Source organism: Silene latifolia, chromosome 7 (genome assembly GCF_048544455.1).
Source record: "Silene latifolia isolate original U9 population chromosome 7, ASM4854445v1, whole genome shotgun sequence".
In the NCBI taxonomy this organism is placed as follows: Eukaryota; Viridiplantae; Streptophyta; class Magnoliopsida; order Caryophyllales; family Caryophyllaceae; genus Silene; species Silene latifolia.
Window position 1 is genome coordinate 48,713,636 of NC_133532.1, and position 72,089 is coordinate 48,785,724.

A 72,089-nucleotide genomic window follows, 5' to 3' on the forward strand; every position below is an offset into this window, starting at 1 on the left:
AAGAGAGCATGTTGTTCGTGGAGAGGAGGGTGGCGAGGCGAGATCTGGACGGCTGTGGACGAGTGCGGCGGTGGCAGGTGGTGTGGTATGGTGGGTGTGGTGTCGGTTGGTGGTGTGGCGTGTTGGGTGTGGTGTCGGGATGAGGAAGGAGGGTGTCGGTGTGTGGCGAGGAGGGAGGAAGGGACAAGATGGTGGTGGGGTCTGGTCGGTGTGTCGGCTGGGGTGGCAGTGATAGGGTGGTGGTGGGGGTCGGGTTGGTGTGCCGGGAGAAGAGGAAGGACATTTTTTTTTCGGTTTTCTTTGTTTTGGGTCTTTATTCAAAAATATGGGAGTGAAGAAAGAGAGAAAAAGGGATTTGAGAGAAGGGTGAGAAAATGAATTATGAGGAAGTGGGTATGGAGGTTACAATAAGGAAGGAGTTATACAAGATTAGAAGGAGTTATACAAGGATTAGGGAGGGAGATTAGGGAGGGAGATTAGGGAGGGAGATTTGTTACCCTTCAATGAGATGTAATCTCATCCCTCCATCCCTTCCATCCAAAGGCCCTTATAAGGACTTAGGGACTCATATGATATGAAGGCCTTACTAGAACCCTTCTCTCTCTCTCTCTCTCTCTCTCTCTCTCTCTCTCTCTCTCTCTCTCTCTCTCTATCTATATATATATATATATATATATATATATATATATATATATATATATATATATATATATATATATATATATATATATATATATATATATATATAGTCTAGGTTTAGATGTATAGAATACTAATTAGGAAACTTATTATAATTTTACCTTATTCTAATTAGTATAGGAATTATTATTATAATAATTACCATTATATTATTATTATTATTATGTATGTTAATCTTATCATAAATAGGATTTCCTCATACAATATTTACTAATTTATTATTGCCATAATTTTATTATTATTATTAATATAATTATTATTACCTTTATATATTATTATTTTCATATTATATTATTATTAATTCCCGATACAAACCCGATCACACCCATACTATACTAATAAATTTCGGCCCAAACAATAATGGCACACGGCCCAATGCTAAATATTAGCTAAACCAAATTCCCGACTTGAATTATTAATTTATTATTTAATTAACGTCTTACTTGTATTCATTATTAGAAATGTCTTTAATCAATTATTAATTTACGTGAATTATTCTCATAAATTACTATCAAAATACGGGGTATTATAATAATTGGATAGATTTCTTGTTATGTATGGAGAGAGCTTCTTTAAAGGTTGGTATTGGGCTACAGATGTCATGTGAATATGAATTTTAAAGCAAGACAAGACCCAAAGACTAAGGTCAAAGTGCGGAAGCAAGTGAAGAAGAGGAAACGTCACGATAGAAAGCCGCTAACGGCAGCAAAATGCCACTAGTCGCGGCATAACTCTTCTAGCCGCTGGTGGTGGCTCAGCATTGGATTCTCCTTTATTTCGGCATTATGCTCATACTTTATGAGGCTTTATGGATATGATTTTTGAAAACCTTAATAAGGAGATGTTTTTGATCAATTTCCATATACTTTACTTACGTCGCTACCTTTTAATCATTAGAATAACGCATAAACTATTTCCAATTTCTAGTTTGTTTTTTAATTATTTGTATGAAGAGCTTAGTTCTACATCTTGGAACAAGTTCTTGAAGTCAAATTAGTTCTTGAATTGTAAGACTCTTATTCTATTTCTATTTCATAGTTTGAATATCAAGTTTAGTTTGGATTATTGTTGGTTTGTTAATTATACATCTGGAATTATCAATTAGTTATTGTTAGTTAATTAACCATTGCTAGATTAAGTGAATGAATCTTTTGTCTGTTTACCTATTCCATTGTAACAATTATAATTCATCAAGTAGTATGTTAATTCATCATTGTTAAGTTATAAATGATTAAACTTGTATGAATGAAAGTGAAGCGTCGCTTGTTTTATTCATTAATTAATCTTTGCTAAATTCCATTGTTTTCTACAATCTTGATACGATTAAGCGCTTGACTAAATTGACAACATTCTAAGGGTTATTTGTTTACGCTTGTAGTTAATAACTAATCTTAGGTGGAACTATAAGTCAACAACTTCATAGCAAAGTATTCAATAATGAAATACTCCCTCCTATTCTAAATAACTCTCCCTATTTCCTTTTTCGTTTATTCACAATACTCTCCCTATTTCCTTATTTGACAAACTTTTATACTTATTTTAATCATTCCACCCCACGACAATACCCCACAATACTCATACTTTATCTTATTTTAATCACTTTACCCCACAACAATACTTATTTTAATTGTCTTACCCCATAACAATACCTATTTTAATCACACAATACCTTCCCTCTCTCCAATCTCCTACCCCCACACAAATACTTTACCATATAATACTCCATTCCTTAATTCTTGTGTCCCTCTTGAATAGGGAAGGTTATTTAGAATAGGAGGGGGGTAGATTAGAAGAGTCAATGATCAATTCATAACAAGTAGGTGGAAATTACTTGGTTCAAGAATTATTCTCATATATGTTTACACTTTCAATTATTTATATTGTTTTTACATTTCATTGCATTAGATTATTACTTTAGTAGACTTAAATCAATCAACATATCAAAACCCCCCATTTGGTTACTTAACCTTTACATGCATTTAATCGACAAAAAGACTTTCCTTGTGGGATCAGCCCCTACGTACTTACACTTGCTACTAGTTTAGGTTTGTAGTGGATGAAAATACTAATTTGAAGACTCACGACAAGTCTAGCCAAATTTTGGCGTCGTTGCCGGGGAAGGAAATTGTTTTTTTTTTTTTTTTGTGCTTGTAAATATTTCTTATAAATATTGTTTTAATAAGGGTCTTGTATCTTTTAATTAGAAAATATGTTTTCATTTTCCCCAACAAGATCATGAGTTACTTGATCACTACTTTGAAAGGTTAGAGATATACTCCGTACTTGGTAGATCACCCATATCTATGTAAGAGTCAAGGTTTTTGGGTTGGAATTTACTATAGTTTCAACCGAGGTACTCAAATAGATGTTCAAGTACAAAGTGAGGGTGAATTTTACGAGTTACAAGATGAAAAAAAAATGGGATGTACTTGATATTTTGGTTGAGAATTCCCGACAATTAGAAATGACTAATTCAGCTCCAAATCCTACTTCTTGTTTTGATACCTCACCGAACAATGAATCGAGTTCAAATCATGATATGAACGACCTTGATTATTCTACTTCTCTTACCCTTGATGTGAGTGCTCCAATTTATGATCAAGAAGAGAGTCATGACTTTGATTTGTTCACCTCGTTCTATATTGAACCCGAAGTAGATTTTACTTTACCCCGGTAATTTGATGACGACTTCTTAGGTGGAGATTCGAGTGATATCTTATGGGATTTAGATGACACTTTTGTTACGAGTAGGGAAAACATGTTGGTTAAGATGACCCTATTGAATAAAGAACCATACCATGAGTACGTAATGATCTTTAATATGCCTATAGAGTCGAATAAATGTCGTTCACGCTTATATCATTATGAGTTATGTATGGTTTCTTTCCATTATAAACTTTTATAATGTTTTCACTCACTCTTTTTCTAGCTTGTATGATCTTCTCTTAATGGCATTGACATGGCATGCTCTTCATTTGAATAATGTTCTTATTTGAAGGGGTTGTACTGTGTGACCCTATACTTGATTCTTAAGCATGAATATGCATCGTGCGGAACGTTAAACCAGCGCTTACGGGAGGCAACCCGGTTTTGTTATTTGATGCATTTGCTTTAGTTTGGTTGAATTCTCCACATGAAGCTACATGGGTGATGATATGAGACCAATATTCAAGTTCGAGTACTCTCTTTTGTTCGGTACGATTTGAAAGGAAAAAAAAACATTTCAAGAAAACAAGGAGCAAGCACGAGAAAAAAGAAAAAAAAAAAGATGAAGTCCAAGCGACTAATCTGCCCTAGGGGTGTTAATGAGACAAGACAGCTCGCGAGCAACTCGAGATCGGCTCGACAAAAGCTCGGTCAAAGCTCGGCTCGTGCGAGATCGGCTCGAGCTCGGACTCGGCTCGAGAACTTAATGAGTCAAGCCGAGCAAACGCTGGCTCGGCTCGAAAAGCTCGTGAGCAGCTCGAACTTGTGTGATTATATAAGATATTGCTCATATTTTATAAAAATATTTTATCATGATTATATCTTTATATCAAGTATATCAAATGTCTCACTGATTTGTCAAATATTTTACATTTAACCTTCGAACCTTGTTATTGAAAATATCGGAAGAAAAAAAAATCAAAAAATTAACCATTATATATAGGCTCGATTTGAGCTTGAGTTTGGCTCGAGCTCGCATTAAAGCTCGCAAGCTTGATATCGAGCACATTTTCTAAAAGCTCGGGTAAGCTCGAGATCGGCTCGAGATCGAGTTTTAGTTCTTGAGCACAAGCCGAGCAAGGCCAAGCTCGGGCTCGGCTCGGCTCGTTAGCACCCCTGATCTGCCCCACACATAGCAGCAACACGAACAGAAACTTGGGAAGCGGCTTTCACCAAGCCGCCACCAGCGGCAAACTAACAGCCCTAGCGGCTCCTCTACTGATCCCCTCCCCTCTCGGCCAATTCGCCTCCTCTAGCGGCTGAACCATGACACAGTTATACTTCTTTCCATCATTCCCTTGTATATTCATTTCTCTCATAAACCGAAAACAATAGAAGCAAACACAATAATTTCCATTTACATTCTAAATCACACAAATTTGGTTCTAATCTTTCATTTCTCCTTCAAATTACCCATTTTCATTATAATTCATTCAACAATATATAATTCATTCAAAATTGTTGAAGTTTTTGAGTTTCTGAAACCCTAGCAATAGGGATTTCGAATGTTTGATTTGGGGCATTTAAAGGGCCGAAATTGGGTTTGTTTTCAAAAATAAGGAGTATACACTATCAATTCTCATCTTTGTGAGGCAAATTTGGTAAAAATTTCGTACCTTGTCTCTTCCTTTTCATTATTTGCTTGAATTTTAATTCTAGCTTTAATTTAAAGGTATTATAATCCTTCAATTAAGTATTTGTTGGTGAATTATATATTGGAAGTTATGACTGGAATTGTTGAGATTATTCATTGTTGAGGGAGATTTGGAATTGTAATAGAGCTTTGTTGATGTTGTTGTGTACTTGGAGTTTGTTTTTTGTTGAGGATTATTGTCATTGTCGGAATAAGTACCACTAAACGCCAACCCACACCCGCTTCTACCTCAAAACAACACACGAAAAAGCAAAGGACTACACAAACCTCGTCAAAAACACCCACCATTATTCCTAGACGAATACCCATTCCTAAACCCACTTATTTGACCATTAAACAAGGAGAAATTTGGGATGATTTGCATGAGCATCATATGGTGGAAACACGGTTCCTTTGTCACACCACATTAGAGAAGCTAGGAAAAAGGATCATGCCTCTAAGAGCGTTGGTACCGGAGATTCCTCCGATACTTGGCTTGTGTTAGTATGTATTTCTTTTCCCTTTTTCCAGTCTTACTTTTTGTTGTTTACCACATTGAGGGCAATGTGAAGATCAAGCATGGGGGAAGGAATTCCCTTTATAATTATTTTCCTTTATTTGCAATCAAGTTTAAAAAAATGAAGAAAAAAAAAAGAACGACTACGTGAAAACCCGCAAGGCAGCCTAGGCAAGATTGGGTTTTGACCTCGATTCGTGGCTGGCCTGGGGTGGTTTTGGGTGGAGGCTGTCGAGGGTAGAGTGGCGAGTACAGTGGTGGTCATGTCCGACCCATTTACTTAATCGGACCGGACTTATCCAACCCACGACCCATTTTAAAAAAAATGTGTCCAAGCCCGCTAAAAATAAGGGTCGGATGGACCGGGTTATCGGACGGTATGACCCATGAACAGCGCTAGAGCCGATCTTGAGCCATGATTTCAATAGCTCGGGTTCAGGCTTGGACTCGACCTTTACAATATGAATCGAGTTCGGCTCGTTTACACCCCTAGATCATACATTATCCTTTAGCAAAATATCGAAATCAGTGACATCACCTCACTAAGGAGATCCTTGAGGACATCATCTCTCTAAGCGCTTTGTTTCTTTGTTTGTCTTCTAGTTATATTCTCAGGTCGTTTAATAATGTTGCGCACAGCTGCCAAAAAAAAAAAAAAAAAAAAAAAAAAGCTTCTCAAACAAAAGATATTGTGTGGCTGTTCAAACATCAGGGTAGTTTGTGCATACACATTTGACATAGTTAAAATATGAGTTAACAACACAAGTAGGACCTAAACTTTGAACTTTTTTATCGATAAGGACCTAAACTTATTCCATTTAGCGTTGAGAACTTGTCTACTAATGATACGATTCCGCATGATGACATATTTAAAAATTCATTAATTTATTTTCTAATTTAGTTATCTCCTTATCTCAATTTTAGGAAGTTTAATTATCTATTATATCTTTTAGGTAATTTATTTGTTAGGGTGCAAACCCTTGTCCCATATCGGTAGAATAAAGATGGAAGCTCATCTTTATAAGTGTCTAGAAAATATAATAGTACGAGGCCTTTTGGGAAGGAGCCCAAGAGTAAATCGTGAGGGCTTGGCCCAAAGCGGACAATATCGTACTATTATGGACAGTGGACACAGATGGAGCAGAGGCCCAACACGAGATATTCACGCTTCCGCACAACAAGTGGTATCAGAGCCCAAGGTTCGGCTTGGGCTAGACACGAGGATGCATCAGCAGGCCCAAGACTTGAAGTTGTACACTGTAAGGCATGGAACTCCTAGCTCGGGCTGAGTCCTTTGAGCAAGCCCGATCCAGGGGTAAATGGATCAAAGGCGTCATAGGTCTTGTGGGACAAAGACCATTTGTGTACTAGAACTGTTGATCAGGTGGACCTTTATCAGATTGGGTGCCACAAGTCTGGTGGGTCCTTTCCAGGTTGGATGCCAGAGATCATTTGTGTTCTAGGACTTCTGAAGTGGCGGACCCGATCCAGGGTATATTGGATGCAGAGGATGTTCGATATGCATGTGTAGCAAATTCCCAAGAAGGGCACATGGACATGCAGGCTAGGAGCATGCAGGGGGCACTCACTTGACCAGGCGGTGACATGTGGTGCAAGACATGGCTTGTGGTAGCATGGTGTGTTGGCTAAGAGGATATTATCAAGACTTGTGATGTTTCGGGTGTCTAGAAGTTGGGGCTGTAGAGTGGGAGAGTTCTCCATAGAGGTCAAGGTCCGAGTCAAGATGATGGTCCTTGGTTTGAGGGGAGGATTGTTAGGGTGCAAACCCTTGTCCTACATCGGTAGAATAAAGATGGAAGCTCATCTTTATAAGGCCCTGTTCTTTTGGACTTAATTTCGATTTAGTTCGATTCGATTGATTGATTGATTCGATTCGATTCGATTGATTCATTCGATTCATTGATTGATTGATTCGCTTGATTGATTGATTCGCTTGATTGATTCGATTGATTCGATTCATTCGATTCGATTCGATTCGTTCAACTATATTATTGTAATTATTATTAGTATTGTAATTATTAATACTATCGTTATTATTATTATTATTATTGTTGTTGTTATTATTATTATTATTATTATTATTATTATTATTATTATTATTATTATTATTATTATTATTATTATTATTATTATTATTATTATTATTATTATCATCATCGTCGTCGTCTGGTTCTTTGAAATATATATAAATAGACAGCAGTGTGTAATAACGATATTTTTAGTTCAGAAATAGGAATCATGATAAAATAAAAATAAAAATTATTAATGTCAATACATCAAATGCTTGCAATTGTGAAAAATGTTTAGATTCAATGCAAATTACAAAATTTAGTTATTCGGATCATCTACTTCCATATGTTCTTCTTCGTTGTCATTTTGCGACACTCCATCTTCATGCTCTTCGGGATTGTTATCTTTCCAAATAGCTTTAGCTATATCCATTCTCACTTTAGACATAAGGCTCATTCGATCTTTATCATCCAAATTTGTATCTGTTCTCCCAATAACTGCATCATGTTGTACAATTGGGATACCAAGCTTATGCATTCGTATGAAATTATGAAGTGTGAAACATGAAACGATAATTGACATCGATACTTTGGTAACATCCGGGGCATAGTTTTCAAGACCTTCCACCTTTTCTTCAATTGACCAAACGCACATTCAACTTTCATTCTTAATGAAGAATGTCGGTAATTGAAATGTTCTAACATTCCTATAGGTGGTCCGTGCTTAAATTCCGCAAATGGGATCGACGTTGGGATCGCAAATAGGAGACAGATATCCAATAGTATTAAGATATCCGGAGTCCACCAAATAGTACTTACCTACAAAGTAAAATAAAAATTGCGTGAAAATCGCAAAATAATGAGCTATAAACAAATAAAGAAAATTATTTAATACTTACCTTCAGGTGGATGAGGAAAAACATATTTTGAGGCGGTTAGAGAATCTCGCCATCTTTGTAAGATCATGGGCACTCCCTTCCCAACCCACGTTGATAAATGTAAAAATCCTATCAAATGAACAACAACCCAACACATTCCAGGTTTTACGACCATTGCGATTTCGAAATGGTGTACCAGTACGATCACTAATAACTGCTTCTATATGTGTTCCATCTATGGCACCAATAGCATCCTAAATAATAGTAGTAATAGAGATGTTAAAACTCAAAGACATAAGGCAGTAAAAAAATATAAAAAAAATAGCTAAATGCACGAGGTACAATATTACCTTGAAATAAGGCCAATAAAGTGAGTTATTTTCTACCTCCGGAGGCACCTCAAGTAGATCGCGGTGTGGTCTAATGATATCATGTGACAATATAACCAAGGCATCCAACACTTTTTTAAAATACACACATATTGTAGATATGGAATGCTTGAATCTATCAAAGAACATCACGATAGGAAGAGCCTTTGGCCAATATGTATAAACAAATTCCTATTTGTTCGTCCACTTTTATATACTTACCATCAACTAACAAATTCCTTTCAATCATCAAATCTACAAGTTGTAGAAACATTACCCTATCAAGTCGTAGTTGTTCAAAACATGATGTAGCGTTTTCATTCAACAACTTGTGAATGTATTCAGCTCCACTTTCCCCTCTTTCTCTTCTAGGCCGCCTACTTGATGATGTTCGTTGTATACTAGCATCACTTGGTACAAGTGATCTTCGCAATTCTTCTAATGCAATAATTATAGATGCACGTCTAACATTATCCATTCTACAAGAGAACAATTAAAACACAATTATATCAAGTTCAATTATTTTGATATTAAAGTTCAAATATCTTAACCACAAAGTTCAAACATATGAAAATGAAAAGTTCAAACACCTGAAAATGAAAGGTTCAAACACACAAACTTGAAACTACAAAGTGCTTCTAAAACAAACTAGTAAAGGCGAGTGAACAAGGGATCTACGTCCATCACTCTTAGATAGATCCACTTTTGATTATCATTTTTAAGGGATAGGAATATCTTGGCACGTGTTTCATCACTTAAATATCTGACAGCGGAGACAAAGTACGCGTCACCCGATTCTTCTGCAACTTTCATTCTAGTCAATTCATCACTAACCATCTCAGCTGTAGAAGGCTGCTTACTTGAAGAACCAACACCAGTTCCGGACAATAGTGCGATAACTCTATCAAAACTAGTTTCCCTTCTCTTACGTTCTTCTGGACTAATGGGTTCTTCAACCTTTCGTTTACGTGAGGTTCCCACAAAAACTTTTTGGTTAACTAAAGTTGGTGGAGCTTTATGCTCATCATCAAACATGGTTTCTTTAAATTCATCATCACCTGAAACTTCATTGTCTTGAGATGTTTCATCATTAGTAAGATCCTCAATTTGCCTACTCAAGTAAGATGGCCCTTTTGCCATTGCCGGAGAAAAACAACCACCCACCCCATGCGCAAATTTTCCATCAAATAGTTTGCTCATTTCATCAATGTTAGCCAATTCTCCTCTGATTATTTTTAGCCCATACTTTGCATTCCGCTGTATAAAACAAATTATAACTTAAATTTAGATTTAACTAATAATATAGCAAATTGGAGGTAAATTTAAGATGAGTTAATAATAATTTTACCTCTATGAATGCGTCATATCTCTCCAAAGACTTCTCATCTACAGCAACTTTTTTAGTAATAGGATTGAATGATATGCCAGATAAACCTTGCAATTCCTCCCAACCCTTGTATCTTTCTTTCAAATCTGAATAATGATTTTGCACTTGTTTTCCAGTCACATTACATTCTTTTTGTGCATTAAATTTCTTGGCAATGTTTCCCCAATTAAATTTGCTAACTCCTCTGTTTTTCTCCTCATTTAGAATGTTGAGCAAAATTCTTGAATTTTCATCGGGCCAAGAAGTTCTTCCCATTGCGTTACTTTCAAATAAATCGACACAAATTCATTAAAATATTATCGATACGAAGATTATATATAAAAGGCATGGTTAAGAATGATCAAAAGTAACTGATAGGATTTTTAAGGCCGTTGCCGTGGTTGATTATTAAGGCCGGAAGTGATTGTGAATTTCAATTGATTATTTGAATACTTGGCTTTGTATCATTGAGGCTCACTTAGAATCACAGAATTCAGAATTATTCGAAGTTTCTAGCTCCTCTCTTTCCACACTATGCTAAAACAATCCCTAACTAATAATTGATGGAATAGCACTTACCATCAATTTTTACAGCAATTTGAGCTCCTTACAAACTGATACTAGTAAATATCCAATAACATCAATCAACTTGCAACAAGAACAACCAGATTCAGCCTCACGCTAAAAACAGCAATAATGCTACTATCCAAAAGAAAAATCAAAAACACAAATTCTTATTATAGACGGACACTATCCGTCTATAGCTATAGACGGATAGTGTCCCCTCTCAGTCTCTCACAAATTAAAGTGGGTAGTACAAGTGGGTGGAAAATGGATACCCCCATTTGCACTACCCACTTTAATTTGTGAGAGGGACACTATCCGTCTATAGCTATAGACGGATAGTGTCCGTCTATAATAAGACGGACTGAATCAAAAATCAAAAAGAAAAATCAAAGAAAGACAAACATATTCAGCAATCTACTTTTAAGGATGACCGTAACATAGATATCAACACTACATAAGTTTCCCAAAAAAAGTCAAAACTGCAAGCTCAACATTAGTTAGGAATCAGGATTTTTACATTAAAGCAACATTCTTATGATACTGTACACATCATGTTGGCACTGACTTAATATTATCATGAATATCGATGCGATGACCAAACACTCTGTCAATTGATCTCACAACTTTGCAGAGAGAATCAGAGAAATTGAGCTTGCTTTATAGCCAGATTATTTGAGCATTTACAAAGAACTCAATAACAGATACAGAGTATACAGAATCTGGCACATATACTGCCCAAATGGAAACAAGAAAGCACGAATATCAACATTCAAACTTATAGATTATAAAAAAGATAAATCAAATGATACAAAGCCAAGATTTGTGATATATCAACATTCAAACTTAAAAAGATAAATTTAACAATATAACGAATATGATAGAATCATGTAAGCAAAATTAGAAACAGGTGAGTACCTTGGAGCGATCGGGCGTGTTGCGTCGAGGTAGGAGTTTCTTTGATGAACAAGTTCTATGGCGAAGGGTTGAGGAACATAACGTTTTTATTGTCAAAAATAGTCAGTCGTAGGGTTCATGGTAGGGTTTATTATTATTATTATAAAAAATTCAATTCGATTGATTCAGTCCATTCGATTCGATTCGATTCGATTCGATTGATTCGATTCGATTCGATTCAGTCCATTAAGTTGATTCGATTCGATTCGATTGATTCAGTCCATTAAGTTCGATTGATTCGATTCGATTGATTCGATTCGATTCGACGGATTCAGTCCAAAAGAACAGGGCCTAAGTGTCTAGAAAATATAATAGTACGAGGCCTTTTGGGAAGGAGCTCAAGAGTAAATCCGTGAGGGCTTGGCCCAAAGCGGACAATATCGTACTATTATGGACAGTGGACACAGATGGAGCAGAGGCCCAACACTAGATATTCACGCTTCCGCACAACATTATTATTTAGCAAGAATAAGAAAGATCTCATCAGAGATACTAGGTCGTTATTAGTTTATTTTTGAAGCCTACATAAGGCGTGTAATTGCGGTCACAATAGACGTTGAAGATTGAATTAAAATTAAAGTTGTTGCTTTGTTTGTGTTTGCAAGTTCTGTAAACATAGGATCGGCGCGTTTCGTTCCAAAACGGTTTCTGTCTGACGCGTTTTCAGGCTTAAACTAGATCGACTAGCACGCGGTTTGCTACATCGGTCACCATTGTTCAAAGCATAGATCTGTTTTGAGCAAATATCCTATTTTCATTATTGTTCGTTATTTTATAAACCGCTTTCGCGAAATTTTCGTATCATAAGTGGTATCAGAGTTTCGGCTCTTGATTTCCCTAAATCTAGACGGTCCTAGGCGTGTTAAAACCAAATATTAGTTGAATTTCTGATTGCGATTGGAGTTCAAGGGTTAAACTCAAGCAGGTAGTTTGAGGGTTAATCGGTTTTGCATTTCTGGAGCAAGTTTCTAGTAACAAGGCGTGACGGTTTAAAAAAAAAAAAAAAAAAAAAACAAGGTGGGGGAGGGGGCAAAAAGAAGAAGATATGTCGGGAATGTTATCAAGTCAAAACATCTACGAGGAGAATGTTAAGTTTGATCCGAAATTGCCTCCTATTTTTTATTATTATAACGATGAAGAGACAATTGAGGTTAATGGTGATGTTATATTTCAAGAACAAGATCTAGTTAATAAGTGCGTCAATGGAAAATTATTTGGTAATGTTGATGGGCATATAATTATTTTATGAACCAGATTCCTGTAGTTGACATAGGTAATTCAAAAAGATTAAAGCTTGATGTCGTGCAAGGAGGGTGGTGAGATGGAAGGCACGAGCTCATATGGGAAAAGATGGATAAGCTTGTAGGCTGCATTGAAGACAACAAGCTGAAAAGGAGAGCAATGATTTTCACGAATAACTTCATGTTCGTAGTCAATTTTGCATCTGAATTTGCTAGGATTGTATTCGATCCCGGTGGATTCCATGGTTCTAAGAATCGGGACGATTCTTTTGAAGAAAGGGAGTATGATACGATTCCGCATGATAACATATTTAAAAATTCATTAGTTTATTTTCTAATTTAGTTATCTACTTATCTCAGTTTTAGGAAGTTTAATTATCTATTATATCTTTTAGGTAATTTATTATTTAGCAAGAATAAGAAGGATCTCATCAGAGATACTAGGTCGTTATTAGTTTATTTTTGCAGCCTACAAAAGGCGTGTAATTGCGGTCACAATAGACGTTGAAGATTGAATTAAAATTAAAGTTGTTGCTTTGTTTGTGTTTGCAAGTTCTGTAAACATAGGATCGACGCGTTTCGTTCCAAAACGGTTTCTGTCTGACGCGTTTTCAGGCTTAAACTAGATCGGCTAGCACGCGCTTTGCTACATCGGTCACCATTGTTCAAAGTATAGGTCTGTTTTGAGCAAATATCCTATTTTCATTATTGTTCGTTATTTTATAAACCGCTTTCGCGAAATTTTCGTATCATAAACTTATGATACGAATTCTAATCAAAAGAATAGGACTCGTGAGTTTGCAGCGGAATTAACGAAATTGGACAGATCCTGGAACTGTCCGGTTTACGAATTGGTATGATTTGATTATTTGAACGGTTCTGGTACTGTTTGATTGTGAATTTGAAACAGGTAATTTTTATGTGTTTTTGATATTGTAACAAAACAAGAATGAAAAAGGGATATTTGACCGATCTAGACCTATAGATCGTTCAATAGTGATTGTTATTCAAGACCTATTGAATAGCAATCGTGTTAATGCCCGAACGAGTCAAGCAAGAACAATTTTGGATCAAACGCGTCAATCCGATTCAGCAATTGCACACAGCAAATACTAGGGTTTTTCTTATTTCAATTCAATATTCAACGTATGAAATAAGAAGTAAATAAGACCTTATTTATACTAGCTATTAAACCGACCTAATGCCCTAAACACACGCTGAAATTAGCATCACAATCTTACTTAAACTCAACTTTGCTAAAGCTAAAATAATTTTTTTATTCTATTATTCTAAAACTAGGAAATAAACTAATTTGTAAATAATTAAATTAATTTCTTGGAAATAATATTCTGAAAAATAAGGCTAATTTACTAGGATATGATTTCTTTTAGGCAATAAATCTCGACACCACAGGCGCCAAGTAAAGCGTGAACAGTACTTCTTCTGGACGTTCTATTGAACAGTCACTCGAACTGTTCATTTTGATCACTTCCAGCATTATTTCCGTATCATCCCCTCCCCCTTAGAAGAGAACTGACGTCAATTATGGAAGTATAAGTTCGCCTGGATCAAAAACGAACAAAAATTCGTTGCCAAGCCTCAGCCCGTTCATTCCTCTTAATTTTAACATTTGTTTGTGCCATAGCAGCTTGTGCCTTCCACCCCTCCTCTCTCCGTGCACATGCCTTGATAGACTACTTCAAAACCCATTGACGAACAAGCAATGTAAACAAGACAGATTCCTCAAAGTTGCAGCATCCTTTTGTACTTGATAATCAGCCAAATAATAATCTTGCCGAATCTGAAACTTGTTAGATCTAATTGTTCTCTCGATTGGCTTCTCAAATAATTCGAACTCATGGCTACAATCAAACAAATAACACGGCTCCTTGACCAAAGAAACAACCGTATCCCCATCACCATAAACGTCGGATTTTGGAGGCCGATTGAAGTCAATTGTAGAACCAACGTTGTAAACAGCACGTTCTCCACCTTTATGCAACAACGGCTCATCATAATCATCAAAGAACGGAGGTAAATCCAGATTTAATAAATAGTTACCTTCCATTTGAATTTCTTCGTGAAAGAATAAATCTTTGTGGCCTTCCATCTCGATCATCCCCATAAGACCGTCTTAATTTAAGGAAATCAAGAGGCGAAACTCTGATACCACTTATGATACGAAAATTTCGCGAAAGCGGTTTATAAAATAACGAACAATAATGAAAATAGGATATTTGCTCAAAACAGACCTATGCGTTGAACAATGGTGACCGATGTAGCAAAGCGTGTGCTAGTCGATCTAGTTTAAGCCTGGAAACGCGTCGGACAGAAACCGTTTTGGAAAGAAACGCGTCGATCCTATGTTTACAGAACTTGCAAACACAAACAAAGCAACAGCTTTAATTTTAATTCAATCTTCAACGTCTATTGTGACCGCAATTACACGCCTTATACAGGCTTCAAAAATAAACTAATAACGACCTAATATCTCTGATGAGATCTTTCTTATTCTTGATAAATAATAAATTACCTAAAAGATATAATAGATAATTAAACTTCCTAAAACTTAGATAAGGAGATAACTAAATTAGAAAATAAACTAATGAATTTTTAAATATGTCATCATGCAGAATCGTATCAACTAACGTACGTCTATTTCCCGTCAATAGCCTCATTAACTGAGTAAAGGGCCCTACAATACAAGTCTAAAGTTGGTTTTAAATACTTCCTGAAATGTTCTTCCCATTTCATTATAATAATACTCATATAAAATAAAGAAATGGGAAGAACATTAAAATGTGGAGGGAGTAGATTTTATGAAATTTTAATGCTCCATAAAGATGTACTCCCTTCATTTCGGTCAATAATTTAAACATGTTTTATTTTTCCCTCACAAAATAAGATAAGTGTAAATTATTCTCTGAAATAGAAGAAATATTAAGTACTCCCTCCGCACAATTGTTTTCACCTCATTTCTTCAATATATGTGAATAGTATTTTATTAAAATGAGGTAAAAATCATTGTGTGGAGTGAGTAGTATTTTATTTTACTGAATCTTTCAGTTAGCATGGTAATTTTTTTAGAAGATAATTTTTAGTATTAAAAAATAATATAAAGTCGGTTTCTTGTAAGTCAAAGTTATATAAAGTTATTCTCAAAATATTTTTGGGAAAAAGGTCAATAACAACGGAAGGATCCGTTGCGAAAGGACTTTGATTTTCCGGCCCAAGAGGTTGATCCCAAACTTTTGTCGCAAATGAGACATATTGCAACAAAAAAACGTTGAATCGCATTTGCTACGTATTTAAGTAAACGTCACATTGCATTTTCATAATCGTCCCCTCGCACCACATCATATTCTCATAGTCTTTCTGGGTTGCAAGTGACAATTTTTCTTGCAGAGTGTTTTCTTTAGGTAATTTTACTTTTCGTGACACTTTCTCCATTTATATCTCTCAATTTATAAGAGTAAATATTATAAAATGTATTTCCTTCGATCCATTGAATTATTTACGTTTGCTTTTTAGGCAGTATTCATAAGTGAGAAAAATCTTCAATACAATTTCTAATATATAACATAAAAGATAGTCATGTAAGATCTTATTTAAATTGTCTTATCGAGTGCATTATTAATATCAAATTTTTATAATTTTTAATGATATGTAACTAAAGATATGAACAAATGAAAACAAACATTGCATACGTTCATAAAACAAACGTAAACTATCATATAGAACGGAGGAAATATAATACAAAAGCTCTTTCCAAAAGTTAAAGACAAAGGCTCTGTTTGGCAAAATTACCTGAAAAGGTAGCTGAAACCTGAAAAGGTAGCTGAAAATTAGGAGCTGGTAAGGTAACTGATTATATCAATACTATATATTAATTCCAGAAACCAAGGGACTTCCATGTAATTAAATAAATCTATATACATTAATTATACTATATAGTTTTAAATCGCTAGCGCCGTGTGATGGACCTGAACAAGGGATTTCAATGTAAATATTATATAGTTTTGGTTAAAAGTATAAATTTAGAGAATATTAGAATATGGCGAGTTTCCTTAAAATAAACGGGTCCCACTTATGGTATTAATTAGTATAAATATGTTAATTATTTAACATACATAAATATAATATAAGTATATGTTATATTTTAGAAACTATTAAAAGCTAAGTAAATCAATTCAGATTTCCAAAAAATATAATATTCCATAATTCATTAGATTTGTAATTTAATTAGTAAATAATAATGATTGTTATTAAATAATATTCTAATCTAATATTTCACATTTATTTAAATATATAACTCTAATACAACTAGATAATCAACACTGTTATGATAGTAACCTTCCATGTGAGTAGTAAAAGCAACAATAATATATAGCAACGGGAGTAGTGATAGGCATACTAGCAGCAACGGGGGTAGTGAAATTAACAATAATAAATGCGGGAGTAGTGAAAGAAAAAATAATGACGGTGGGAGAAGTGAAAGTAATAGTAGTCACAAAACATGTAATGAAAGTAACAGTAGGAACAACGGAAAGAGTATGAAAAATTAACTAACAATTCGATTTTAAGAAAATATTAATTTATTTAAATATACGAGCTTGACAAAACTAACGGGTTAACCGTAAAAATAGCAGAATAATAAAACAAACAACGATGAATCAAGAAGTAGTGAACGTAATAGTATTAACAGGGGATGTAGTGAAAATAATAATATTAACAGCGGGAGAGGTGAACGTGTCTCATAATTTGTTGATTAATTTTACCTCCCATCATAATTTCAATATATAAATTGTAAATGTATGTGTTAACCAAATTTAGAGAAATCATATTTCATAGAAATTAAAATTAAAATGTTAAATAAAGGTAGCCCGGGCGTAGCCGGGCACCAAACCTAGTGAAAATGTGTTTGACAAACTAGCTGAAAAGGTAGCTGATTTTGGTAAAATGACGTAAAAGGATATGAAAATTATTTAATACTATTATAGAATAAAAGGGTACAAAATGGAAAATAAATCATTTCAGGTACCTGATTTCTCAAATGCTACCTGAGGTAGTATTTCATTTCAGGTACCTTATTTGACCAAATAAGCTATTTGCCAAACACTTACAAAAAGATCAGATAGCTGAAACTTTGGTCAAATAAGCTACTTTGGTCAAATAAGCTACCTGAAGTGTCGCTGGCTCCGTTTGGCACGACACTTCAGGTAGCTTATTTGACCAAAGTAGCTTATTTGACCAAAATTTCAGCTACCTGATCTTTTGTAAGTGTTTGGCAATTAGCTTATTTGTTCAAATAAGGTACCTGAAATGAAATGCTACCTCAGGTAGCATTAGAGAAATCAAGTACTTGAAATGACTTATTTTCCATTTTGTACCCCTTTATTCTATAATATTAAATAATTTCCATATCCTTTTACGTCATTTTACCAAAATCAGATACCTTTTCAGCTAGTTTACTAAACACATTTTTATATAATTAGTAACCTTATCAGCTCCTAATTTTCAGCTACCTTATTAGTTATCTTTTCAGGTTTCAGCTACCTTTCACTTTTCAGTTTTCAGCTACCTTTTCAGGTAGTTTTGCCAAACCGAGCCAAAGGCTTCAAAAAATAAAAACGGAGGGAGCAATATACAAAAAATTGAGTTATTTCTATAAAATTAGTCGGTCTTGAAATTTTTCATGCTGAACAATGTTGGGTAAGTCTTGTTTAAGACGGGGTATTCATTTTATCTTTCAAACGGATTGAAATATTATCGCAGGGTGATAATAAGGATAAGATTTTAGTAAAAATTTAATAAAAATTTTAATTTTTCATCATAAACTTATCATGTGATTTGGTATTCTGTGACACGTCTTAAAAAACCGAATACCTCCGTCTTAAATAAGAAATTTTGTATACAATGTTACTTCGTACTTGGTAATAAAATTCAAGCCCATGTTGAATTGTCCACTGACCACTATGGTCAACTAATTTTTAGTGTGTGATTAATCTTTGTTGCATTTTCAGCGATTCTCGTCTCATTTTATTCTCAACAGCTTTACATAATACTATAATAGGTCTTCTTCGCTAAATAGAAAAAGTTCAGGTCCTTATCACTAAACTAAGGTGAAGCTTGTGTCCTCCTTGTGTCCGTAACTCATTAAAATATAGGGTACCCATAAATGCACGGGTGAAAATGCCTTAACCACTGAATTTGTTACACTGTGACAAAAATACCATACACAATTTGGACTGATTGTGATTTGTGTCCAAGGTAGTCGTGAATTTAGGGCTGCCCTAAATATTACCAATACTTCCTTCCAAATTTGTAGACATTAAACACTAAATCTCATTAAAGACGGGCGATATCCGCGTGACGAATACCGTTTTCTCTCACAAAATACACATTAAGACTTGAGAGGTGAGTGGGTGTCCCACATTGTCCCCTCTTCTTTTTTGTGAGAGGTCACAAGTTTGTAACGGGATTAACCCGTCACAAGTAAGACTAGCTGAATTATTAATGTCTCCAACAATTAACAACATTAAGAATTTGGTCATGCTGTGAACAAAGTTTAATCTGAAGGGTACCAAGTTCAAAAACTTGAAATTTTGGATACCATGAAAAAATGGTTAGACCTCTGTACCATATGAATTATCCGAAAAGTTTTTTTCGTCTTGAAAAGTATTAGCCACTTGGAATGCGAGAAATAACTCGACTTTTATACCATGTAAATTATGATCTTAGGCTAATTAGAAAACAAAAATTGCACTTATGACAGCCAATCTCATGATATAATTACTTGTACAAATTCTCATTTGTGACGGGCTAAATCCGTCACAAGCTTATGATGTGATACAAACTTGTGAGGATTTAGCCTGTGAATTACTTGACTTGCAATTACTACAACCAAGTATAAGAATTCGAGCTTATGTGTATTTTTTTCTAAGCTAATTTAAATTTTATGTTTTTAATGTATAAATGAATGAACTCAATACTTTCTAATAAAGCTCATATTCTTTAATATAAAGCTCGGATACTTTGACACAAAGCTCAAGTTCTACACCGTACAACATATACAACTGGTTGTTGTATAGTCCATGAATTGGGGATTGTGAGAGGTCACAAGTTTGTGACCGCCACAAGTTTGTGAGTTTGTTACCGTCACAAGTTTGTGACCGTCACAAGCAAGATGGGTTGAATTACTTGAATGCACTGTTATAAAATGACCGGGCACACCCGGGCGTGAAATCTACTATTATCTATTATAGTACAAAAACCTGAAACAGAACATAAATTACATCATAACATAATACAGATACTATTACATAATAAAGATATATTATTCCATATAAACTATTCCATATAAACTACTCCCTCCGCACAAAAGAGGGAGTAGTTTGTTATTATAGCTTGGATTTGTGGGAGGCTCCCACATGTTTGTCCGACTTCTCCTCACGGAAGCATCGGGGGAATTTCTCACGAACACTACCCTAGTTGGATTTGTGGGAGGCTCCCACATGTTTGTCCGACTTCTCCTCACGAAAGCGTCGGGGGAGCTTCTCACGAACGCTGGGGGGAATCTTCTCCGGATGAGTTAAATGACTGCAAATAAATAGAGCGCTAGTGAATAGAAAAGCAAAGAGCAATAGCAATGGAAGGTTTTATAGAGTCCGTCTCATTGTAAAGACAGATCCACTTACATTTTGTAAGAGGACACTATCATTTTAAGCTTTAGGCGGAGTTGTGTACCATGAGAATTTGTGGGTTTTTTTTTGGGAATGTCAACAAATCTCTAAAAAAAAAGGGTCATTTGTTCTTAAATGAACAAACAAAAACCAATAGTTATGGATTATGGAAAACTTTATATAACAACCCGACCCACTACGGTCGTAACACAACCCAATAAGATGGGATATGTACCTTTGGGCCCATTACTTGTCCTCACTTAAGCCCAAAAGCACAACGCCTTGTTACTAAGTGGTGAGTGGAATCCCTTATAAACATATCACAGCCTCCTCAATTCCCCCGATGTGGGATAACCTTACTCTCAATAACTTGGGGTGTTACACTCTATTTGAAGTTTTACCATTGTGACAAAAACTGTTATATTATATTAAGACACTCAAAAGATGAGATGGCAAAATATTTTCCACTGCACTAGCTCTAAAATAATGAGTAGCTCTAAAATAATGAGTAGCCCTATACAAGTATTGGTAACTTAGGTTTGGTATCACCAAAAGCTTAGGGTGAGATTATCAGTCAGACTCAACAAAGATTTTAAGACTCTGCCACATCAGTTTTCCACTAACTTTTATTATTTTTTTTATTGTTGAGACTCATCTGAGACTCACCTCAGACTCTACTTTTCCATATCACTTGTTTTTTACAAACTCTAAAAAAAAAACAAAAAGAAATGACACATGTGATCCATTCATTGGATAATTTCCTTTGAATGTGGGGTAAAGACTCACCCAAAGTTTTACAAACTCTAAAAAAAACATCAAAAAGAAATGACACATGTGATCCATTAAGACTTTGTTAAGACTTTTATAGATTATTGGTAGTCGTGAGTGAGTCTTGTCTTAGGACTTACCAAGTCTTGTCTCGACTACCAATAATCTTACACTTAGTCTTAGACATTTTCCTATATATAATTTATTCACTATCATACCAAGTGGCATTAACAATTTCTTCCCAACATTAGCTCCAACCTAAAATAAACACAGAGAGGGAGAAATAGTATACTGACAAATAAATTTGAGCCACAAACAACCCAACTGCACCAGAACAAAACAACTGCCAAGCGGTAACTTCATGCGCCATAGAGAATGAGTGAAAGAACAGAATCTGGAAAACCAAAATAAGATAATCAGATAAATTAAATCATAAATACAAGCAGCAAAATTGAAATAAGAAATTCGAGATTAATCAATTATACTATTTATTATATGAAACAAATAAATTAAACCCGAAATCAATAACAACACAAATCTCTTTACAACAAGATTGAATAATAAAAAAAAATACCAAATACAAACAAAAATTGATAAACAAAATCAATGACACCACAAATCTCTTGAAAAAGAGACTGAATAATAAAAAAAAAGACTAAAAAAAATTACAGAAACTGGAAAACCAAAATAAGATAAATCAGATCATAAATAAAAGCAGCAAAATTGAAATACTCCGTAAGAATTATACGATTTATTATGAAACAAATAAATTAAACCCGAAATCAACAACACCACAAATCTCTTGACAACAAGAGTAAGTAATAAAAATACCAAATACAAACAAAATTTTTTTGAAAAACCAACATCAATAACACCACAAATCTCTTGGCAGGAAGATTGAATAATAAAAAGAAAATACCAAATACAAACAAAAACTGATAAACCAACATCAATGACACCACAAATCTCTTGAAAGAAAGACTGAATAATAAAAAGACTAAAGACTAAAAAAAATTACAGAAACTGGAAAACCAAAATAAGATAAATCAGATCAATTAAATCATAAATAAAAGCAGTAAAATCGGAAATTAAGAGAGAAAGAGAGTTGAGAGAGGGAGTCTATACCAGATATACTGCACAATAATTCTTCGGATTGGTTTTCTCTTTCTACAAGCAACGGCGGCCACACGACTTTTTGCTTTATATATATTAAGCATAGTTCCAAGGGAAACTGAGTTTTAAGTCGGTTAGGTTTTTGTTGGATATTGGCCCAGTTCTCAACTTGTTACGGTTCATTTTCATTCAAGCCCAAAGAGGTGTCCGAAAGCATATACGCAAGATCACTCATCATAGATAATTAGAACTTTTGACCATTTTACTGAAACACAAATTGTTAGAAAGGACGGTCTTATAGTATAAGACCCGTCCAAACTTCCACGAAAGCCCAAATCACATTTTCTAGTTACTAGTTGGTTGCACCGTTCGCGCTGCGTACGGTACCTCAAGATAGTTTTACTTGTATAATTGATCGACTTGTGAAATACATTTTAAAAAACTATTTATGAAGTTTGGACATGGAACATTCTTAGTTTCGTTTGACTTCGTATAGCCTTTAATTGCGGATTACACTGTATGCATTTCACAAAAATCTATATGCGCAAAAAAGCATATAGGCCTCTAAATCATAATAGCTTAAACAGATGATAGAGTACTATGGAATGCAATGTATATAGGCAAATAAAGAAACCGTATTTATTAGCTTGAACACAATTTTGTTAATGAATAGTACACAAATAGGTAATTCTCCACAATAAGTGTAACACCCCCTCATACCAAGGTACCTTACCAGGACTACCCAGCATGAAAGGTTGTTACCATCTCGGTTGCCTGAGGTTAGTATATATCAAAAGCAACAGTCCAAACACATTTATTAATGTACGGTAGTTATAAAAGTTACATAGTCTCCAAAATCTAATAAACGAATTACCCAAAGGGCAACAACTACCAAAACAATAACTAAGGCTCGTGACGGTGTCATCTAATCCAGCGTGGTGACTCTCCCATGACTGCCCCAAGCTCAATAAATGTATCACCTGTCACAATCTGCTCACCATCCCCAAATGGATCACCGCAGGTTTTACAAAACAACAACACGGGTCGATTACTCAATCAATATAAGACAACAAACATTACCACCACCGATCATCGATCTCACACACAAGAACCGACTACACACCGAAGTGTGTAGCCCCGCCATTACCCATCGCAATGTAATCCTCGCGCCGCCGGTGGGTGACCGCAGCCCATCCCACCTAGTCCAACTCATCAACGAGCGACTAACAATCCATGTCCCTTAATGTGCACATCCTCTCCCGTGACGGGTTCCACGGAGGGCGAACTAGGGTGTGAAGCCACTTCCGCAAGTGACTCCACCACAATCACACACACAAAGATCACAAAATTTGTCACAACACCACAACCGGCCACAAAGACAACCACACCAATACCATCACCACAACACCCAACCTTCGATGATCGCCAGATAACAACAATTACAACACAAGCACAGTCTTAAATCAATTAATAAAGAATCGAGTAGGAAACCCTACCTTTTCGCAATCCGATATGCTCTAATCAATCATACAATATGCATAGCAATTACCACATCATCACCTACAACAATTATAATCAACAATCAACACACATATAATGACCAAACCCTAAACCCCCAAATTAACCCAAAACAATAATTAGGGCAAAACCCTAAAAGACAACTTAATGAGACTCATGAAATCAGAGACTTATCGACATAATCGACGCAAGGCAAGATTCGTTAGACTCACGAACAATCCACGCAAATGAGAGGGAGATTTGGAGAGGATTAGAGTTACGTTGTGTAGTTTAGGTTTTGTAAAATGTTTAGAAACTGTAAAATGCCTCTCAATATAACTCTAGTCCTTTCTAAATCAACCGCGGAAAATATTACCCTTCAGACCGGATACTCGGTCGAGTATAGAGTATACTCGGCCGAGTATCCTCTACTCGGTCGAGTATTACCCATACTCGGCCGAGTATTCCTGGGCAGTAGCCAAACAGAATACCCAACACACTTTGCTCGACCGAGTAGGCCATACTCGGTCGAGTACCAACCTATAAAATCCGTAGTGTTACAATAAGAGCACAACATACCCAAAATTGAACGCATACGCTTGATAAGAATTTTTGCCAACCATTAAAATTGTCACAGAATGAACGTTTAGAAAGTACAAATACTTGTTTTAAAACTTGTGAATGAAACGTAAACGAAGGATTTTTATTAGTACTGCGATTTATCAAAGGGCTAGATTAATGCAACTATAGATGCAAACTTTACCCTTATCAGCGAGTTTGTTTCCTTCCGTCCTTAAAACATAAGGCACTTTCCTACACATTGGCGGACATCTAAAGTATTGCGCATCACGTTTTGTTGCCATCCATAAATATGGTCCTTATTTGGCTTGTATCTAGCAAAGTACTCTTCACGGCTACGGCCTACGGATTGAAATTCTTCCTGTAATTTGAAATCCATTCTACATCCTTCATCATCCCCGCCGAATTCAATGCGAACAATTCCATCAGAATGCAGGGCTTGGGTGCAATTATTAGTGCATCCTTTCATTCTACTTCTCCCATTTCCCTCGTACTCCTCCTTAATATCTTCACTTCTCCTCCCTATTTCGATATCCTCTTATCGTTTGTATCCTTTCATTCCCCGTTCTCTTAACTTTTCTTCTTTCTCATTACCCTCTTTCTGGATCTCCACCCTTTTCTTCTTCCTCCCATCCGCATTATCCTCTTTCCTTTTCTCCTCCTACTGCTTGTCCTCCTCCATTTACCCCATTCCTCATTTTATCCCATATTCTTCTCCTCCTCCTCCTCCTCCTCCTCTCTCTCTCTCTCTCTCTCTCTCTCTCTCTCTCTCTCTCTCTCTCTCTCTCTCTCTCTCTCTCTCTTTTCTTTTTTCTTTAACGTTGTCGTCTATCATCCTCCTTCTCCCATTTCTTACTCGTGTTCTCCCTTATATTTTTGTGGCTCCTTACCTTCTACCGTGACTCCTCCGTCAATTACCCTAAACTTCTTTCAAGAAAATGACATTTTTATTAAGATTGTCTCTATTAACAGATACATTAATGTAAAAAGAAACATGATAGGTTTAATAATTTTTTTAAGTCGAGTTTCTTTCTATTTATTTTAATTTTTAATTTTAATCATTTCTCTTCCTATTACTCCAACCGCTTTCTCTAAATTTTCTTTCTCTTTATACTACTCGCCCTTCCCTCCTTACCCTTTCCTATTCCCCTCTTTCCCTAATTCCTTCCCCTCTCATTGTTCATTCTTTTTCTCTTCACCATTTTATCTTCAACGTTCTTGCGTCCTCAAACACCTACGCTTCTCCTCCCTTTTCTACTCATACTATTCGGCATTCTCCCCTTACTCTTTATATTTCTCTTTCTCCTCTTTTCTCGCCTTCATCTCCCTCGCCCTCTTCCTCGCGCTTCTATTTCTCTCTTCCTTTCTCTTTAACGTTGTCGCATCCTAAACCGCATCTCTCCTTTCATCCTCGTGTTCTCATCCTTAACTTTCCCCTTCCTCCTCCGATATTCCTTCCATGTCCCTCATCATCCTCTTATATATTCTTCATTTCCCCTCTTCTTCCACTTGCTCTTATATTTCATCTCGTGTCATTTTTCCTCGTATTATCCTCCATATCTTCCTATGTATCCTCCCCACCTTCCCCATCCCCCTTCGTCTTATTGTTCGCATCTTTCCATTTAGAGAACAATCTTTTAACAAATCTCTATCAAGTAACATGAATGTGTCTTGTCCTAAGATCCGATGTTCTTTTATAGTGACGTACAATCAATCGAAGATTAAAAATTAATATCAATCATATAGATATAAAGGAGAAAGTACTTGTAGGTATCATACACCCAGCTTCCTTATCCTCCATATATTTGTGGTAGTTTCTTTTCCAGTGTCTAATACCGTCACAATAGAAATATGGTTGGTCAGGGTTGGCACCTCGTATGGGTTGGCTTTGTTATTTACAATAGCTTTGCTTTTGCTTTTGCCTTGTATCAACACCATACTCTTACCAACCTCCTTCTTGAACTTTATCCTATCCTAAAAATCAATAGGATAAGGGGAATTGACAATGTAAAATACAGATTGAATAAAGAATTAGTAGTAGTAAGGAATAGGGAAATGATAAACGGGAAATGGGTGTTGGAGAGGGAAAGAAGGAACCTCCTCTTTCTCCTTTTTCCCAGCTTCCTTCTCCCTCTTTTCTCTTCAAACGCCATTGTATCTTAAACCACCTCCTCCTCATCAACCTTGTGGACCTCCTTCTTCCCTTTCCCTTTCCTCATCTCATATACGTTTTATGTTCCCTTATCCTCCTCTTTTATATCTTTCATTTTCCCTCCTCCTCCACTTACTTTCGTATTACTTGTAACACCCCCATACTCCAAGTGCCTTACCAGGACCACTCAGGTATGAAGACATTACCATCTCGGTTACCCGAGGCAATGATAATCAAACAACAATAGTGAAACAACGTTTATTATAAATAGTTTAACGAATAGTTACAATCCATGAAACCAACTAAAAGTACGATACATTATTCTCAAATGATGTCTAATCGAAATGTAAATAAACTAAGGCTACAAATGGAAGACTCCTATCATCATGTCGTGGCATCCCGGCTATCCCAAGATCATCTCAATACTCGCTCAATATCTCGCTCACCATCCCCGAATGGATCACCGCAGTTTACAAAACAACACCGGGTCGCATACTAATCACACAATCAATATAGATAACAATAACAAGATAAACAGATACCGAATCACACACACACACACACACACACCACCAACTCCCATCATCTCAATACGACCGTCCACCGGACTACCGCCAGTGGGGGACCGCAACTGTTCCCACCTAAGCCCCGCTCATCATACGAGCGATAACCCCGTCCCATTAATGTGCACATCCCCTTCCGTGGCGGGTTCCACGAAGGGCGAAACTAGGCGTGAAGTCACTCCCGCAGTGACCCCACTCACCGATAACGCATCTCGAGAACCATCAACAAAGAATCACAACCACAAACACAATACAATCATCATATCAAACGACTAACTACAAGACATCACCAATATCCCATTATGGGACTAATACCGAGTAGAAATCCTACCGGAAAGCACAACAAGCGACGGTATCTACAACCGTATCAAAACGCCTCTTCTATGAATCCTCCTCCTAACACATAACACATAAAGACTACACATCACATACTACACACAAACCCCCAATCCCTAAATTAGGGTTTAACCAATCTTAACAAAACATTATAAAAATTATATTAAAAGCTTACCCTCGACGCAAGGAACTCAACGATACGAATTACGACAAGAACTCGACCGTCCAACTCCGGAATTGCTAAGAATGCGATTAGGAAGATGAATCGGTCGCTTTCTCTCTTAAACAGGGTTTTAGGTTTTGTAAAAGTGATTTAAAACAATGACGATTATGTTTAAATACCTTAATCGCATAATTAACAAAACCCGAGAAAACTCCCCGTAAAACAGGACACTCGATCGAGTACCCAAGGTACTCGATCGAGTACCCTTACTCGATCGAGTACTCCACCTACTCGATCGAGTACCCAACAGTCGAAACTATTTTATTTCGCAACTTGCCCTTACTCGACAGAGTAAGGGCTACTCGATAGAGTACCCCAAGACTTATAAATACGGAGTATTACGGTCTTCCCTCCTTAAAAGGAACTTCGTCCCCGATGTTCAAACCACTACTAAACAAAGGTACTCCCATAAGCTTCTCGACTCAAAGAACCTGGACATAAAACATGATACTAGCCCAACTTATCCCGACAAACATACCGACACAACATATAAAAGGTGTATAAAACTCTTAAAAACTCTCGCGATCATCTCCTACCCCCTAAAAGAAACAAGGTTACGTCCCCGTAACCATACATACCTGATCAAAGAGGAAAGGGTAACACTCTTTCATAGCTTCCTCTCTGCTCCCATGTAGCTTCCTCGGTCTCGTGGTTAGACCAAAGGATCTTAAGCAAAACTGTCTCACCACTCCTGGTCTTTCTAACCTTTCGGTCTAGAATCTGCTTAGGCACCTCAAGGTATGATAAAGACTCATCTAGCTCTAAGCTCTCTGCCTCCAACACATGTGACGGGTCACTCACATACTTCGCACTGCGATACATGAAACACATTATGCACTCTCTCTAACGCACTGGTAAAGCCGGACGATAAGCAACTCCCCCAACTCGCTCTAAGATCTCATAAGGCCCTATAAACTTCTGACTTAGCTTGCCTTTCTTCCCAAATCTCATAACCCCACGCATCGGAGACACTTTCTGAAGAACCTTGTCCCCAACTTGAAACTCTATGTCCCGACGATGTAGATCTGCATAACTCTTTTGTCGATCCTGGGTGCTCTCATCCGTTCCTCGATCATCTTAATCTGTTTCACCATCTCATGCACCATCTCTGGTCCTAAAACCACTTTGCCTCGGCAGACTATCGTCCCAACAGATTGGACTCCTACATCTCCTCCCATACAAAGCCTCAAACGGTGCCATACCAATACAAAAGTGATAGGCTTTGTTGTTGTAAGAAAACTCTATCAAGTCCAACCTCTTGCTCCCAGCTACCACCAAAATCCATCACACAAGCTCGCAACATATCCTCAAGAGTCTTGATTGTTCTCTCATCCGCCTGTCTGTCGTAGGATGAAATGTTGTACTCATCTTCAAAGCCGTTCCCAACGATTCCTGCAACTCCTTCCAAAACCTTGATATAAACCTCGCATCTCTCGTCTGGACACTATGTCCTTAGGGACTCCATGTAACTTAAGCACGTTCTTTCGATAGGCCATAGCCAATTGTGCCTTAGTCCATGTATCTTTCATTGGAACAAAGTGAGCTGACTTGGTCAGACGATCCACTATCACCCAAATCATGTTGTTACCTTGTTGACTCTTAGGCAAACCCATAATGAAATCCATGGAAATGGATTCCCACTTCCACTCAGGCACCTCTAAAGACCGAATCTTACCTTGTGGTCTTCTCTGTTCCCCTTTAACTCTTTGGCATGTCAAACAACAGACACAAAACTCAAATGCCTTTTCTTCATCCCGGCCACCAAAACGTTTTCTTCAAATCCTTGTATAGCTTGTCTCCACCTGGATGAACTGAATATGGTGTGCAATGCGCCTCTGTCATGATCGTCTTTTTCAACTCCTCATCATTAGGAACACACCACCTACCATCAAACCTCAAGCTACCATCTGTATGAATAGAAAACCGGACACTGTCCCTTTCTCTACTCCACTCTCCACTCCACTATCTTAGGATCCAAAGCACCGCTTACCCCGAATATCATCATAGAACTCCGGATGTCTTGTCATATCACCCATGGCATCTCCTTTCGCATCATATGTATCCCAAAGCTCGCTACCTCATCCTCGACCTCATCAAAGATAGAGCCGTACACAAGGAATGTACACTCTTTCTACTCAAAGCATCAAAGAACAACATTGGCCTTTCCTTCATGGTAGATAATCTCCATGTCGTAATCGCCAATCCGCTCCATCCACCTCCTCTGTCTCATGTTCAACTCCTTCTGAGTGAAGATGTACTTGAGACTCTTGTGATCAGAAAAAATACCTTAAAGATTGCTCCATAAAGGTAATGTCTCCAAATCTTGAGAGCAAACACCACCGCACCCAACTCCAGATCATGAGTAGGGTAGTTCTCCTCATAAGGCTTCAACCGCCTAGAAGCATAGGCAATCACTTTACCATTCCGCATCAACACACATCCCAGCCCATTCTTCGAGGCATCTCAGTATAAACCTCGAAATTCTCGCTCCCTTCAGTAATGCGAGGACGGAGCCGTGGTCAAACGCTCCTTTAATGTTTGGAACGCCGTCTCACAACTCTCATCCCAACGAAAACTGTTCTCTTTCCTCATCAACGCTGTCATCGGTCTAGCTATCTTGGAGAAATCTTTCACGAACCGTCGTAGTATCCAAATAAACCCAAGAAACTTCTAACCTCAGCAACATTCTTCGGTGCTTCCCACTTTGTCACCGCCTCAATCTTCGCCGGATCCACACTACCCCATCTTTAGAGATTACATGCCCTTAAAAGCAACTTTCTCTAACCAGAACTCACACTTGGACAACTTAGCATACAACTCATGATCCCTCAAAGTCTGCAACACGATCCTCGGATGCTCCTCATGCTCCTCCTTAGTCTTAGAGTAGACTAAGATGTCATCGATAAACACCACCACAAACTGGTCCAAGAACTGTCAAGATTCTATTCATCAAATCCATAAACACTGCCGGCGCATTAGACAACCCAAACGGCATCACCACATACTCAACTGATCAAACAGGTCATCTATCCTTGGCAAAGGATACTTGTTCTTTATCGTCACACGGTTCAGCTCCCTGTAATCTATGCACAGCCTCAAGCTCCCATCTTTCTTCTTCACGAACAGAATCGGTGCTCCCAAGGCGATACACTTGGTCTAATGTATCCCTTCTCTATCAAATCATCCAACTGCTTCCTAAGTTCCTCCATCTCCTTAGGACCCATACGGTACGGTGCCTTAGAGATTGGTCCCGTCCCTGGCTTCAACTCTACGGTGAAATCTATCTCCCTCTTCGGTGGCAACCCCGGAATCTCTTCTGGAAAAACATCTCGCAAACTCTCCCACTCACGTATCTCATCAACCGTTTGGACTCTCTATCCGGTCATCTCTCACATGACACAAGATCAACGAACATCCCTTCCTCGAGATAAGACTTCAAGGTGACAATGAATCAACTTAACTTTGGGTTTGACTAGAAACCCACGGTAAGACACACTAACACCCTTTGGACCTCTTAAGGACACTTTATTTTGATGACAGTCTATCTTAGCTTTATACTTTCCTAACCAATCCATCCCAACTATCATCTCAAAACCATTAAAAGGAAACTCTAGCAAGTCTACCGGGAAATCGACTTGCCCAACTATCAAAGATACATCTCTAAACAACCTCCCACACGATACGGACTCACCCGAAGGTATAAAAACTTGCTCACCGACACTCATATACTCTCAAACCCAACTGTTTTGTGACTCAAGACACAAACGATCGAGAAGCCCCCGATCAAACAAAACAAACGTAGGAATACCATTAACAAGGAATGTACCGGTGATAACGTGCGCATCTTCCTCAAATTCCTTCTTCTCCATCATGAATAACTTGCCATCGGTCTTCCGCCCACCTCCTGGACAAGATCTTGGCTGATGCGGTCGGCTTAGCACCCGACCCTTGATTGTTGTTGTTGTTCGTCGGTGTCTTCGATAAGAATTACCGCCGTTGCGGTTGCCTCCACTCTGTAACTCGACTTCCCGGTTTGGCCATGATCCAGGTAGGTCTGTTGCTCGCGGCTCTGCGCAGTCTCTCGAAAGATCCCGGTGCACTCGTGCACTCATGTCTCTTGTGGCCTACGCCACCACAACCAAAGCAGTCACTCCCGCCTATTGCTCACACTCCCACGCCACGCCCAAAGGAAGCCCCAAAGATCAACTCGACCCAAGAAAACCCCTTAGATTGATTGTGGTTGCCTTTCTTGTAATTAGATTGGCCACCACCCTCGCTCTCGTACTTCCTCTTCTCACCACCAGACCTCTCCGAGCCATCTCCACCACCTCTCCGCTCTTCCAAATTTCTCTCATAAGCTTCCTTAACATCGGTAAGGATTCCTACGGGTAATTTATCCATAATCGTGGTAGTCAACCCTCTCTCAAACCTCAACGCCGGTTCTCCTCACTCGCACCCATATCCTCAAAGATACCTGGACTTCTCATTGAACTGTCCTCGTAGTACTCGGCTCATGCATACATCTCGGCGATCATCTTAAACTTATCAAACTCTTCCCTCAACTTACTCCTCACATGCTCCGGTACGAACTCCTTCCTCACAGCCCTACGAAACTCCTCCCAAGGTATAGCAGGTAAGCCTTGGTTGGTGTATATCTCCTTAGCACTCACCTTCACTGAATCCCACCACTTGCCTGCTGCCTCCCTCGGATAGAACGCACTGTTCCACCTCATCTCATCGGACAATGAACCAAGTCTAAGATGTTCTCCATCTCTCTCAGCCAACTATCAAGCAGATTAGGTTCCCCAACTCCCTTGTACTCTTTCGGGTTAAACCTCGCAATATAGAGGCTGATTTTAGAATGATCAACCTCCTTCTCCTTACTCTTATCCTTGTCCTCATTCACTCTCTTCAGGGTCTCAGTAAGAGCGTTTTGGTGCTCTAACATCTTAACGATGTCATCCACGGTCATAAGCTCAGCTCTCGCGTACAAAGCAGTTCTCTTGGGCGGCATCTTTGTAATACCCGCCCTTTTAGGGACCCTTTGACCGTCATTGACCGACCTTGGGAGTGGAAGTAGTCATAGGAAAGTGTGTCAAAACTTGTTTGGGCTGCGTATTGAGAGTGGTACTCGATAGAGTAGAGGCTACTCGATCGAGTAGCTAGGGTACTCGATCGAGTAGGGGGCCACTCGATCGAGTAGGTTGGGTACTCGATCGAGTACCGCGTTTTCAGCGAGGGTTTTATATCGCGTTTTGTTAAATCCGCAAATCACTTCCGCCACTTTCCTCCTATCCTTCAGCGCCCTTTCCTTCCCCTTCACCTCAAAACCTCCATGGATGTCTTTTGAAGATTCTTGAGCCTTAGGAGAGCGTCTCTTGAGTCGGGTAGCGGTCTTTTGCTGAGTTTCCCCCTAATAGGTATGTCATATTCATCATCCGTGCCTTTGTTTCTATAGTTAGGGTTTTGCTTGTAGTAATAGATATTTGCATGATTGTAATAGGCTTCGCTTGTGCGCTGGATACTTTGGTTGTCGGCATGGATTGGTTGCGGATGCGTAAAGGTAGGTTCGCCTACTCAGTTTCTGTAGATGGTCTAGTGTGTCGGTCGTTGTGGTAGTATTGTGGTTGTTTGATATAGTAATTGTGTGTGTTGTGATTGTGATTGTGATTGGTTGTCTATGGCTCTCGAGATGCGTTCTCGGCTGAGTGGGGTCACTTGCGGGAGTGACTTCACGCCCTAGTTTCGCCCTTCGTGGAACCCGCCACGGAAGGGGATGTGCACATTAATGGGACAGGGTTATCGCTCGTATGATGAGCGGGGCTTAGGTGGGAACGGCTGCGGTCCCCATCGGCGGTGGCTGGTCCAGTGGACGTCAGTCGATGAGTTTTGTTGGATTATTGTGATTGTGGTTGGGACCGCATTTGTCATTGTTCGTATTGTTAATCAGTAGTTGCCATTGTCTTGTCTTATCTCGATCGACCTTGTTTGGTTGTTTGTTTGTTATGTGTCCGCCGTGATCCCTTATGGTGAGCAGTCGGTCTTAGCAGTGTTGATGTTGTGGATAGGCGAGTCCGGGCAGGATGAGTCCTCACGAGATATGATGGTCATAGCGAGTAGTCTTTGAGTTGTACCTTGTATTGTATTTTGGTTTGAATCACTTGTAATAAAGCTTAATAGTTCTTTTATTGACGTTTGATAACTACTTTCCTCGGTAACCGAGATGGTAACGCCCTTATATGCTAAGGAAGGCCTAGTTAAGGCTCCTCTGGATATGGGGGTGTTACAAAGTGGTATCAGAGCGACGATTTTGGAACCTGTAACAAATGAACATAATGAACGTAGAGAGTCTAATAAAATGAACCTGGTGTATGTATAATGGGAGCCCCGGCTGATGCTAGATTTTGGGTGAGTAGGCGCCCTCATTTCAAAATCTTGGCCCCATGACACTTAAGCCAGTCACATGGGATGGGAATGTGGAGTCCGTGTGTCTATTTGTGCTATGTATGTTAATTGTGCCGGAGCTACCTCCGGTTGAGTCTTTGTTAGAATTGATAGGGGTGTAATAGTGATATAATAGACCGTGTATGGTAATTGCTAATGAGATTAGTGGGGTTCTTTGGATGGATAGTGAGCTTATGTAATGGCTATGAGATATGTGACGAAAGTTTACGTGATAGGAATGCGTGAAAATGTGGGACTGAATGTTGTGACATGAAGAGATGTTTGCTATAAGTATTGATGACGGAAGTCATATACGAGTTTATAAATCCTTAATAATCACTATGATGATACTTATAGCATAGTAGAATTATAATTCGAGACATAGCGTATAGTAATGAGATCACGCCTATTTGTTGGTTGAAATTTTTCCGCTGCGTAATGTGTGATTCGTATTAAAATAAATTACCTATGATAGAATGTGAAACACGGTAAATTAATTTGTTTTGAAAAGTATGCATTTATGTAGTACGTGAAAGAAGGAACTAATGTTAAACATCCGCTTTAATTTGAAGTAAACACGAGTTTAGTAATAGCACGTAAAGTAAGTTTAAGTGTAATAAAATGACACGGCTAGGTTCATAAATAACTCGGTGACAGGTAGACCGAGTTGGGTAATTTGTATAACGTAATGTGATATGTCTTTTAATTGTTGAAGGGTTGTATTGTGCGCGACAATGGTCATAAAACGTGATTGAATGGGATAATTAGTGTCGAATCCCGAACCTAGTTTGGAATCGACACGCGGCGTTGTTTTGCAGGTATCTTCGAGTACTTAGTGTTCGGACCGAGTACTTAACTCTACTTGACCGAGTGCGAGTGCTTACTAGACCGAGTAGACCTCACTCGATCTAATTAGGAAGCTATGATGTCGGGATGTGGGAAAATTCCTGCAGTTACTCGACGATTTAGCTCCTACTCGATCGAGTAGGGTGGTACTCGATCAAGTACCCCAGGCACTCGATCGAGTAGGTTACTGTGCAGTAATTCCTACGGGTTTTCTTAAAACCCTCCATCTTTCTATTTCTTCTTCTTATTCCTCTATATTTCGACACACCCATCCTAAATCACTCTCAAATCCCTTCTTCCCTCTCAAATCCTCTCTTTCTCTTGGGTTAGTAGTGATTCTTGGGGTTGATTTTCTTGTTTAATTCGTTTCTTTACCTTACTAATCAATCAAGGTATGTGATTCTTCTTAATTTATGTGATTTGTTACTTTGAATGTGTTAAAATAGTGTAATAATCTGAAATTTTCGATTATAATGATCAATTTGGTGCTCTTAATTGTTGAAACATGATTCGCATGCCTTCTTTCCATGTTTGTTGGTGGTTAATTGCTGTAAATTAGATTAGGAATTGCAAAATCGAACCCGAAATTTCTAGGGTTTCCAAAATTGAAATCGATTTTTGGTTGTTTTACAATGATTAGATGGAAAAATTGAGCCTTAAGTATTGTTTATATCATGTTGGGGGATAGATTTTTGGTGATTTTACCTTAGAAAGTTGCCTTAAAACTCCGTCTTAAAAGTGCCTTAAGTGGAAATTCGTGATTTATAATTGAAGAATTGATGTTGTAGTTGACATATAAGCACGAGTAGAACTTCATTATGCTAATAGAATCGATGATTGATGAATACATGCCGAAATTTTCACAGCTGTAAAGACCGTCTGAAAATTTTAATTGAGTTGTTGTACATAATAGTAAAAAGGGATAATGATAGGTTATAAATTATTATTTCTCTTGAATTAGTAACATGTGATTAGAATGTGTTTGGAATAACCTCAGAAGCATGCTAGAATATTCGAATTGCTGAGTATATGTGTTCACATGCCAAATTTTCATAATTGCGGTTTATAAGTGGATACAAACTGAGACTATATGTTAAAATTGAGGAAACCATTAATGAAATGTGTGTACTTAGCTGAGCATCTAAGTTTAATTGCATGATTTATGTGCTTCAATATTGAACTGGTGAATGAGTTAGTGAACTTGCTAAGTACATAGAACTCAAATTGTATGAAGTATATGCCTACATGTTTTACACAAATTGTTTGACCTTATACCTAAAGCAGATGCCGAGACTGAACCTTGGAACCCGCCAAAGCAAACGGGGGAGGGGTAACCCACCTGAGTTAGGGGAAGGAAGTGGACCTGTGGTACCCGCAGTCTCCGAATACCCTACAGTTGTTTTTGTTGACTTCAAGCAAAGGGAGCGTTTTGTGGCCTTACAAAAACGCAAAATGAGACCTACCAAGTGTATAGACACCAGTGTGTTAGAGGAGTTGGAAATAGAGACGGATGTCCGTCACATTTTCGAGACCTTGGGGTTTACGGGTTTGTACAGGCTAAGGAAGCACACTTACCCTTTTCTTACCTTGGAGTTCATGAGCTCTTTTATCTATGACCCAGCGGGTCAGACTGTTGAGTTTAGATTGATGAATACCAGTTTCCTGTTGACCATGGATTTGTTTGCCTCTCACCTTGGGTTGGCCAAGCCTCCCAAGGACTCCATCATCGACATTACAGCTGAGTGCGGCGTCTGCCGCCTAATGCCTTGCTTGACTGGGAAGCAAGCTCCCACCTCGAGCAACATGCTGATTAATGATGTTCAGCATATTACCTTGAGGGTCTTTCTCCGTTCTCTCTCGAACCTCCTCTATGACCGACCGGATATCAGTAAGCTGAACAACCATGAGGTGTTACTTCTGATGTCCTACTTGAACCCGGAACGGGCCAGGAAAGTGGTCTTTAATGCTCCTTCCATAGTTTGTGCTGCTCTTGCCTTGATGGCTTTCTCCCCTTCCCGGTACCTGAGTTGTGGTGCCATTGCCACTCGGTTAGCTGAAAAGCTAACCTCCTTTGAGGCTTCTTCGGCGTACGTGCCTCTAGCTACTCCAGTGCCTACCATGGATCGTGAATACTATCTCGACCTGAAATGGTTGAGGACCTTGGCTGACGGTAGCCTAGCATGGAGGGTGTATGGGATGAGTTGGATGAAGATTCCAGCCCCTGAGCACCTTCCACCCACGGCGCCCTTGGAGCCGACTGTAGTGACGGTGGACTCTGACGAGGAGGAGGAGGAGGATGATGACAGACCCCGCCAGCTGCAGACCTATCTCATTGACGACACCCTTCTCGAGGTGATGCCAGAGCCGAAGAAGGGGGAGAATGCATCGGTCGTGGCAGTGGAGAGACCTAGGTTGGGGAGAGGACCCCGTCGAGTGAGGGAGATGGCCTCAGAGACTAGGCCACAGCCCAGCGGCCGGCACCACGAGCAGCTTCTTTTCCATGCTACCCTTACCTCGACACCCCGGAGACGCGATCCAGTTACATGGCGGAGAGAGTGTCATCTACCTTGACACTCCGGAACATGCACGAGATGGCGTACACTCAGGGGATAGGGACCGAGGGACCCCATCCAGTTTGGTGGAGCGGAGTTGGGGACTACACAGGGGTTTTCCATTCCTACGGGGTGGATCAGTCGACGTGGGGGGCACCTCAGTCCTTCCCTTACGGTGGCTTGACCCCGTGGTACGTGGGCCCGGGAGCAGGAGCAGGAGGTGATGCGGGAGTGGGTTCATCAGGTGCGGGCATGGCCAGAGGTGGTGGTGGTGATGATGAGGTGATGTTCGAGCAGCAGCAGCAGCAGCAGCAGCAGGAGGAGTGATACTCCTCGTCCTTATCTTTGTTGATAGTAGTTGATGTTAGATGGTGATATTGTTGTTAGATTTTGGTAGTTATTTCCTTTTATTATTGAAACTTAGTCGGATTTGTATGATTGGCCATAAGGCCGGAATTGCTACTCTAACCTTTTGCAGGATTATTGAGAGTCGGGCCAGCATCCCGACTCAATTTATGTGACAATCATGTGTTATATGTTGGTTTACGACGGGTTATGAAAAGTACTTGACCTGCAGGTACTCGACAGAGTACCCCACACTCTATCGAGTAGCTGCAGGAAAGGAAGAAAGGAGACATTCTGATCTCGGGCTACTCGATCGAGTATCCAAGACACTCGATCGAGTAGCATGGCACTCGATCGAGTAGCACTGTTACAGGAGGTTTTTGGAAATTAAAAATGTTCAATTGTTTTATAATTGCGAGTTTAATGTTTAAAGTAGTTGTGAGTGCGTAGTAACACCTTTAAACCGTTAATTCATATGTTGCAAGTTGTGGTTGAACTTTTATGAGCATAGTTGTCACGATTAGTGAAGCGGTAATCATTTTCTTGTCACTTTAATATTGCATACGCCTCATTACGATCTACTTATCGGAATTGTAACTCCGCCTATATTTGTGCATATCATTTTAACGTGTGTAGTCAACGGTAACTAGTTATTCCGGCGGCTTGCGTATGATTTCTAAATTAACGAGTATGTAGTTAGCGAGTAATGTCCACAACAAATAATAGGATTTCCTTTAATGTTAAGATACAAATAATAAGTAATACACGTTGATATTTGGGTGGTGAACTTCGGGGACGAAGTTCCTTTTTAGAGGGGAAGAGTAATGTCGCGAAATAAAAAGGCTGTTTTTGAATAATGCTTTGCTTGTTTACAATGTTGTTGGTATTATGTTTTGCTTTAGTTACAAAAATTTCTGAGGTATAACAAATTACTTTAGTTATTTAAAGTGAAGGGGTTGTATGTTTCAAGAGACGGTCATGAAAAATAGTTATAGTGTGATAGATCGTGCTCGAATCACGTTGCCAAGTAACATGGTGGCGTTGGTTGTACCATATGATAATTAATGTGAGACATGTCCTGATCGATAGTTTGATAGTCGATACTGTATATCGGTACCGTATGTCGGGTGATCGTAGATGGTGATTCGCATGACGAGCTTGATGTTTCATAGGTATATGGAGTAACGGTTAACGGTAATAGTGCTTGCATGATAGTAGTAAAAGCCTTTAGAGATAGGTATAGACGGTGATGATGATGACATGGAGGGGGGATGGTGTTACCAGGGAGTAGTGGGTTGAGCGGGAGGATGAGTGAGGTGTTATTCTCGTGTCTCAAGCGGGAGTTGGGTGAGGTGAACTTCGGGGACGAAGTTCTTTTTAAGGGGGGAAGACTGTAATACCCGTCCTTTTAGGGACCCTTTGACCGTCATTGACCGACCTTGGGAGTGGAAGTAGTCTTAGGAAAGTGTGCCAAAACTTGTTTGGGCTGCGTATTGAGAGTGGTACTCGATAGAGTAGAGGCTACTCGATCGAGTAGCTAGGGTACTCGATCGAGTAGGGGGCCACTCGATCGAGTAGGTTGGGTACTCGATCGAGTACCACGTTTTCAGCGAGGGTTTTATATCGCGTTTTGTTAAATCCGCAAATCACTTCCGCCACTTTCCTCCTATCCTTCAGTCGCCCCTTTCCCTTCCCTTCACCTCAAAACCTCCATGGATGTCTTTTGAAGATTCTTGAGCCTTAGGAGAGCGTCTCTTGAGTCGGGTAGCGGTCTTTTCTTTGAGTTTCCCCTAATAGGTATGTCATATTCATCATCCGTGCCTTTGTTTCTATAGTTAGGGTTTTGCTTGTAGTAATAGATATTTGCATGATGGTAATAGGCTTCGCTTGTGCGCTGGATACTTTGGTTGTCGGCATGGATTGGTTGCGGATGCGTAAAGGTAGGTTCGCCTACTCAGTTTCTGTAGATGGTCTAGTGTGTCGGTCGTTGTGGTAGTATTGTGGTTGTTTGATATAGTAATTGTGTGTGTTGTGATTGTGATTGTGATTGGTTGTCTATGGCTCTCGAGATGCGTTCTCGGCTGAGTGGGGTCACTTGCGGGAGTGACTTCACGCCCTAGTTTCGCCCTTCGTGGAACCCGCCACGGAAGGGGATGTGCACATTAATGGGACAGGGTTATCGCTCGTATGATGAGCGGGGCTTAGGTGGGAACGGCTGCGGTCCCCCACTGGCAGGGCTGGTCCAGTGGACAGTCAGTGACAGGTTTGGTTGGATTATTGTGATTGTGGTTGGGACTGTTGTCATTGTTCGTATTGTTAATTGTAGTTGCCATTGTCTTGTCTTATCTCAGTATTGACCTTGTTTAGTTGTTTGTTTGTTATGTGTCTGTCGTGATCCCTTATGGTGAGCAGTCGGTCTTAGCAGGTGTTGATGTTGTGGATAGCTGGAGTCCGGGCAGGGATGAGTCCTCACGAGATATGATGGTCATAGCGAGTAGTCTTTGAGTTGTACCTTGTATTGTATTTTGGTTTGAATCACTTGTAATAAAGCTTAATAGTTCTTTTATTGACGTTTGATAACTACTTTCCTCGGTAACCGAGATGGTAACGCCCTTATATGCTAAGGAAGGCCTAGTTAAGGCTCCTCTGGATATGGGGGTGTTACAATCTTGAAGCTATATAAGAAAGGGGTAAACATAAACACACGTACTAAACCTCAAAACACGAACACACGATGCCCAGAACCCACTCGATCGAGTTCCCAAACACACTCGATCGAGTAACGGGCTACTCGATCGAGTGCCCCACGACTGATCGAGTACCCAAACTCCAGACTCCAAACAGACCTTCCTGATCTCTTACCTACTCGATCGAGTATCTAGGCTACTCGATCGAGTGACCCCCTACTCGATCGAGTACCCCTAGTTACTCGATCGAGTGCCCCAAAAACTCGATTCGGACTCAAAATCGCTAAAACCCACCCGATCGAGTCAGTCCCACTCGATCGAGTAACACTAATACGTAAGAGCTACCCGCATATTACGTCATATGCTAACATGCTAACTTTATAAATCACATATTATATCATAACAATCATGCTATTAATTGCCACGTTGTAAAACATTCAACATGCTATCATTTCATCAACAGTTTCTATATATATATCATCACTTTTCTTTCACCTCTCAACTTCCAATTCGAACATCCATCAATCAACACATCCATCACATTTGTAAACAAGTTAACCAAACACACATACGACAAACACTTCCCCCATGTGACCGGTTCAAAGTTGTAGGGCGACCCCCGCGACTTTAGGACGTCTCCCAAGCCTTTGCACTAGCTCCTACAACTTTTACCCCGGGTTCATTTTAATTGACTCCCTATGTTCATTAAGTTCATTGGTTACAGGTTTCAGGATCGTCGCTCTGATACCATTTGTAACACCCCCATACTCCAAGTGCCTTACCAGGACCACTCAGGTATGAAGACATTACCATCTCGGTTACCCGAGGCAATGATTATCAAACAACAATAGTGAAACAACGTTTATTATAAATAGTTTAACGAATAGTTACAATCCATGAAACCAACTAAAAGTACGATACATTATTCTCAAATGATGTCTAACTCGAAATGTAAATAAACTAAGGCTACAAATGAAGACTCCTATCATCATGTCGTGGCATCCCTATCCCAAGTACTCATCTCAATACCTGCTCAATATCCGCTCACCATCCCCGAATGGATCACCGCAGGTTTACAAAACAACACCGGGTCAGTACTAATCACACAATCAATATAGATAACAATAACAAGATAAAATGACAAACCGAATCACACACACACACACACACACACCACCAACTCCCATCATCTCAATACGACCCCACCGGACTAGCCGCGCAAAGGGGGGACCGCAACCGTTCCCACCTAAGCCCCGCTCATCATACGAGCGATAACCCTGTCCCATTAATGTGCACATCCCCTTCCGTGGCGGGTTCCACGAAGGGCGAAACTAGGGCGTGAAGTCACTCCCATAGTGACCCCACTCAACCGAGAACGCATCTCGAGAACCATCAACAACAATCACAACCACAAACACAATACAATCATCATATCAAACGACTAACTACAAAGACATCACCAATATCCCATTATGGGACTAATACTGAGTAGGAAATCCTACCTGGAAAGCACAACAAGCAGACGGTATCTACAGCTGTATCAAAACGCCTCTTCTATGAATCCTCCTCCTAACACATAACACATAAAGACTACACATCACATACTACACACAAACCCCCAATCCCTAAATTAGGGTTTAACCAATCTTAACAAAACATTATAAAAAATTATATTAAAAGCTTACCCTCGACGCAAGGAACTCAACGATACGAATTACGACAAGAATCGACCGTCAACTCCGAATTGCTAAGAATGCGATTAGGAAGATGAACTGGCTGCTTTCTCTCTTAAACAGGGTTTTAGGTTTTGTAAAAGTGATTTAAAACAATGACGATTATGTTTAAATACCTTAATCGCATAATTAACAAAACCCGAGAAAACTCCCCGTAAAACCGGACACTCGATCGAGTACCCAAGGTACTCGATCGAGTACCCCCTTACTCGATCGAGTACCCCAGCTACTCGATCGAGTACCCAACAGGTCAGAAACTATTTTATTTCGCAACTTGCCCTTACTCGACAGAGTAAGGGCTACTCGATAGAGTACCCCAAGACTTATAAATACGGAGTATTACATTACTCCTCTCCGTTTTACTCCTCCATATCTTCCCATTTCTCCTCCCCTTCCTTCATCTTTCCTTTTCTTCTTATCGTTCACTTTCTTCCACTTCTCTCTTATCGTTTAATTCTACATTTTAATCATCTATCTTCCTATTACAACTCCTACTCCTACTTTTCTTTCTCATTCTACTCGTTCTTCCCTTCCTACTCCTTTTTCTCCAATTCTTTTCCCTCTCATTATTCATTATTTCTCTCCCTCTTTATTTTCTCTTCAACTTTTAAACGGCCCCAAACACCCCATTTCCTCCTCCATTTTCTACTCATACTATTCGACCTTCTCCTCTTAGCATTCTTATTTCTCCTCCTCCTCTTTCGTACATTTTATCTCCATCTCCCTCTCCTTTTCTCTCCAACGTCGTCGCATCTTAAACCACCTCCCCATTTTATCCTCGTGGTCCTTCTCCGTAACTTCCCCTTTCCTTTTCCCAGATACCTTCCATTTACCCCCATCAACCTCTTATATATTCTTTGTCCCTTCCCCCCCCCCCTCTTCCACCTGCTTTTATATTATGCCTCCGCCCATTTTTCCTCGTACTACTCCTCTATATTTTTCTATTTCTCCTCCACGCCTTCCTCATTCCCCTTCTTTTTATCGTCGCATCCTTTAATTTCCCTCTCTCAACCTCTTCTTTCCCCTTACTCTCTTTCTCGACCACCATCCTTTTTCCCTTCTTACTCCCTTATACCTTCCATGCCCCCGTCCTCCTCTTATATATCCTCCGTTTTCCCTCCTCCACTTTCTCTCATATTATCACTCCTCCCATTTTTTTTTGTACCACTCCTTCATATTTTCCCTTTTTCATTCATATTTTCCCTTCTTGATGGGAGCATGAATATTCTACGATAACCGCACCGCGCCTTTTGCTTCTAATTCTTTTTACGCTCGAAATTTTGTTGGTGTTTATATCATGTTTTAGGGCAGCTATATGGGACTTGGTCGGAAAGTGTTCTTGCCTCTATTATTAGCTCGGGTAGTCGCGGTTTCTGGTGGGATGGTAGGAATCTAAGTTCATTCTACCGCTGCTGCCATCTTCGGAGTGGACAGATGCCGATATGTCAGGGTGAGTACGCGAGAAAAAGATGACGAAACTAATTAGAGCCTATCTCTAACTGGCTATAACCAACTGGCTAGCACACCCCACTTTTCACGGATTTCCAAAGCTTTAAAGACCCACCTATTTCCCCGAAAAGGGTAGAGTTACACCAGGTGTATGAGGGCTCTCATACACCACCAATGAAAACGCGCCACTTGTCCAACTCAAAGAATCTGATTTTATCTAATTAATCCCTTGATTCCTTCATTAATTACCCTCCCTAATTAATGTCCTCGGTTTTGCCATATATTTTATTAATTAAAAAAAACTTCTCTCCTAATTTATATTTAACTGTTATTTATTATTAATATTTTTGTGTATTTCAATATTTATGTATGCATTTGTATACCGTATATTTATACTGAGGCGGATACATTAATTAATACGTTATATTTGTACGTTTTGCATATACGATATTAATACGTTATATTTATACAATATATTTTGTATAATTATTTTCGCTGATTATTTTTTATATGTATTTTTCGTTTTAATTTATTATTGAATATATTTGCGTTCTGTATTTCAAGGTTTTATTTTTTTTTTTATTATTATTGATAAATTGTTTTTGCATTTTATAAGGCACTGTTTTTACATTAAATTTTCTTTGTTTAATTTCAAAATATTAAGTATGAAATTAGTGAGTTAAATAAAAAAAAAAAAATTAAAAATTTATTTTTTAATTTTCTTTAAAAAAAACTATTGGACATAATTATTTAATAAAAAATTCTTAAAAAAATGTTAATAATATAAATTTGTTTGACATAATTATTTATGGTACAACTATTTTTATTTAAATACTTTTTTTTACATAAAGTACACAAAAAAAACTTGTTAATAAAAAACATACAGCAACAAGGTTCGAACCTTAGACGCCTGGTTAGAAAATGATGTATCTTACCAATCTGTGCTACACGAATTATTTGCTGATAATCTATAAGTTGTTATTTTTATTTTGTAATGATTAAGAAGATGAAAGGTCGTTAGGGTTTTCCCCACCTAACTTGCATTTGGCGGTAAACCATGCATTGATTGTTTTTTTTTTTTTGGGAAATATTGTATTATAAATATAGTCATTCCCTCCAAATTTTAATTCATCCAAACTACATCTTCCCTACTAAATTAATTTAACTATCCTAAAGTGAAATAACAAAAATGTCGGAAGAGAGGAAAGCCCATGCAAGAGACATTGTGTGCACGAGATTGTTCATGAGAGAAATAATCAAACAAGTTGGTCCTACAAATGTCCAAAATGCTTTAACGAGAGCTAGTCCAGGTTACCATGGAAATACTTTCCTTGTCGATTTATTTGAGGAGGAATTTAATATGCTTAATTGGGGTAAATTTGAACTCGACAAAATGTATTGGAAGAAAATTGACGATGGGATAGAGATGTTAGCTACCCCTAAAGTTGATTCCTCCATTGTTAGGGTGGAGGAGGTAGAGGAGGACGAAGTAGTGGAGGTGATTGATGTTATAGCAACCCCTCCTAAGCCGAAGAACTCCGGTAAAGCTATGGGGAACTCGCCATGCACAAAAACCCCCGACATCCTCCCTTCAAAGATGTCCAAGAAGAGGTTCGGGAGGACTCGTCCAAGAAGGCTCAATTCTAAGAAACTTAGATTTGATTCTTGTGTTGGTTGTAGTCATTAGGTTTAGTTTTTAAATTCTGTTTGTTGTTTTTTTTTCCCCTTTGTACGTCGCTTTTAATATTAATGAAAGTAATTTTCTTTTCATATTACCTTTCTTTTAATTTAATTGTCCTTATAAATTAAAATTAAAAAATATAAACCAAAAAGGGCGATCATTATCATACTCGATAAAATGGAATTAAAAAAAAAAAAAATAGTGTAACTCTTACTATTCTCCATAAAATTGAATTATTAACGTTTGTCTTCCCTATGCATCTTAATTTATTTTACAGAATTCGAAAAGGCAAGTAGATTAAAATTATTAATGACCAATTATATTATTAAAAATAATAGTAAATAATATATATCTTAATTTATTTACATGTTTTTAAATAATTGAAAGTAAATATTTTATGTAATTCGTAGACTAAAGTAACATATTAATGCCGAAACATATTTTTAAATCTTAGTTTTATTAAGTTAAAATATTAAAATATAAATTTTATTATTGAACACATAATATATATATATACAGTTACATTAATAAAGTAACATATTAATATAATAAATGAATATAAAAAACAAGTTTTAAAATATTAAAATATTAAAACAATCGTTAAATTGATATTAAAATATAAGTTTTTATTTGTTATGAAATAAAAAACAACAGTTAAATTGATATTAAAATATAAGTTTTTATTTTTGTTGTGTTTAAAAAACAACAGTTAAGAAATGAATGGTTTTACTGTTACTTAATTTATTTTGTTTATTAAGTGAAAATATTAAAATAGAAATATAATACAAATGTTCTACATAGCTTGTCGCGTTGATAATCATCCAAATTTTAGTCCATCATGGTTTGGTTAAAATAAAATTTTAGGGTTTATTTGGGGTTTAGGGTTTATATGGGGTTTAGGGTTTATTTGGGGTTTAGGGTTTATTTGGGGTTTAGGGTTTCTAGGTTTTTTAGGAGTTTTGGGTTTATAGGGTTTATTTGTGGTTTTAGGGTTTTTAGCCATATGTACGATCGTATGTGTAATACGTAAGGTTAAGATGTAAATTTAAGACCTAAGGTTAAGACTTAACATTTGATCAATATGAGTTTATATATGATTAGAACGCAAGACTTGATTAAGATACCTATGTCTTATGGTTTAAGATGCTATCGATCGTGCATTGCTATTGAGTAATCATAGCAATATACGATCAATACGAGTTTAGATACCAATGTATTATGGTCCTATGTATTATGGTTGAAGATGTTATCGATCGAACGTTGCTATTGACTAATCATAGCAATATACAATCAATACGAGTTTAGATACCTATGTCTTGTGGTTTAAGATGTTATACATCGTACATTGCTATTGACTAATTATATCAATGCACGATCAATACGGGTTTAGATGCCTATGTTTAAAATGTTATAGATCGTACGTTGCTATTGACTAATCATAGCAATGTACGATCAATACGGGTGTAGATACCTATGTCTCGGGACGTAAGACTTAAGTTAAGTTGTTATCAATCGTATGTTGCTATTGACTAATCATAGCAATGTACGATCAATACGGGTGTAGATACCTATGTCTCGGGACGTAAGACCTAAGTTAAGTTGTTATCAATCGTATGTTGCTATTGACTAATCATAGCAATGTACGATCAATACGGGTGTAGATACCTATGTCTCGGGACGTAAGACCTAAGTTAAGTTGTTATCAATCGTATGTTGCTATAATTAGTTAATTATTCCGATCAACAGTGTAGGACTAATTTTAACAAGTTTCTAAGACTTAAGATGAGATCGTACGTTGCTATCGACTAATCGTTGCAACGTATGATCAATAGGATTGTACGAATATTTTGGCGGGAAAAGGACAATCTAGTGTTAAAACAACTTAAAAAGTGATGGTACTTAATAGTTAATCGTGACCGTTCAGTTGTAATTAAAATATTTGATGATATTCCACATTAAATCGTGGCCGTTGATCCTATAAGTGACCAATCACAAATAAAGCCACGGATTGGTAAATATTACAACCTTTATAAGCATTTTTTTTTGTTATCATATCAACTAAAACATAATCAAAGTCTCTCTCTAACTTCTCTCAATAGTACTTATTTTCATCTCTTTCTCTATTTGTTCAACTTCTCTCTCTCTTCTCTCAATAATACCTTTAATATTCTTAATTCTAATTTAATCCTTATATTTGTATACGTGAAGATGGAAAACGCGGCCGTTGATGTTGTTAATAGATCAATCAGAGGTAAACAAGCTTTGGTGGATGAGCTTCGTGTGACGGAGTTGGAGCATGTTTCGAGGATGAAATCCCTTATGGAACGCCGCAACCGTTGGCATGAAAGAGGTATCAAAGATTTCGACAAATCACTCGAGTCCCTCATACAATCCTTCTTACGTGACTATCGAGGGACATACGATTTCAGGAAGGACTTGGAGAGGGAGATCGGGGCCTTAGAGGCTATTTTGCCTTCTTTATCTTAGAAATTAGTTTTATTTTTTTCCTTAATATTGTAACCTTTAATTTAGTTTTAGTTTTAGTTTTTATTAATTTAGTTTTCCTTAATATTGTAATCTTTATTTTCCTTAATATTGTAATTATAATCTTAGAAAATTTTGTCTTTTAGTATTCCGATGTGTTTCTTTAATTTTCATTGCATTTATTAATGAACCACCACATTTTATTAATTTAATTTTATTTAGTTTAATTTAATTTAATTTATTCATGTTATGGTTCACCAAAGGTCACCATCCTTGTTATAAATACGAGGGGAGTTAAAAGAAGAATCACCTTTCTCCCTAACCTTTTCTTACTAATTCACTTTATCTCTCTTTATTTTCTCTCTAAAAACTCGATTTTTGAAATGGCAAATCGAAATTGCAGGCCTTAACGATCTTATGATTGAATCTATGAGTTTTTTGGAAGAACAAGTTTGCTGTCTCCGTGAACAGGAGTTGAGGGCGATGAAGATGGTGGTCGGGGCGATTAAAATTCGCAACGATTGTTATGCAAATGGCATAAAGGAAATGGAGAAGGAAACGGATGGTTTCATCAAATTCGTGTTGGGTACTTATGAAAAATGTTGCAAACTTAGGGAAGAATTTGAAGATGATATTAAGATTTTACGATCCTTACTTAATAAGGATTAGGCTTAATATTGTACCTTTTTTAAGTTTATCTTAATAATAATAATCTATTTTCGTTCTTACATTTTGTCGTTTAATTCTCTACTATTTGTTTTTTTAGTATAAATTTGATTGTTAATTTTGCAAATCAAGAGACATGCATGTGGGTAATAAAAAAGGATCTTCATAGTTTTATAAAATATAATACAAACCAAAGGATCCGTCTCGTACATGAGACGCTCTGGTGATTAGGGTTTCCAACTGAGGCGTATTATTCATAGTTTAATTGAATTTATTCATGAACCACTTAATTTAATCTAATTTAATTTATTTAATTTAATTCATGAACCAAAGGTCACCATCCTTGTTATAAATACGGGTGAGTTAAAAGAAGTATCCATTTCTACCTAACCTTTCCTTACTCATTCACTTTATCTCTCTTTATCTTCTCTCTAAAACCTCAGAAATTTCAAATGGAAGGACTTCACAATATTGCTATTGAATCAGAATCGGTTTAGAAGAACAGGTTGCCATGCTCCATGAACAGGAGTTCAGAGTGATGAAGATGGTGGTCGGGGCGATTAAAATTCGCAGCGATTGTTATGCAAAAGGCATGAAGGAAATGGAGAAGGAAGCGGATGATTTCGTCAAATCCGTGTTGGGTACACATGAAAAATGTTGCAAACTTAGGAAAGAATTAGAGGATGATATTAACATTTTAAAGTCCTTGATTAATAAGGACTAGGCTTAATATTGTACTTTTTTTTTTTAAAGTTTATGTTAATAATAATCTATTTTCGTTTACATTTTGTCGTTTAATTCTCTTTTTTTTTTTTTTTTTTTTTGTATAAATTTCATTGTTAATTTTGCAACTAAAGACACTTGCATCTGGGTAAATAAAAAGGATCTTCATAGATTCATAAAATATAATACAAACCATACTAACAATAATCCTTACAAAATACGAAATATTAACTAAAATTAATTAAAATCCAAGAGATTCAAGTTGAACAATCTCCCTTTCAATTTTGCTAATTTCTATTAGCGCTGGTTCGCGATTTGCCCTTAATATGCTTATCATATTATCCATATTTGCTTGTACGTCATGCATCCCTCTTGTTATGGCCATGTCTCGTACATGAGACGCCTGCGTGATTAGGGTTTCCAATCGAACGTCAATCTCTCGCAAGTAGAGTGAGAACGTTTCTGCGATCCATTGTGTATTGAAATAAGAAAGCAACAAACTGTCTATCCATCTGAAACAATTAAATTAAATTAAGAAGCAACAACCGCACAATCAGTTAAATAGATAGTTAAAAAAATCGATTTGGGTTTGGGATTTATTCAATAAAATCAATTCTGACAAAAACAAAAAACCCAAACAATAATTGAAGATAAAAGAACAAATACCTTGATTGATAATGGAGGAGTATGGATAAAAAAAGATTAGGGTTTGTGTCTTGAAAGATAATTTTGAGATGAATGTGTTTTGCCTTTTATAATGGGAAAAGGTAGTAGTTAGGGTTTTAAAATCTTTTTTTTTTTTTTTTTTTTTTTATTAAAAGTTGTGACTTGATTTGATTTGGAAGTCAAATCGTTTCTCAAATTGAAGACTTTATGCATGCCGCTGGATTTTCTTACACACGCAACAACAATAGTCATTTCAAGTTACAATAGTCATTTCAAGTTGTGTTATGTCAAATCAAATTTGAATTGTTCATTTTTTATTACTTTTTTTGGTTGGTATTATGTCAAATCTCCCAATTGTTCAGTTCATTATTCTTTTTGTGTTGTGTTTTGTCAAATCAATTTTAACTGTTCAACTAAACAAGTAAAAGAGATGGAATTGAATAAAGTACATAAATGGAAAATACTAGAAGTCCACATTTTATATAATAATTTAAATATTTTACAAATAAAAAAACTAACAAACCGAGATGAATACCCAAATAGGAGGAAAAAATGTGGATTTGGGTACAACATCCAAACATACATACATACATACTAAATTAATTTGAAAAAAATTTAGCAATAACTTTTTCAAGGGAGTCATTCTCTTCCATGAGAATGCTCCTATTCTCCTTTATTTTTTGGAGGTCTTGTATAGCAGATTCATAATCTGCATGCAACCTCATCTGCTCCATCTCCGACAAGACGTCATGGCTAATACCCATCTCCCGAATCTTATCAAGGTAGTCGTGGATCTTCGTCTCTAAATCGTCTAAGCGGCGGATATAGTATTTGTTCCTCTCCATGTGTATCAATGTTAGGCGAATGTTCTTATCCATTATATGAAAGAAGAAGTTTGGTGTTTAAAGATTTAGGGTTGTTGAGCTTAGGGTTTTAAGAGAAGGAGAAGAGGAAAACAGAAATGAAGAATGGTAAATTGTTGGTTGAGAAACTAGGGTTTGCATTTAGTGAAAGTGTATTTATAGATGAGATAATGAAACAACATGTGGCCTTTCAACTGCCACGGATTTTATTTTACTTAATAAATTAAAATTAATAAATTTTGTTGAAGGAGTTGGGAGAATTTTTTAAATAAATATGTTTAGGAAATGACATTTTGTCCTTCAATATTCCAATACAATGAAATTGTGTCCTTTAAAATTCTTTAATCGATTTTTTTATTTTATGTAAATAGAAATTATCGATTTTTTTATTTTACGTAAATAGGAATTATCGATTTTTTTATCTTACGTAAATTATCCCGTTACATGTATGTAAGATATATTTAATCTAAATTGTTCAAGTACGATAAATTGAATTTAAATTAACTAAAACAAACGCTAGTAACCATAACAATTCTTGAATAATATTTCATTCAATTACACATTTTACACAAGAAAGCACCATAGGTGACTTGGAATTACGCCAGTTCTAATGATATAATCCCTCTCCATCTCCCAATAGTTCCTCCATTCACCTTCTATGTCGCGATCATCAATCTCATAATAATCAAGAATAGCTTGAATGTCAAGTACGACAATTGCTGCTTCTGAAGTAAGTTGGATACGGCCAATAGACAATTTAGATGTCATTTTCCTTGTAAGAGGCCTTCTTGGCCTAGGAACGACTGGGTAAGTGTCACAACCAGGTAAAAAACCCAACCTAGCGCCTGCAAGATCAATAAATTTCTGACGATTGATCATCACCCTTTCCATGAACTCCTCCCCAATTAAGAAATTCGGATTTCTCTTGAGCAACTTGTCATAGCTTTCTAGGGTTGTTACAAATGAGGGATCGCAATATGGTGACGGCAAGACACCCATAATCTTAATATTTGAAAGATTTTGTAGTTGAAAAAAAAAAAGTCCTATATGACTAAATCATAGGGATTTATAGGGAGTGTGGATAATGGTAGGATTAGGTTGGCGGGAGAATTAGGCGGGAATTTTTCATCAAACTAATTAAAAGAAAATTAGGAAGAAAACCTTCCAACTTCCACCGTAAATATTAGGTTTTATTTTTAAAATTATAAATAATTAAAAATAAAATATGAGTAAGAAATTAAAAATAATTAAAAGAAAATTAGGGAGAAAACCTTCCAACTTCCACCCACCGTAAATAGTAGGTTTTATTTTTAAAATTAAAAATAATTAAAAATAAAATATGAGAAAAAATAAAAATAATTAAAAGTAAATTGAGATTAACCTTTCAACTTCCACAGTCAAAGTAGTTCAACACAAAGAAACTCTAAGTTCATCAACTCCATCACCTTCATCTTCTCAAAACAACCTTCATCATTTAAAAATGTCGAATAGTTTTGATTTAAATGCTTTGTATATCGAGGAGGAGGAGAGAAAACGAAGTCATTGACGAGAATGAAACACCACCGAATTGTTACGGCATGCAAAGCACATGTTCGAAGGCAATGAAGACAATCAACCAGCTATTGAGCCTACGATTGGTGCGGAATTTGAATCGGGTGAACAGTTCTTTGCGTTTCATTATACTTACGCTTATAAGACGGGGTTTGAACTTCATGTTCGTAGTAGCCAACTTTTGGCTCCCTTCAAGGAGCGGGGTGCGTCGAAACGGAGTTGGGGATAAAGAACCACGATTCCACATGATGAACAAGATTAGGTTTATGTGTTCAGAGGGCAATACGACGAAGAAAAGCTCGTGTGTAACACCATGTAAAATGTATGTATTTGGGAAATTAAATCACGACAGTGGGAAATTTGTAATCTGTACTTGTGATTTGGTACATAATCACGATTTGAATCCTGAGGTTAGCCGGCATGTAGTCAATTATAGGCACATAAGCGAATATTTCAAGGCCAGGTTGGTGTTGAACGACAGAGCTGGCATACCAATTACCCGAAACTTCAACACATTAGTTAGGGAGGTTGGAGGGATTCATAATCTACATTTCAATGGGCAGGACGCGAGAAACTTCATCAATAGCGAACGTCGCAAAAGTAGGTTTCGTGGTGACGCTAAAGAGGTCTTAAATTATTTTGAGGGCTTAAAAGAGCAGAATCCAGATTTTTACTACGCTGTTGAAAGGGACGCGGATAATAAGCTGTTGAACATTTTCTGGTCTGATGCACGATGTCGTGCCATGTACAAGGCTTTTGGTGACCCATCGTCGTTCGATAGTACATTCCTAAGCAACAGGTACCAGATGCCTTTCTGTCCTTTCGTTGGAGTTAATCATCATGGAAGTACAATATTATATGCAAATGCTTTAATTTCATACGAAGACACAGAGTCATTCGAGTGGGTGTTTGAGAAGTGGATAGAATGTATGGGTAGAGCTCCAACCGTCTTACTAACTGATCAATGTAAAGCAATGGAAGGGGCAATCAAGAAAGTGTTCCCGGAGACTAAACATAGATTATGCCTTTGGCATATTCTTCAAAACGCGGATAAGAATCTAAAAGACCACCCACAATTTCCTCGGTTGACGAGAGATTTGCGTACGCTTGTACACGAGAGTATCACCGAGGAGGAACTGCAAGATATGTGGGACGATTTCATGGAAAAATACAACTTGCGACGTAACAAATGGTTGAGGGGTGCATGGGATATGAGACAATGGTGGATGCCTGTTTTTGGAAAGACACTTTCTGTGCGGGTATGTCTTCTACTCGGAGGAGTGAACAAACAAACAGATTTATTAAAACGTACATGAGCATAGAAACCGCCTGATGCAATTCATGGAGCAGTACGAGGATGCCATAGAGAAAAAGGTGGAGGACGAGAAAGTCAATAACGCCAAAGACATTAAGAGCCCACTTAAATGGGATCCCATGATATTATTCGAGGATATCTTTAGTAAGGTCTACACAAACAAGAAAATTCGGAGAGGTGAAAACAGAGGTATATGGTTGTATAAGCACCAATGTCGAAACTCTTCCAAATAGTTTGGGTTTCATCAAGAGGTTTAGGGCCACATCAAAAGTGACAGAAGCATTTTGGAAGAAAGATCGAAGAAGTTTTGAAGTGAGTATTGACACAATCACTGGTGAGTATAAATGTGGTTGTAAGATGTTTGAATTTAGAGGGATCTTATGTCGCCATATCATGAAGTGTCTTGATGTGTTGGACGTAAAAGCTATCCCAGACAAATACATAATCGAACGCTGGCGCAAGGATTTGGTTAGAGGATACGAAAATATTCGGGTTGGGTACTACAACCCGGATGAGTCAGAACGTGTTAAAAGGTCTCTTGAGATAACGGTAAAAAATGATTACATTAAGAGGTTGGCTATGCAAAGTGAAGGGTCTTCGCCATTTATAATAGCGAACCGATGAACTCATCAAAGAGTTAGAGGCTCATGCTGGGATACAGTCTATAGATTCATTTGCGGCAGGTGGAGTTTCCTCAAAAATGTGGGGTCGTAGGAGACTACGACCTAGGGAGACTATCATAAACACACCTCAACAAGAAGGTGACATTAGAGACCCCCCCGACAAGCGAGGGAATGGCAGAAGACGTATTGTCAAACAGACAAAGAGAAGGAGAAAGACAAATGATGAGGATCCGACAACCACTACGCTCCCCCCAAATACGAACCCAACCCGACATGTTCCAAACGATGATGCTTCATCCTTTATGAGTGGCTTTAGTGGTACACAAAATACTCCACGTTTTACACCGTCACAAAATACTCCGACGTTCTCCCAATCGCAATTTAGGTCACAATATTCAAATTCTCAATATTCTCAATATACAAATTATAGTCATAGGTTGTAAATAGGAAGTATGATTTTTTTTTTTGTATATCATTTGACTTCTTTAAACAAATAATGTATGATCAATCAAAATCAATGACTATTTTCCTTAATTCATTTTCACAGTATTGAGTATTAGAATAGCATACGGTTAACTTGTGCAAAATTATGCCAAAAACAAAAAGAAAAACCCACAAGAGGATTCGAACACGAGACACTTAGTAAGGAAAGCATGAACTAAGTAAGGAAACCACTTTGCACCCACTAACTTATCTTTGTCATATGTCCAAATCCTATATATATATATAAGGTCTTTTTAACTTCCTATCATGGATATTAGCAAATAAAATATTTATCAATTTAATTAAAATTTTAAAATAATGTGTATAAAAAAAGACATAACTTACTCATACCCACATAAGCAAAAAAAAAAAGTACAATGAAAATTAATCATAAAATAAATTTAATTTTAAATTTTTTAAAAAAAAAATTAATTTCAAGAAATTAAATATTAAAAACAGTGTGTATAAAACAAAACATTACGCAAAAAAATAAATTACAACGAAATTTAGGTATAATTTAAAATAATATAAGACAAAAGAAAAGGTATTATATGAAAAAATATTAATTGAAAAAAAAAATTAAAAAAAAAAAATTAACGTAAATACATAAACATACATATAAGGAGTAATCATACCGTATAAAGAAATTGATACAATACATATCAATTAACCGTAGCGTATACAGGACTGTGTACGTATATTAGAGGTATACATAAATATACGAAATATTAAAGGTATATACTGTATACATAAATACTAAAAATAATAAAAGGTATTAGTAATAAATAAGACTTAAATATAAATTAGGAGAGAAGTTTTTTTTAATTAATAAAATATGTGGCAAAACCGAGAACATTAATTAGGGGGGGCAATTAATGAAGGAATCAAGGGATTAATTAGATTAAAAAAGATTATTTGAATTGGACAAGTGGCGCGTCATTATTGGTGGTGTATGAGGGCCTCATACACCTGGTGTAACTCTACCATCTTCCCCTCTTTCCCTCTTGACCCTTGCCCGTGGAAGAGGAATCTAATGCCTACAGGCTCTCCTCTTGCTTCCCCGATTGGCCGCAACCCACTCCAACAATTTAGGAGCCGCGTAATCCTTATTAATTACAAATTACCAGTAAAATACAGAACACGCATTTGAGCAAGCTTTAGTGATTGACCGCCTCACTCTGTTTGGTGAACGACTGGTAATAGGTCATGTTTGCCATAAGATCGTGCCCTTTCTTTTTCAAGAGAAGGGGGCAAGTTTTTCGGCATTTTTCAACATTTTCTTGAATAAAAATTACTGAATTTTGCTCGAAAAAACTCGTATCTGGCTCAGAGGATCACCCACTTGAACCTATTTCACCAAGTAGTGCTAATTTCTCCCTTGTTAGAATGGCTCCAGATCTGATGCACCGGCTGTGTTTTTAAAAAAGGGCCTGACAGTGACCTCACTTATCAAATTCTGAAGAATTCGCCATGATATATATGATCCGTGCAAGGGTAGATTTACACTCTTCCTCGCGAAATGCGTGCAGTAGGGGTTGCAGTTTTGGCATTCTTTTCCTTCTCTTTTTCGGGGCGGCTAGGATAGCTCTTAGCGACGTAGTTTATATTTAAAATTTAAATGAAAGAAGCCCCCATACCCAGGTGAGAAGGGCCTTTACTCCGTCCCACACTGACGTGTCCTCGAGCAAGCAGGAAACCTTATTCTACAAGATTGTCATACCCCCAGCGTAGAACACGTCTTAAAGGAAAAATGCTCATTAGGAGTCAAGTGTGGTTATTCTTAGTTGGACAAGGTATGCGAGGATTTTATAGAATTTGGAACATTCAATTAGGCCTAGACATGCCCGAGCCTTGTTTTGGGAGCAGATGTATGCACTGGACAAATAAAACTCTCAATATGACGACACATTTTGGCATGACAGCAAAAACGAATTCAATGATAATGCGAATGTTTACCGCAGTTTTATTTTTTTTCCCCTCCCATTTCTCTAGTAGAGATGTGCATGACACTTCATGAAGGTAGCGCGCATAGTATGACAAGTACTATGATGTAGGTGCTTGTTGTACCACGTGCTTTGCACGCTATACCGCTAGATATTTTTATTAATGTAGTTTTATTCCTTGAGCATCACAAGGTCAAGAAGACAATATCAATCCTCTTCATGTAATTTAAAGTCCATCTAGTCTTGCTATAGACGGATATATCCGTCTATAGCTAAAGACGGATCAAATAGTTTGAGAGTGGTGACATTTTTTACCCCCACCACCCCACTTGTTGCTAGAAATGTGGTATTGTATTTGGCTCGTCTTTAGTTATAGACGGATATGTGCCGTCTATAATGAGATTTTGTGTTTAAAGTCCAACTATTTATTGGATGGATTACACAATTGGATCTACTTATGTTTGAAGATTGGAAATCTGGAATTCAAGTGAACTCAATCAACATAACTACTACCAAGAAAAAGTTGTTCATAAGATCTCATTTGACAACTGAATTTTAACCGGTTACAAAGCTCATAAGATCTTTGATCAATAAGATAAACAATTTCAAATAAGGCTCATAAGTCTGCATGTATAGTGTGTTCAAAGAAGTTGGATATCTAAACTAAGGGCAGAAAAAAGGGGTAAAGAGTATACAAGTGTCTTACAAATGACCAAACTGACTGTCGACCAAAAGATAAAAGGGCCACCTCCTCCGAAGCCTTCCACTTTCCCTTTTCCTACTCATCATTTCCTTTCAGGTAAACCAAGTTAACCAAGTTTTACCTCGCCATGGTCATTAAAAAAAAGGTATCGTACTTTAGATCTCTATGTATAAGAGAAGTATCAAAGTTATGAAGATATACAAGAACTTCTAGAATTGTCAGGGGCATTTCTTGAGTGTCCTAAAGGGAACATCCCTATGCTTTCTTCAGTACCTACAAAAGAAACAAACAAAACCTCATTATAAGCAACAAAAGAAGCAAGTTAAAGACATGTCAAGAATCTAACTAAAGCAAGGACCATGAGCATACTACCGTAAAGTGCCTCAAGTGTGAAGATCCCGACAATGAAGTTTATATGCTTTTTTTGTTTGTTTAATGTCTTAATAAGACGAACCTCCAAATAGAGTGTCACAAAATTAAGTGTCACTTTCATATTGATAGATGAACGATGGTTGAGGCCCAACTATTATAATTATTCCTATTACGCTCCCTCACTCAAATGCCCGTTGGGCTTGAAGAGTGGTTAGTTGTGCACCGGCTCCCCGTACCGTGTGCTGGGTTTCGAGTTTTTGAGGGGTTTGAGGTTGCCAGGATTTGAACCCGTGACCTTCGGTCACACTGGCTCTGATACCATGATAGATGAACCATCTCAACCAAAATCTTAAGGTGATGGTTGAAGCACAACTATTATAATTATTCCTATTACATATCCCTAGTTAAAGAAGTAATGTTATAGTATATAACTAATGAGCTTAACACAGAAGAAGACAACACATTAACTCGGCTAATTATGATTTATACATACAATTCTCTAATTTGTGTGTTAATTAGCCAATTAGGAGCCAACCATTTTAATCAATTAGAGATAGTTGTTTGAAGACTCCTCCAGTAATGACATCTCCACCGTGAGCCCTAAAAGTCCTATTATGTAGTACAATTGGTATAATCATTACTATTAGTTATTAGAATTTGTAGCAGGCATAGCAAATCTTATCCGCCTTAAAACTTTCTAACATGAAGATTGCCTAGAAAACACAATGTCACTATCAAAAAAAAAAAAAAAAAGTCGACTTGTGTTGACGCAGTCCTTGCACGTTAACCTATAAAAGCATGACATGACCTAAACTTGATCTAAATAATCTAGTAATATAGCACATCCGATGGGATCATAAAACAGATGACCTAACCCAAGCTCGATTTATTATCGCTTTCCCTAATGTTGTTTGAGATAGTTCCGCAATAAAATTGTCGTATTTGACACCATAATTCTGATATTTATAGTAAACCTGTCTTCAACAAACATTTTGCCACACAAACACTTCCAATAATTAATCAACGGCCAACAACTAAGAGCAAAAAATAAGTGTAGTCCATCCATCCGATCAAACCCCCATACATGGAGCAAATCACTGTACTCGTATCCCCACATCAAAGTCACTCATTAATCATAAAATGGGTTTATGAAAAAACTATACAAAAATGAACGGTTTAAGAAGAAAAATCTAGAAAAGAATGATAGAGTTTAAGCAACCTGAGGTATGGTCGCCATTATCAGGGATGGTGGGAGCGTTGCTTGGAGAAGAAAGATAAGAGCTGCCTATCAAAACAAAGCGCCACAATGGCAGAAACAGAGTTTTAAAAAATGGATGAAATTAAAAGGTGTGAGATAGCTCACAATTGTAATTGAATAAGACAAAAAATCAATCACAAGTCGATAGAGTTAAAGTTGTTCATAATAATACAATCTATATCTAATGAAATTAAAAGAGAGGGCGTACAGAGGGAGTTGCCCATCAAAATAAATACTACCTCTGTATTTCCTTTTTCTTTTAAGTCTCAAATTTTTGCCTCACATAAGTGGGAAGGAAACTACAATACGGAGGGAGTACAATTTATCTTTAGCAAGGACCAAAAATGCAACACGATAAAAGAGAGTAATACATGATAAAAGAGAGTAATACATTCTGATCTTATTTCTCAAAATCTCATTCATATATTGGGAGTTTGGGACAGAGGGAACAATTTTTATTTCAGAAAAGGCAAAATTAAATGGATTGCAACACGATAAAAGAGAGTAATACATGATAAAAGCTCTCTCCCTCTCTCTCTCTCTCTCTCTAACCTGTGGAAACAGAAAAAAGTAGAATTTCAGGATTCGAGTATTTACGGGTTTACTTAAAAGAATTAAAATACTTTGGTTTATGTAAGTAATAGGATGCGTACTTGTTTAGATAAACTAGTATTGCCGTATTGGTGTCCGGCTTCGTCCGGGCTATCTCTACTCACCATTAAATTTCTTTTTCATTAAATAAAATTACTTAAAGTTGCATAACTCATAAATTTATCATTAATATATTTTTTATAACATATCCTAAAATTACGACGAAATAAATTTTGAGACAAATTCGCTAGTCCCGCTATTAATATTTTATATTCTTATTAATGAAATAATAGTAATAACATTTCACTACTTGCTCGTAATCATTGTTACTTTCACTACTTCCACCGTAATTATTGTTACTGTCACTACTGCCGCATTAATATTGATAATTTCACTCTTTCCGCTGTAATTATTGTTACTTTCACTATTGACGCATTAATATTGATTATTTCACAACTCCCGTTGTTGTTTCTACCACTTTCACTAATCTCGCTGATAATATTGTTACTTGTACTATTCAAATGAGTGATTACTATCATATAACTATATCTAATGTTACTACGATTCTTTTCTTTACTGACGAAATTACTTTTATTACTTAGGCATGCAATTTTAAGGGGATTATATATTTATATAAATATATTACATATATGCATTAAATCAAATCGAAAGAATTATGCAATATTATATATTATGGAATCTAACTTGAATTATTTATAACTTACTTATATTATATTTTTGTATGTTCAATAATATACATCTCTATACGTCTAATAACCTATAAAGTTAATAAAATTGCATAGATTTTAAATTTAATATATAATTTTATGATGATAATAGTTAATACCATAAGTGTGCATGTTTATACTAATTAATTATTTTATTTAAAGGAAATTGACCATCTTCTAGTCTTCTATAAATATTTAGGAAAATTACCAAGCATCTTCTTTCTTTTAGTCTCCTTGAAATTAATCATCTTAATTAATTATTTTATTTTAAGGTAATTGACCATTTTAATTAATTATTTTATTTTAAGGAAATTGACCATGTTTTAGTCTCTTACAAATATTTAGGAAAATTACCAAGCTTCTATATAATTTAATTTTAACACAAACTATATAATATTTGCTTTGAGATCCCTTAATTGGGTCCACTACACGGTGCTAGTGATTTAAGACTATATAATATAATTAATTTGTATAACTTTCTTTAATTACATTTAAGTCCATTGGTTTCTGGAATTGGTGTCCAGCTTCGCCCGGGCTACTTCTACTTACCATTAAATTTTTTTTTTCATTAAATAAAATTACTTAAAGTTGCATAACCCATAAATTTATCAATAATATATTTTTCTATGACATATCCTAAAATTACGATGAAATAAATTTTGAGACAAATTTACTACTCCCGGTATTAGTATTTTACTCTTATTAATGAAATAATAGTAATAACATTTTACTACTTTCCTGTAATCATTGTTACTTTCACTACTCCCGCTGTAATTATTGTTACTGTCACTACTGCCGTATTAATATTGATAATTTCACTACTCCCGTCGTAATTATTGTTACTTTCACTATGTGCCGTATTAATATTAATTATTTTACTACTCCCGTTGTTGTTTCTACCACTTTCACTAATCTCGCTGATAATATTGTTACTTTTACTATTCAAATGAGTGATTACTATCATATAACTACATCCAATGTTTACTACAATTCTTTTCTTTACTGACGAAATTATTTTTACTACTTAGGCATGCAATTTTAAGATGATTATATATTTATATAAATATATACATATATGCGTTAAATCAAATCGAAAGAATTATGCAATATTATATATTGTGGAATCTAATTTTATGATGATAATAATTAATACCATAAGTGTGCATGTTTATACTAATTAATTATTTTATTTTAAGAGAATTGACCATCTTCTAGTCTTCTATAAATATTTAGGAAAATTACTAAACATTTTCTTCTTTTAGTTTCCTTGAAATTGACCATCTTAATTAATTATTTTATTTTAAGAAAATTGACCATCTTAATTAATTATTTTATTTTAAGGAAATTGACCATGTTTTAGTTTCTTACAAATATTTAGGAAAATTATCAAGCTTTTATCTAATTTAATTTTAACCCAAACTATATAATATTTGCATTGAGATTCCTTAATCGGGTCCATCAAACGGTGCTAGTGATTTAAAACTATATAGTATAATTAATTTGTATAACTTTCTTTAATTACATTAAAGTCCCTTAATTTCTGAATTTAATATATAATATTGATGGTTCAAGTCCTCACTCCTCAATATATTACTCAAGAGAGAAACTTGACACAGATAAACAAGAAAATCTCTACGTCCCAAAACAATTGGCTGTTTTTAATTAGGGTTAATAAAATAAGCGGAAATACAATGACACACATCTTCGTGAACAAAGTTGTACGTCACCCACTTGACCCCTTTCAAGGGACAAATCTTAATGAAATTGTGAACTTTCTATTTGAGATGGAGGGATAATACAGAGAATGTTCATATGGAGTCCATACGCCATTTTTAGCGAAGAGACTGTTTGTAAAATCTCGAGAAAAAGTTCAAGAAGGTACCAAAGAGATACCATACCTTTGTCCTTGCCTCATTTTCAAGTTTCTCATTCTCTAGAGCTTGATGTTTCTCTTCTAGTTTTGAGTTAAACTGAAAAACAGCACAAATCACATGATTATAAGTTACTCTTTCGCTCCTTCCGGAGTGAAGAGATTCTTAAATATGCTCTTTGTTAGAACACACTTGGTTGATGACGCCAAGTTTCATTATGATTTAATCGTTTGCCTCTTAGTTTAAATGCTTAGCAAATTGAAGCACCAAATGATAGATCAAAGAAGTTCAAAGATGATCAAGATGAAGGACAAGTCAAGCATGCCCATAGCCTAGAACAAATGTTGTAAACGAGGTAGTTCAACATATTCTTTTTACGCATAAGTTACGGCAAAACCGTGCAACAGTTCCTGTGACTGTTGCACCATGGTTTCTGGTACTAACGAATGGAGAATTTTCGGAAAAATCTACAAGTGTTTGAAATTCTTTAAAAAGGCTTTTATATGTTCAAGAGGAACATTATTTCAAAACTAAAGAACAAAAAGAACAAAAGAATATGCTTGCACAATAATTTAAAAGATGCCAATCCCATTTGTGCAAGTTGCCTTTCATGCTAAAAATGGGTCTTATGCTTTTTCCATTTGTAGCAAAATTGTGAGTTCCCATATTTTATGGGAAACACTCATTCTCTTTGGAAAAACGCAGCCCCTTGAGCCTCTCAAACCTGATTGTTCTTTTATATTTTTTAAATAAAAATGCATGCTACAAACTTGTGGATATTAGATTAAAGTAGTGTTTAAGATCCTTCTCTTATACACTATCTTTCTCTATAAATAGTCACTTCATTTTTCATTTATTGTAAGACTTTGAAAGAGCATTCATTGTAAACACTTTGCAAATCTTTTCAGCATTAAAAGTTTTGTTCTTCAATCATTTGCAAAACCGTTTTCTGTTTTTCAAAAGTCTTCAATTGTTTTTCAAAGTCAAAAAATCTCCAAGTATCGGTTAAACAATCATGTTGCATAAACGAATATGTTCAATGATTCTCGTGTTTAGGTCTTAATTGTAATCTCCATGTTCTTAAGTGAACCACCGAGATTCGACTCAGAAACCGTTGAGATAGAACCTTAAGTCTTGAAGCGGAGTAGCTTTGAGCAAGAGAAAGTCTTAAAGCGGAGTAGCTTTAAGCAATTGCAACCGGAGTAGGTTGGCGAGTTGTTTTCATTGTAATGGTTTAGTTAAGTTTGAGTAAATTTCTAAACAAGCAATAAAATAACGGTTGGACGTAGGCTCCGGAGTAGGAGCTGAACCAATTTTTTAAACATCGTCTTGTTTGTTTATTTACTTTCACGTTCTCTTATCATTCTTCTTTTACACGTTAATCTCGCTCTCGGTCTTTGTCTGTGCATCTCTCATCTTGTTGCATAGACCTTCTGTACCGTTTGTGAACTTACAATCCATTAAGTTTCTCAAACTCGTATTAATAGATCTTACTTGTGTTAGTCATTAACCAAGTAAATGAGAAATTTTTTAAAAGGTACACCTAATTCACCCCCTCCCCCTCTTAGGTGTTTATCGTACTTAACTCTTCACTCTTTCTTAAGGATACTGATCTTTACACCTGATGGAGAATGGAGCTCCTAATCTGAATTCAAATGGATCATGTTTTCCACATTTAACTAAAAATGATCCAAAGGCTAATTTACATGCAAAATGACTCCGTAAGTGTTGTGGACGTGCAAGTGTGCCATGGGTGTAATGGCATGGAATACATTAGTAGCATTGGTATGTCTATGGTGTGTTTCAATGAACATAAATATCATCAAAGTCAGAACTACGCACTTCCACGCCATCATCGACACCTCAATTTGCAAAAATTTTATGGTGTGTACATCTGATCTCAAATGAAACTGCGCAATATTTGACATTTGAATAAGAGTGCGAGACACCATGTTGTAAGTAAGCAAGAGCCCGGGATTGTTTATTTTATAACTGACCCTCCACAAACCTAAAGATAGAACATTCTAGATGCAGGTGAAGCAATGAACACTGACAAAACAGTAAAATCAAAACACAACCAAACGAAACCAGAATCATATTCCGATCAGCATCGCCATCAGCAGCTGCACCAAATTCCTGTGGTTCGCCTGGCGAGCTTGAATTACCCAAACCCATACGCTGAACCAGCTCCTTAGCGTAGGTCAAGTTGGGATCAAGATGGCCACCACCAAAATATTCCTATTAATGTGAAACATAAAGCTGAAACATCTACTTTATAAGTAGTTAACTAAAAACAAGAAAATCATCCTGTGCAGCCATCAGACCTTTGGTGTGCAGTTCAACAGAGAACTTTCACTGGCACCAAACTCCTTTACAAAGATCCGTGAAGCATAGACACCAGCAACTCCATGGAGAGAATCATAACTAAAATTGAAATAAAATCACTCTTATGATATGAGATAAATGCATTATAGACTAAAATTACTCCATAAGAGTGCTCATACAAATTACTGAACCAATTACCAGAATGAGAATTTTGGGCATACAAGCAGCTTCTTGATAGCCTCGAAATAAAAAATAGACCTGCTCACACAAGATAAAGGCCATATCAAAATGGTGAAACAAGATAAAGGCCATAAATTCAATTCAATCTCCACAAATAATGTTCTAGAGATTGTTTTATCACTAATCATATCAAAATCCTTTTTTGGGTAATCCTGCTTCTTGTAACCAAAAAACTAATGATATCAAAATGGTGAAACATATTGCATCCTCTTTTCTCTTTGCTTTGATCTCTCTAATCATTTTCCAAGCTTCATCATAATCATCATCATCATCTGATGAACAAGATTCCTACATTTTCCCTTCTTCGGACCCGCTTCCTCTGCCTTCTTACAGGATTAAGCGTACTGTGGTGCTTAATTAATGCTTAATCAACTTTTTAATGATACCCTTTTAGTCATGAAGTGTCTTAAACTCGCAAGTCGTCGTACCTAATGTGTGGAACAACCAAACAAGATAGATAACTTCCATCGACCATCCTAGAAAGTTACAAACCGGTTGTCTGCGCATGTTTGCCAAGCTAAAAACAAAAACAACGAAGTCGGCAGATTAAGACGAAAACGAATTTCATATAATCAGCATCAGAAGCAACTGATTTCCCAGACATAAAAACGAAATGAATAAACAACGAGATCAAACTGTAAATAATCAGTATAAACAACAATTGCTTTTAAAAAGGAGGAGATAATACCTTTGATAGATTCTCATTAGAGTTTCTAGCTTTCTTGAGGAAGCTGGGGAGATCGATGAGTTATATGACTAAAATTGGCCCAAATCAGAGACCGACGATAGCATTGAACTGATGTAAAATATTAACAAAGCATTAAAACAGTAACAACCCAATTACGAATAATAAAAAATTACACAATGAGCAAGATATACCTATTATATAAACGAAGAGGAAAAATAAAGAACTGAAGACCAATGCCATTTTGAAATACCTGATAATCAAATAGATATACACCAAAAAGGAGTAAAAATCATGAATATTATGATTAGTATATGAGGAACCCTAAAAACCGAGAAAATTGAACTGATAAGAGTAAATGTGTAAAATTCAAGCAGCACAATATCAAGTTTCGGCCTTTCGGAACAATAAAGTTGCTCATCTGCTCATATACAGCTCCATCAAACAAACTAACGGAAACCCATTTCAACTATACACTAAAATGATCAAAGATTCAAATTTTCTCAATATACATAAAACCAACTCAACCAAACACAAAATTAAGCAAAATGAATAGATGGGTAAGCAATAAATAACATTAAGACCACCAACAGAAAGCAGACCGGTGAGAATACATTCTTTAAGACCAGTACCCAACATTATAACATCAGACTCTAAATCCATGGCGGAAAAAACGAACAAAACCAAAAATCCAAACAAATCTGGATTTCGATGGAGATAAATTAAAACTAAAAAACTGAATTCATAACCCAGAAAAAAGAGGAAATAAAAAGCCAAATCGTAAAGTAGGTGGGAAAACAAAAGTTAGGATTAGAAATATAAATACCTGAGACAAAACGAATGATATTGAGGGAAGAAAACCTCAATTCTCCCTCCTGTATTATTATATGAAGCACCCTGCAAAGATGGCAAAAAAAATAATTGAGATTTCAAATCGATTGTAAAAAAGATGGTATTTAAATCCGTCGTTTGGAATTGTGGGAAAATAATTGTTGGACCTTTAGTCCTAATTAATTGTTTTGATAATGACAGTAATAATTTGTATATGGACTTAATATTATAAACATATGCGTGTAATTGTGTGCTTAAGTCTTAATTTAGAAAGGAACAATTACAATGACGCAAGCTTGAAGTATTGGACCAAGGAGGTTTTACTTCAAAGACATTTGATCGCAATGTTCAAGATCAAGATCAGAAATCAACCACGAGACTCAAGATGAGAGACTTGTTAAGAGACGATTCGTTTACTGAAGATCTACTGAAGATTAGATAGTATAGGTCGTCATCCGGTAATGGTTTTACTTTTTTTTGATTTAAAGGTTAGTGAAGTTATGACCTCATAGCCATAACTTCATTGCTAGACAAAAATGATGCGTTAATTTTTGGAAAATATATTTTTAGTGATTTATAAAAATAAGAGAGTATTTATTTTAATTGGAATTAATTAATAAGAATTTAAGTTGATTAAACTATTGGTTTGTAACACGATATGTATGTCGTCATGCAACCTAGTTTTTAACTAAATTCTATCTCGATTTGTTGTGGACTATGGAAGCAAGAAGGACCGATGGGCCGACCAAAACCCTAGGAGGCCGAACCCTAGGAGGCCGAAACTCCATCTCCTTGCCTCTTACTTGTTCATCAAGTCGTTTAGGTTTTATAATTCCAGAACATTCCTAAACCCTAATTCCAGAACATTCCTAAACCCTAATTCTCTACTACTATAAATACTCTCATTCATTCAACATTTAAAAGGGACACACATCTACACTTTTAGAGAAAAAAATATTTTAAGCAAAATTCTTTAAGCTTTAATTCTTATTTTATAATTTGCTTATACAAAAGTTGCGCATCACATTTGTCGATCACTCGAAGAAAAATCGTTATAGGATACTAAGTACACAAAGATAGTATATTCACTCGCATAACGTGAGATTAGTATTTGTCGTTGTACTTTTCTTATTAACGTAAGAGCAACCTAGAGTATTTAGCGATACTCAATCTGAGTTATAATCATATAGTTGAGTATACGAGTGGATTGATAATTTTTGTAATCCGTAGAAAGGTACTAAAAATTATTAATCGAGAATAGTGGACGTAGGTTTCGACTTGTGAAACTGAACCACTTCAAAAATCCGGTGTGTCTCTCTTTCTCTCTTTCTTTATTTTTGTTATTTCGATTTTACGCTTATTGGTATAATTAATTAGTTGATTTTAATCAATAAAATCAAATAATTAATTTTACATCATATATTTCGAAAAAGCGGTCATCGTTTTTAATACTCAATTCACCCCCCCTCTTTCGTATTCGATCAATAGACTCCTCAATTGGTATCAGAGCCTCGTGCTCTTGATAGCCTAACAGCTAGAGTCTGATCTATTGTTTTTGAGTGTATTTATCTTTTTTCCGCTGCATTTATTTTTTATCAAATGGATTTCAAACACCTTAAGTGTCCTATATTCAATGGGAAGAACTATGGTTTATGGAAAAATATGATGACCCATTTCATTAAAGGAAACGACTGGGAGTGTTGGTTGATTATCAAGAATGGTCCGAATAAGATCTTACTTGCAACCAATAATGGCACTACCGTCGAAAAGAAAGAAGAAGATTATATTGAGGTGGATTATAAAAAGGCTGAGAAGAATTCAAAAGCAATAAGCTTATTGCAAAACGGTATGATTGCTACTGAATTCGATCGTTTCTCAACCAGTTCATCTGCCAAGGAAATATGGGATGGTCTAGAATTAGCCTATGAGGGAACCACTGTTGTCAAAAAGCAACGTATGACATTACTAATGCGAAAATACGAGCTGTTTGCCATGGAGCAAAACGAGTCGGTTGACAAAGATGTCCTCTCGCTTTTCTAGCATCATCAATGAGCTAAAGAATTTAGGAAGAACTTTTGACTCCGAGGAAATTGCTAGAAAAATTCTCAGAAGTATGTCTCGCAGATGGAGACATAAAGTGTCTGTCATAGAGGAATGTAAGGACCTAACTTCATTATCCTATCAGGAGCTACTCGGAACCTTAATGGCTCACGAGATTACTCTGAATCAGGATGAGGAGGATGCTGGTACAAGCAAAAAGATGGCCTTACAAGCTGAGTCTAGCAAGATTAATGATTCTTCAGACATTGAAGATGAAACCGTGTTGTTTGTTAAACGTTTTAGGAAAAAGGCTTTCAATCAAAATCAAAATAAAACAAATAACAAATCAAAGCAAACTCCCAAGAAAAATTTTGAGTCAAAATGGTCTTTCTCTAATCGTGGATGCTTCAAGTGTGGTGATAATGATCACATGATCAAAGATTGCCCTACATGGAAGAAAATTAAAGACAAAAATCAACGTGACAAAACGAAGAAGGAATTCAAGCAAGTTATGATGGCATATTGTTGGGGAGACTTGGACTCTGAAGATGGCGCATTCGAAGATGATGAAGAGACTGCCAATCTTTGCCTAAGCAGCGTCAGTCTTGACCTATTCTTCGACAGCGACAATGAAAGTAATGCTGAGATGTGTCTTGTTGGAAATTCAGATTCAGATTCAGAGGATGAAGAGGTAAGTTTTCTTGAACTTAAAAAGCAAGTTAAGAAACTTTCTAAGAATAATTTAATTAAGTATTTTGAACAATCCCTTGATCATTGTCATGAACAAAGTTTAGAGTTAAAAGACCTTAAGGAACAAATTCTAGATATTGTTGAGGAAAACCAACTTCTAAAAGCCAAAGCCAAAAAGCTCAAATCTAAAGTTATGACTACTCCAGCTATAACTTCAGACATGACAAATGCTGAGAAAAACGCTCTTGAATCAAAAGTTAAGGCTAGTGATGCCATAACTTCATAGCTCAAACTCAACATTAAGCATCTTCAAGCTAAAGTTACCGCTAGTGATGCTATAACTTCTGAGTTGAAGAAAGTCAATGAGATTTTAAAAGATGAACTTAATGGCAAAGATAGTGTGGTTTCCGAACACAAGAGAGAAATTATATTTCTCTCTAAGCAATTGGAAGAAGCTAGTGATAGTATGTCTAAACTTAAGGAACAACATGAAAATGAGAAACGTGTCTTGAATGAACGTTTTGATAAATTTCGTGAAGACTTTGAGAAAGGTAACTCTTCCAAGGATTCAAGTGTAGATCATTCAAAATGTGAAAAAGAAATTGAGTCCTTGAAAAAATTACTCTTACATGCACGAAAAGTTCATGATAAATGGGAAGGAAACACAAAAGTTTTAAACTTCCTCACTGAACAATCTGATAATAACATGAAGATGGGACTTGGTCATGAATGCTATAGCCGTAGAGACCATGATAAATGCAAATCTAATCCTTCTGATCACGATTTCAGAAAAAGAAAATATGTTAATCTTCCAGAATACTTGATTTGCAATTACTGTGGCTCTACTGGACATATTCAAGCCAATCGTGTCAAACTTGCTTTGGATAAGCAAAAGAATGTCGAAACTGCTAAGACTTGTGATTTCATAGTGGAAGATGATGTCTCTACTATAGATGAACCTAACGATAACGAATAACACAATAACGAGTTTAGATGGACTTATGATATGGCTTTTGATTACTCATCTGTTCCTTCAAAATCAAACAAAATGAATGAGAATCGAAAGCATACATTCAAGCCTAAAGTTCATAACTCCAAACCTAGAGCGTCACATGAAGGTACTAGACCCAGAGCTACTTTTGTTAGAACAAAACCTAGAGTACCTTATGTTCCGATTGTTAGACAAAGACCAAGATAACCCAATGCTAAAGCCAAAAGAATAATAAGACAAGTATGGGTTAGAAAGGATCAAATCTACAGAGTTACTAACAATAAAGGACCCAACTTAGCTTGGGTACCTAAAAGTTGTATTTGATTCATTTGCAGGTAGTAGTGAAAGAAAATAATCTATGGTATCTCGACAGTGGATGCTCGAGACACATGACAGGAGACAGAAATCTGTTTTTTTTCACTAGAGCCCTTCTTCAGTGGCAAAGTTACCTTTGGAGATAACAAGAAAGGTAGGATTATTGGAGTAGGAAAAATTGGAATTTCAACCTCTCATTCAATCGATAAAGTATATCTGGTAAGTGGTCTTAAATATAACTTACTTAGTATTTCTCAATTATGTGACAAAGGAAATATAGTTGTTTTTCATGCCGATGTTTGTCGTATCATAATTGAAGGTACTAGTAATATTTTACTTGAGGGTCACCGTATGAGGAATGTGTATATGATTGACTTAAATGTTGTAAATACAAATTCCTTCTCATGTATGAAAGCAACCTCAGATGACTCTTGCTTGTGGCACAAGAGGTTTGCACACATTAGTCCAACAATTTTAAAGAAACTTAAGTCCATGGATTTAGTTGAAGGCTTGCCCTCAATTAAATTCGAGCAAGAGACAATGTGTGACTCATGTGCCCGTTGCAAACATGTTAGATCCTCATTTAAACCTAAAAGAGTAGTTAGCACTAAACGACCACTTGAGATGGTACACATGGATTTATGTGGACCTATGAAAGTTAGAAGCCGTGGTGGATCAAAGTATATATTTGTTCTAGTCGACGATTACTCAAGGTATGTCTGGCCAATCTTTCTTTCCTCTAAAGATGAAACTTTCGATAAATTTGTGGTATTAATGAAGCTTGCCCAAAATAAATATGACAAAAAGCTTATTTCGATTCGGACGGATCACGGCACGGAATTTGATAATCAATTGTTTATAGAATCTTTTAGGGAAAATGGTGTGGGGCATAACTTCTCTGCACCACGTACCCCACAACAAAATGGTGTCGTGGAACGTATGAATCGAACCCTAGAGGATATGGCTCGTACTATGCTTTTGTGTAGTGGCCTCCCTAGAAGTTTTTGGGCAGAAGCTGTTAGTACCGCATGCTATGTGCATAATAGAGCTATGATCCGACCTATTTTGAAAAAGACTCCCTATGAACTCTTAAGAGGGAGAAAACCCAATATATCACATCTCCGTTGCTTCGGGAGCAAATGCTTTGTTCACAATAATGGAAAAGACAATTTAGGAAAATTTGACCCCCGAAGTGACGAAGCTGTTTTTCTGGGATATTTGGATCATAGTAAAGCTTACAAAGTGTTCAATAAAAGAACCTTGCGCATAGAAGAAAGTGTTCATGTTCGCTTTGACGAAGATAATGTGTTTGATAAAGTTGAACAGGAAGAAGAGGATCCAGATGAGCCCGATTTCTTTTTAGCAAGAAATGAGCCCTTAAATGAAGATGAAGATATTCAAGGTATCAATAATGAACTAGATAATTCTGTAAACGATCCTAAGAGAAGTGATGAGTCCGTAGTTAATGATACTATTGACCCTTCCTTAGATAAGGAAAAAGATCTTGAAGTTATACCTAATGA

At 36.7% G+C, this 72,089-nt stretch overlaps 1 protein-coding gene and 1 long non-coding RNA gene across 2 annotated transcripts; both read right to left on the reverse strand.

Annotated features, from left to right (window-relative positions):
- Positions 1–9,359: 9,359 nt before the first annotated feature.
- On the reverse strand, positions 9,360–11,759 carry LOC141591069 (uncharacterized). Its single transcript, XM_074411518.1, has 3 exons — positions 11,680–11,759; positions 10,180–10,480; positions 9,360–10,088 (listed from the first exon to the last, which is right to left on the reverse strand). Exons 2-3 carry the CDS (start codon positions 10,471–10,473, stop codon positions 9,480–9,482), a joined length of 903 nt encoding a protein of 300 aa, XP_074267619.1. The 5' UTR covers positions 10,474–10,480; positions 11,680–11,759; the 3' UTR covers positions 9,360–9,479.
- An 8,387-nt stretch (positions 11,760–20,146) lies between these two features.
- Positions 20,147–22,626, reverse strand: LOC141591070 (uncharacterized). Its single transcript, XR_012520631.1, has 3 exons — positions 22,535–22,626; positions 21,706–21,803; positions 20,147–20,558 (listed from the first exon to the last, which is right to left on the reverse strand). It is a non-coding gene; the product is annotated as an uncharacterized LOC141591070 (long non-coding RNA).
- Positions 22,627–72,089: the final 49,463 nt, after the last annotated feature.

Coding starts and splice junctions, on each gene's coding strand:
- LOC141591069 (XM_074411518.1), bottom strand. CDS start 10,473: ATGGGAAGAACTTCTTGGCCCGATGAAAATTCAAGAATTTTGCTCAAC. Junction 10,089..10,179: donor GATATGACGCATTCATAGAG/GTAAAATTATTA, acceptor TGTTTTATACAG/CGGAATGCAAAGTATGGGCT.